This window comes from Schistocerca americana, chromosome X, assembly GCF_021461395.2.
Source record: "Schistocerca americana isolate TAMUIC-IGC-003095 chromosome X, iqSchAmer2.1, whole genome shotgun sequence".
Lineage (NCBI taxonomy): Eukaryota > Metazoa > Arthropoda > Insecta > Orthoptera > Acrididae > Schistocerca > Schistocerca americana.
The window spans coordinates 697,937,744-698,009,832 of NC_060130.1; positions in this window are offsets into that span (position 1 = coordinate 697,937,744).

Below are 72,089 nucleotides of genomic sequence, written 5' to 3' on the forward strand. Positions count from 1 at the left end.
TTAGCAGGCCTCTTGCATTTTCTATGTGTTCTGCCAATAAAATGATGCAGTCTTTGGTTCGCTTCCCCCACAACGTCATCTATGTGATCGTTCCAGCATAAGTTATTCGTAGTTGTAATTCCTAAGTACTTCGCCGAACTTAGTACCTTTTGATTTGTGTGATTTAACGCAGAGCCGAAATTTACCGAGTTCCTTTTAGTATTCACGTGGATGATTTCACACTTTTCATTATCTAGAATCAATTGCTACTATTTGCATCATACATATATCTGGACTAAATTATTTGGAAGTTGTTTTTATCATCTGATGATTTTATAAGCCCGGAAATGACAACATCATCTGCAAACAATCTAAGAGGGCTGCCAAATCGTTTATACAGATTGGGGACAGCAGAGGCCCTATAACACTTGTTTTGGGAACGCCTGATATTACTTCTGTTTCACCTGTTTACTTTCCGTCAGTTACTACGAACTATGACTTTTCTTACAGGAAATCATGAATCGACTCACACAACTGAGACGATACTCCGTAGGGAAGCACGGTTAATAAACACCGATTGTGAGCAATGGTATAAAAAGCTTTTTGGAAATCTAGAAATATGGAATTAATTTCAGATCTTCTGTCGATAGCACTCATTACTTCGTGATAATGTAGATTTAAGTGTGTTTCACAATAGTGATACTTTCTCAAACTGAGTTGGCTATTTGTCAAGAAATCGTTTTCTTCAAGGTAATTCATAATGCTCGAACACAGTATATGTTCCAAAATCCTACTTGAAATCGAATTTAGTGATATGGTCTATAATCCAGCGGATTACTCCTATTTCCTTTTTTGATTACTGTTTGACCTGTGCAACTCCCCAATTTTTATGTGCTGTTCTTTCGACGAGAAAGCGGTTGTATATGGTTGTTAAGTACGGAGCTATTATATTAGAATACTCTGAAGGGGATCTAATTGGTATACAGTCTGGACCAGAGGGCTTGCCTGTATTAAGTAATTTACGCTACTTCGCTACACTGAGAATATATACATCCAAGATGCTCATGTTGGCAATCGGTCTTGATTCGAATTCTAGAATATTTACATAGTCTTCTTTGGTGAAGGTATTCTGTGTTTAGTAACTCAGGTTTTGTGGCACTGGCATCGGTAACATTACGATTGCTGCAGCGCAGTGAAGTTATTGACAGCGTCTTGTTGCCGTTAGTGTATGACGAGAATCTCTTTGGGGTTCTGCCAGATTTAGAGGCAAGAGTTTCGTTGTCGGAACTATTAAAAGCACCTCGCATTGACTATAGCGCTAAATTTCGAGCTTCTGTCAAACTTCGCCAATGTTGAGGATTTTGCATTCTTTTAAACGTGGCATGCTTCTTTTCGTTGCTGCTGCAACAGTGTTCTGACCTGTTTTGTGTACCATGGGGGACCAGTACCATCTCTTGTTAAATTATTTGATATATATATATATATATATATATATATATATATATATATATATATATATATCACAATTGTCGTCGTCGGAGGGCTCTGTCCATAATGCTCCAGAAGTTCTTAAATGGGGAGAGTTCCGACTACCTTGTGGTAAAAGGCTTTGGCCAGCAGGAAAACAAGCAGGGCGTAGAATATCGTCGGCATATCACTGCGCTGTAAGGGTGTCGTGGATCCAGATACGAAAAGAAATTGCACCACAGACCATCACACGTGGTTGTTGGACCATATAGCGGGCCACAGTCAGGTTGGTATATCACCGCTGTCTGGGACGTCTCCAGACAGGTATTCGGCCTGGAATCTCATTGACTGGAGTAAAATTTTGCTTAGTGATGACTCCCGCTTCGAACTGAGTCCCAATGACAAGCAAAGACGTGCTTGATACACCCTGGACTTCGGTCTGATACTGACTGTCGCTAGCAAAACGGCCCAACAACCAGAAGTGATGGTCTGGGTTGCCATTTCATTTTGGAGCAGGACCCCTTTGGTTATCATTCTCTACATACTTGCGGCACAGCGGCTCGTCGGCGATACTCTACGCCCTGTTTTATTGCCCTTCATGGCATGTAATCCTAGGCTTACATCTCAGCAAGATAATGTCTGCCCGCATATGGCGAGAGTTTTGTATTGCTTGTCTTCGTGTTTTACTAACCCTACCAATTCTGGGCAGGAAGGAGCGCCTGGTCCCCGGCACGAATCCGCCCGGCGGACTTGTGTCGAGGTCGGGTGAGCCGGCCAGTCTGTGGATGGTTTTTAGGCGGTTTTCCATCTGCCACGGCGAATGCGGGCTGGTTCCCCTTATTCCGCCCCAACTACACTATGGCAGGATTGCTGCGCAAACAAGTTCTCCACGTACGCGTACACCACCATTACTCTACCAAGCAAACATAGGGGTTACACTCGTCTGGTGTGAGGCGTTCCCTGTGGGGTCCACTGGGGTCCGAAGCGCACAATAACCCTGGATTCGCTGTGGGGTGGCGGAGGGGTGAAGTGGACTGCGGTAGTCGTCGTGGGGTTGTGGACCACTGCGACTGCGGTGAGAATGGAGCCACTCCGTCGTTTTTAGGCCCCCGGTTAACATACCATACAATACAACCCTACCTTGGCCAGCAAGGTTTCTGGATCTCTAAACAGTTGAGAACGTTAGGAGGATTATGGGCAGGGCCCTCCAAACAGCTCGGGATTTTGATGATCTATCACGCCAATTGGACAGAATTCGGTACGATGTCCCTCAGGAGGACATCCAACAACTATGTCAGTCAATCCCAAGCCGAATAACTGCTTGCATAAGGGTAAGAGACGGACCAAGGCGTATTGACTTGCTCAATTAATGACACTTTTTTCTTGAAGAAGTTATCGATTATTTCTGAAACTGAAATCACTTGTTTATCTGTACACGTACATCACATCTACCGTTTTTCGTGCCATTCAGATAATTTCTTCGTGGTGCATCGTTTCCCTTTTTGTCTAAGAGTGTATTTATTTGAATTTACACCACACCTTTTCTACGTTTACATAGTCAGATTTGAAGAAGTGGAGACTGCTTTTTTAAATAGAGATACGTTGCGTTTATTTTCGGTTCACTTGGTCGTTACGTTCTTCAGTTTTTCTGCAACGACCTTGTGGTCATTAATCTCTGTAACCGTCATGATGCATCCTATTTGCTCAGGATTATTTGTTGCTTATAGCTCAAGCATGTTTTGGCAACCATTTACATTTCGACTGGGCTTCTCAGCTAACTGTTTAGAATAATCTTTTGGGAAAGCATTCAGTTCCATTTCAGAAGGCATTTATTCCTGAGACTAACTTTAAACATGTATTTTTGCTAACATATCGAGGTACATTGATGTCACCACCACCTGTAATGGTGTGAGTTGGATTTCTATTTGAAATGAGACTCACGTCTTCTTTGAACTGTCAGCGGTTGTATCTTCTGAGCTGGGGTGTCGGTAAAAGAAACCAGTTATTAATTTATTCCGGTTGTCAAGTATAGCCGCTTACCATACTAACCCATAGGATCTATTTACTTCAGTTTCACTACAGGGTAAACAGTTTCTGACAGCAATACACTCCACCACCAACTGCATTTAATGTAACCTTCCTGAACACAGCTAGATCCTTTGCAAAAATTTTGGATGAACATATCTCCAGCTTCAGCCAGCTTTCCGTATCTGTATATTTGAGCTTAAGTGCTTTCTATTGGCGCCTGGAGCTCTGATTCTTTCCCAGCACAGCTACGGAAATTTACAATTACAACACCGATAGTTTCTAGGTCTGCCCTTGTCCTGTGTTTGCCTTGCACTGTTTTAGACTGATGCTTCCTCTCTAGTTTTGCGAAACCCTCTGACCTAAAAAATCGCCCATTCCCTCCACACAGCTCCCATGTTCTGTGCAACCGCTTCCTGTGTATAGTGGACCCCTAATCCGTTATGGCACTTTGAGTCGGTGCTACATGATATGTGTCTCAGTAGTAGACATGCGTATAAAATACAGTTCAATTGAGGAAGCTGCATGGGAACTGAAGCATAAATCAACCATGAAACGAATAAAAAACATCACTGTAAAATAGCTGTATTGGGAAAATGCAGTTTATACATCGAAGATTTGCATTTGGCTCAATACAAAGTCCTTTGACAACTGATAGCGTTGACATGTACAATAATACGTCTCTGTACAATAGTTACGTTGCGCCTGACTGAAATCCCACAAATCTAATTGTCCTAGCCATGAGTTGACGTCACTGAGATGAGATAAACACTGGATAGCGATGCACACTCTTTGACATAAAACATGGCCGGCGGCCAGCCGCCGCAGATCCTAAATCCACGCCGGATAAATAACCCAGCCACACTGATAAATATTGTAAGTCCGCCCATCTGCACGATCTGGCAACACTGTATACTGTGGCAGTTCCTGTAGGAAGTCTCGACTCCAGTTTGAGCGAGTTTATTCCGTGCGTGGCTGTGGTCTAGCGGTTGGGAGGCATCGTGGCTACGCCTCGGGTTTCGACCCTTGCCTACCTTGTCTCCACCCAGGCTGAAGCTGACAGTGTCCGTTCTTCCCTTTCCTGTAACGAAAAAAGAAAAAAAGAAATAATCGGTAGAACACTTGCCATCATAAGTCAAGGGTCCTGGTTTCTAGTCCCAGTGCATCAGCGCACAATCCGAAAAAAAATTGATGATAATGGTAATAACAACTGGCACCGCGGTGACGCTGCGCTTGTGATCCAATTAAAACACCTCACTACTTTGTTTAATGTTATTGCTAATGCTTTATACCTCACTCCGTTTCCTTTTAGAGATGGTTCTTCGTGCAATTACCTTGTCAAGAATTCGTGTGTTTCCGTCAAGCCACAGTAAATAACATCTGTCCAAGGCGTTTCACTGCCGCCATTTGATTCCATAAGGTAAATGTAAGCGATAAACTACGTGAATACTGTTCAGTACATGATCTATAGCAAGGAGGCACACTGCATATTTTGAGGACGATTCATGGATTCATGGAGAACTTAACGCTAACGGAATGTGATTTTTGAGGCATTCAGTTAGATTTAAACCAACAAAACTGTCCGTATTCGAAGCTACCCTGAGCGGAAGTAGGTTGCTAACGGTGGTGATTAATCAATATGTTCACTTCATAGCTATTCCCCTTACGTGTGGTCCTACGTGACGAGCAAACCTCAAATTCGTATAGTTGACGGTAGATTTGAATTTCTTCCGAGACGTTTGTATAATGATGCAGCTTGATATTCGTTAGACATCTACGGTAATTAAAACAGCTTACGGAGTCGAAAAGGCGAGAAGACTTAATGTGCAAAGGTTTTCTTCAAATCTCATTAAAGAATTTCTTCTAGCAGTTTTCAGCTCCATGAAGTAAAGCGAAATAAAAAAAAAGAATTTTCAGTGCTTTGGTACCCACTGCAATTACATCTCGGAAACCACACCACGGGCGCGTCGTAGCACACGTGCAGAATCTCTGAGTTAACGAAACATTGCTAAGAATAGTCCTCTCTCATCGCAAGAATAGTCGCTGACTCTGACAAACACCGATAAACATAAGAACAATTGTTACTTATGTAAAGTACGGAATACCCGGAGTCCAAAAACGAAATTATCCTTGTCAGTGTCTCATCTTACATGAAGATATTACAGCATAAGTCATCGAGATGGAAGGTGTACGTCAAGTTCATTTAGCGGGTCTACTCAATGACATCGTGAAAGTATATGCACTCTCACAGGGTTACCAAATATTTGGGACGCTGTTGCCAATTCTTAGCTGTGGTGGAAGCATCCATGTAGCGAAATGCTTGACGTGCTCGTCTTAAACGGGCTCTCCCATGGGGGGCGCGCACGCGTTTGGATTTATGCTGAGTTATCTCCTGATACTTTCTGGCGTCAACCTTTCCAACATAGCAGGAGACAGTTAAGCGCGGTGTTATATAGTAACAATGTAGGAATATCAAAGCTAGTGATATTGGTTTCACTCAAGTAGGATGCGGCATGAGAAGTATTGAGATATATAATTTCCCATCACGAATACAGTTCCCCCAAAACACAAAGGAATAAAACACTTACATTGATAATTTGCGAAGATAGCTTATTTCAATGGAATAACAAAATACTGGAAATCAATCTTGTCTCACACGTCACTAAATAGTAAGAAACCAAACTCTTTACACCGAGATATTGACTGTCTGTGTGCACTCTTGTGTATGGTGGCGGGATGAAAGCGAGAAGAAACCCAATTAACTAATTATTCAGTGCCACGCAGTAATCAGTTCATTTGAGGATAGAAGAGGAGAAAGTGGCAAAATGTTCATTAACACGGAAACTATTCTGCAAATGTGGGCAATGTGCATTTCAGAGCCTTCATACATCTTTCGTCTGGGGAGCGATATATATATATATATATATATATATATATATATATATATATATATATATATATATATATGTACACGGCATAGTCTGCGCACTTCTAACTCCGCCCCCCCTCCCCTCTGTTTAATCCGCAAGTAGTTTCTTCGAATCGTTCTAGCACTTTTTTCTGTTTTGCTGCTTGGTATTTGGAAAGTAGAACACCATACCTTCTCCCACGATGTTGGACGAAGAAGGCTAGGAGACTTACTAACTGCATGCGAAATCGAATGTCGCAAGTGAAACATACATTTGATGATATGGAATTTAAATAATACTTTACATAGCTGTTTAAAAATAGAATAGGACAAAACTCTAATTACTGCACTGCCATAACTCACTCGAATGGCAGCACAAGAGAATTATCAAACACGGGTTTCCACTTACAATTGTTACTCTAGAACCAATAGCTGAGTCAAGGATAAACCATAATTGAGGTCACAAATTCGTGGCTATCTGTAACAGGGTCCATCCATACTACATATTCTATTGCTGTGTAATACATCGTCATGTGAATGAACCCTTTGTCATGGTGTGAAATCATTGGAAACTGTTTTAGAATTATGGCTGCATCATCGGTTATCGTTTACTCTTATTAGGCTATTCCTATTGCCCTGAACACAAGACGCAAAGCTAGATGTGTGTAATATGGGTGGCGGACCATCCAACATTCCATTCTCCCAGATTCACTGGTCAAGTTCGTTGGCTCAGTAATAGCGATAAGAAATTCTTGCGACTGAAGGACTGCCAATGGTAACAGTAACAACAACTAACCAATAATGAACGAATTTTATTGCGTTGCCGAAAAAGATATCGATTTAAACTAAAAACAGGCTAATCGTTCAGTTGGCGCAATGCAAAGGTTTCCTTCTGATTTTGTTAATGAACTCCGTTCTTGATATTTGCAAATAACAAATAAAAAACCAACGGGATATACTTCGGAAGTCCGAGATCTGAACCAGCAACTACCATTGCATCAGATTACGAGACAATAGTGGTGCCACGGTGCTAACATGAAGCTGCTGTTATAAGCCTCTTCCACCTCTCTGATGGTGGTTAAAGCAGAGTTTCTATTTGAGCTTGTAATGACCTTATTAGAGAGATTTAGAGCAAATCTCATTTGATCATTAATTCAAAGATCTTTGAAAACGGTTATGTACACATTATGCCATAACGCTTGTGTGGGCGCCCTTCCATGTTTGTTATTCTGAAGATGAGTTTACTCGAAAATCGTAAATCTAATTGAGTTGCTGAACATCAGGAGACTAAAAATATTTTCTGCAGAGACCATAATAGCAATATTTACAGGTTCACAATTCAATATGTTTTTCTGTGTGGTCATAAGTTCACTCCTTCGCCGTACTGAAAGCAACCAAACCTTGCGGTTTCATGTGAAAAACTGCAAGGATACACACGGACCTCTCAACGTAGCCCGTTCAAGAATCCACATGTGCGTTCACAGCTAATAGTTTTGCACCGTTAGTTCCTAGAACTGCAACGGAGTGCCCCTAAGTTGTGATTACAACAATGAAAAGGTGGAGCCTGCAAGTGTTTTGGAGTCCGTCGAAAATACCCCTGGTCGGTCGCATAACCCCGCTGGAGTGTGGGCAGCTATTGGTGCGTTCCATCACATAGGTGACAGTTGTGACGCACTCGAAATATGACCCAGAGACAAGAGTGCGAGTGATTGCAGTGATTGAAAATGGTAACTACTTTGTGTCAGAAGCTGGAGGAAAGTGTGGAGTACCGACAAGAACAGCTAGACGCTGGTAGAAAGAATACCAGGATATATGCTATATCGAGTGGAAAGGAGAAAGTGGCCGACCCCGTGTGTCTATTGAAGCAGATGATCGACATTTCTTGGAGAACGTTGCCGTTAACTGACAGAGATTTTTCAGTTTCCTGGCAGTGGAAAAACTGGTACGAGGAGACTGAGAGAATCCGGTTTATATTGTCAGACAGCAGCTGTTGAACAGCTTTTAACCGACAGTCAGAAAATTGACCGCATGGGTTTTACGACACAATATATCGACTTTCATTGGAACAAATTAATCTTCTCCGTTGAAAAAGTATTTTCTTCGTGTTCAGGTGAGATATGAAAGTTAATGTATAAAATTATTTCACAAGCAATTGTTTTGCTCCTAATGGCTTTAGCTTCGTAGTATGTTAAAAATAACTGATGTAAGCAGTTTCCTATATCCTGACTTCATTCGTCTGATCCATTATCTGTTAAGTAAATGTAACCGCTGAATGCGTGTGTAATCGTTTTAAAAAGTAAACAGTTTGGTTTCTTTAGGAGTACCACTCACGGGGACAACGGTTCCATCCAGACTATGTCCACGAAAGACAAAGAAGTGGACGTTTCTCTGCTGCAGTATGGAGCTATACCTTGGCTCGTGGAGCAGGCCGTCTGTGGCGCATAGATAGAATTCTCAACAAAGGAAATTGTAGAGTTACGAGTACTTCCAGTTTTTCCGAAGACTTACTCGTTAGTTTTGAAAGGTAACCCTAGTGGGAACTGTTTAAACGATTGAGAAATTTGGCATAATTTTAGTGTTTCAACAACATTTATGTTTTTCTAAAAAACAAACAGACATAAATTATGCTAAACAAGTTTTTGACTGAATACCGTAAACAACTAACAGGTGATTCAAGACTACACTGGAGAAGGATCCTGGGTTGGCAAAGACTGTTTAACTCTGGCCCTAAAAATATGGGTAACGTAATCTGAATTGATCTGACGCTGAGCAGACTCTGATTATCAAATCTACTGAAGTTTCTCTATATAGGTGCAGCTGAGAGCAAGTGGCTATTGAGATCTCTACGCCCTGACAATGCCAGAGCGACAGTACGTTACCCTCTTTGCTTCATGCGGTGATGTAAATTGCATCTGGCGAGATGTGTGTGGCGGAGGTGAGATGTGGAGGCAGCACCTATGAATCCATCAAGGCCAAGAGAGAAATGCAAAGGAGGAAGAGACGATTTTCTCCTAAGTCGTGTCGCTTCCCACAGCAACAAGCAAACAGATACAATCTTAAAGATCTTTATCTAAATCACCTGTATCTTGGAGCTTGTTAGTCCTAGCTATGAGACGTTTCTCAGATGACGGATTTTTTGTTATACAACTGAGGTGGCCAGGAATGGTTCACTGGCCTATTTACACTATGAGGAAACATGAAAACTTGTGAATTTTTATTATGCATGGCTCTGTACACAGTGCCCAGTTTCCACTGTGTAGACGCATTTCTTCAGACCATCGCCCCCAGCCCAGTCTACTGCTGGCGCCGCGGCAGGTATCACGGCATTGTTCTGCTGGAGACCTGTCTCAGTGAGAGGCTGCCCTGTCTCCCCTGTATGGCTGTGGGCCTGTCCAGTAAGAGTTACTAAGGAATGGGCTTGCCGCCAATTGCTTTCAACTCCCAACATGTCATTTCTATGACCTAAGAACCATAAAAATACCTCATGCTTTTTGTGCCCTACTAGGCTCCATCAATGTCTGCTCAGGCCGTTAACTATCTAGAATCTCGCTCAAGATGCATCAGGTTGTAATGAAATCTTTAATAATTTTCCGTATGCGCAAAATTGGTGAGAGAGTAACTTGTCCACTCACACTTTCATGAACTGTACTCATTGTTGAAGCAAGTGTTCTACTCTCATTTCTATTCTTTTGATCTCTCTGTAACAACTAGCGTTTGTTGTGATGTTGATAGCTTTCCTGGGCATCTTCTTAGTTTCTCTCTTAGTACTAGATTTCATTATTGTAGTTGGAAGGAAGAATTCGTTTGTAAGAACATGACCTATGAATTTCTTCTCGTTCTTCCTTTCTCTCTTCTTAGTCTTTTATCGCCCTTGCCTTGTCACAAGATTCTGAGAATTGTTTTTCTCTCCATCTAAGTTGTTGCAGTCATTTTTGACTACATTCAGTTTCTCATTGCGTTCAGATGGATCATACTTGTTTTTGCAGGGCACAAATACCAGATCCAAAAAAAAAAAAAAAATCCTCTATATAATTCATTTTCTAGTGAGTTTCTGCATTTGTATCGTTGATATGTTTACTTGTAAGCTTATTAGCTGTATCCGTTAATGGTTTTTATCGTGCTATTATAGTCCATACTTTCATGAAACAGCTATTGTTCTCTGTAATTCCACTTCTGAAGTTGTTGGACTGTTGCGCTTCATTACTTCTATTGCCATCCGTTTTTATTTCTACGTTGATCCTTGTATTATTTTTCCTCATTACCGTTCCATTTATTTCGTTCTTCTTTCATACAGATGTTATTGCTCTCTTTTTGTTTGTCGGCTAAAACCTGCAATATTTTATTCATTTTCTTTCTAAGGCTGGACCTGCTAGCAAGTTATTAGTAAATGTGATATAGTTTATCTCTTCACCACTGAGTTTAGTTCGTTGTGTTCCTGTTCCGTCGTATGTACAGTTTCTTCAAAGTATACAGGTTGTTAAAGAAAACGTATTCCAGATTTTGCGAGGTCGTAGTATGAGCCAAAACAAGAAGAAATGTCCAGTATACGTCGGGTCTAAAATGCACACCTTAAGAGTTATGAGCACTTGTTCGGTAGAAGATATGTGTTTCACAGTAGTGAAGGTGAACAAGTGCTCATAACTCTTAAGATATCCACTTTAGCGCCCATGTATACTGGACATTATCTTGTTTTAATTCATACGATCACCTCTCAAAATATGAGATACTTTTCTTAACACCTTGTATTTCAAGCAGATATACAGGGTGTTACAAAAAGGTACGGCCAAACTTTCAGGAAACATTCCTCACACTCAAATAAAGAAAAGATGTTATGTGGACATGTATCTGGAAACGCTTAATTTCCATTTAGAGCTCATTTTAGTTTCGTCAGTATGTACTGTACTTCCTCGATTCACCGCCAGTTGGCCCAATTGAAGGAAGGTAATGTTGACTTCGGTGCTTGTGTTGACATGCGACTCACTGCTCTACAGTACTAGCATCAAGCACAGTAGTACGTAGCATCAACAGGTTAGTGTTCATCACGAACGTGGTTTTGCAATCAGTGCAGTGTTTACAAATGCGGAGTTGGCAGATGCCCATTTGATGTATGGATTAGCACGGGGAAATAACCGTGGCGCGGTACTTTTGTATCGAGACAGATTTCCAGAACGAAGGTGTCCCGACAGGAAGACGTTCGAAGCAATTGATCGGCGTCTTAGGGAGACGGAACATTCCAGCCTATGACCCGCGACTGGGGAAGACCTAGAACGACGAGGACTCCTGCAATGGACGAGGCAATTCTTCGTGCAGTTGACGATAACCATAATATCAGCGTCAGAGAAGTTGCTGCTGTACAAGGTAACGTTGACCACGTCACTGTATGGAGAGTGCTACGGGAGAACCAGTTGTTTCCGTACCATGTACAGCGTGCGCAGACACTATCAGCAGCTGATTGGCCTCCACGGGTACACAGATTTTCTGTGAACGTTTGGGCAGGCATTGTTGGTGATGTCTTGATTGGGCCCTACGCTCAATGGAGCACGTTATCATGATTTCATACGGGATACTCTACCTGTGCTGCTAGAACATGTGCCTTTACAAGTACGACACAACATGTGGTTCATGCACGATGGAGCTCCTGCACATTTCAGTCGAAGTGTTCGTACGCTTCTCAACAACAGAGTCGGTGACCGATGGATTGGTAGAGACGAACCAATTCCACGGCCTCCACGCTCTCCTGACCTCAACCCTCTTGACTTTCATTTATGGGGGCATTTGAAAGCTCTTGTCTACGCAACCCCGGTACCAAATGTAGAGACTCTTCGTGCTCGTATTGTGGACGGCTGTGATACAATACGCCATTCTCCAGGGCTGCATCAGCGCACCAGGGATTCCATGCGACGGAGGGTGGATGCATGTATCCTCCCTCGCTAACGGAGGACATTTTGAACATTTCCTGTAACAAAGTGTTTGAAGTCACGCTGGAACGTTCTGTTGCTGTGTGTTTCCATTCCATGATGAATGTGATTTGAAGAGAAGTAACAAAATGAGCTCTCACATGGAAAGTAAGCGTTTCCGGACACATGTCCACATAATATATTTTCTTTCTTTGTGTGTGAGGAATGTTTCCTGAAAGTTTGGCCGTACTTTTTTGTAACACCCTGTACAGGCACATGGCATCCACCTCTCACACCTGATTTCATATTTCTTTTTTATTCCGTTTATAATTATTGTATTCTGATTTATGCACAAATTGTAACTAATATTCCATCCTGATTCCAGCCCGATTTTTTTATAGTGGTAAAATTACAGCTTCCAGTTAACATCACCTCTAAATCTATGAAGGCGAGACACGTCCATCTGTTTCTGTTACGTTTTTCTATTTAACAAGCACCACACGCAAGGCTGTATTGTTTCTACTTTAAATGTGGTCCCAATACGCCGATCGATTTATCCTTTTATTCGTGTTTTAACACGTTTTTATCAGGTCGCTTTCTTCTGCCTGGCTGTTTGGTGAAATTTGGTAATTGGAAGCAATAAACTGACTGATTCAGGTGAAAGGCAACTGAAATTAACCACATGCCTCTGTTGTAATCTCATGAAAATTTTTGAAAGCGATTGAAATATTTCACATACAAGCAAGACCAAATAAACATAAAATAGTTATTTAAATAAAAATCTTTTTAATATAACACGTTTTCAAGCGGACTAAGAGATATAAAATAGTTTATCCTAGCCCCATACAGATTCCTGTCCCCACACAGACGAACTTGAAAATTTGTGCTTCTGAATTCAAAAAAATGGTTCAAATGGCTCTGAGTACTATGGGACTTAACTTCTAAGGTCATCAGTCCCCTAGAACTTAGAACTACTTAAACCTAACTAACCTAAGGACATCACACACATCCATGCCGAGGCAGGATTCGAACCTGCGACCGTAGCGGTCGCGCGGTTCCGGACTGAAGCGCCTAGAACCTGCTTGGCCACACCGGCCGGCGCTTCTCAATTGATAAAAGCTATGACAGCACTCGTAAAATTTAAAACCAAACACGTGTGGCGCACAGAACAGATAATAGAGAGGAGTGTAGACAGTAACTGTCGTTGAGAAAAATCGCGCAAAGGTTCATATCATTCACAGTGTAATAAAATTGTTAGTGACATAGGTGAACCATCTCAGGTGAACCATCTTTGATCAAGTGCGTGCACCCAACACTTTTCGTTTTAAATTTTGGCCAGATATTGAAAATTCACGGGCTCAGGGTTTATGAACTAGAAGTATAGGGTAAGGAACTTGCATAGGGCTAGGAGAAATCATTTTCTGTCTTTCATTCCGTTCTAAAAACGTATTATATTAAAATCTTTTTTCTTTAATAATTATTTACGAGATTCATATATTGTTTGAAGCCATGGAAGTATGGGTTGTGGCTTGAATTTTGTACTGTTAACTACCTTGACAGATTCTGAAACAGTTTTGACGTAGCTAATCCTAAGTCTTTCGTACTCGCCTCTGCCAGGCTGCCTGGCAAGGGAAGTTTGACAGTTCGGGGATAGGGATCAGAGTGGAGTGAACGGCGATATACTTTCAGGTGCCTAATGCCTCGTCGTAAAGCCGTTCACCCTGGTGAACCTTCGTTCAGGAGATATCACTCTCGGAAAGAGGTGAGATAGCGGTATTAGTAACGTGCCACACTAGCACGCTGTGGTGTGTGGGATCGATCCCAGTTCTACGCTAGATTTGTTTTTCGTTCTTTACTCTTTCGTTCTTTACTCTTCTTCTGCTTTCACTTTTGATAACAGCTGACAACTACCTTCATTACGTCCATTACAAAACGGATGAAAAAGAGGTAAGGTACAACCGATTTCAGATTAATACGCCGTAGTTGCATGCGTATGTATTTATTATGATATGGTTCAAATGGCTCTCAGTACTATGGGACTTAACATCTGAGGTCATCAGTCCCCTAGAACTTAGAACTACTTAAACCTAACTAACCTAAGGACATCATACACATCCATGCTTGAGACAGGATTCGAAACTGCGACCGCAGCGGTCGCGCGGTTCCAGACTGAAGCGCCTAGAACCGCTCGGTCACACGGGCCGGCTATTATGAAATGGTTTACAGATTTGTCGTCATATCAAAATTGGAAATATAAATTGTTTCATGAGTACGCCTCACAGTGGAATTTAGTTGTCACTAACTGGATGGGTAATCTTATTTAATTAACGCTCTGAAATTAGTTATTTACCTCAACTTTAGGAGTCTGTCCCGAACGCCGAGCCGCGAGTGCCCGCTTTGACACGAGGCACGAAGAGGCGACGGCAGCGGCCTAGGTCGCCTTCGATAAATGTACCTCATTGAGCGAGCAGGCACGTGTGACGTTCGCAGATCGTATCTCCCCTTAAAATGGATCTATATCATTCTTGTACCTTTGTGAAAGGAATGAGTGAAAAAAGGATACTAAAGTAAAGGTAGCTGAATAGGCGAAGTCATGAAACAGAGTCTAACAAAAGGTCGGCCGACTTCTGCACTATTTTCAGTAACATAAACTAACGCATTTCGACTCCAACGAAAATATCATACAACTCTTATCGAATCAAAGATTCCAAATAGGCTAGCCTAACACCAGACATTCTAAGCTATCTCTCCATTACGAACGCAGATGCCATTTTAATGGGAGACGATATATCCTGAAAGAAGACTCACCGACATGAGATACCTGGCACCCTAAACTGTATCACCATTCATTCTGAATTCTGATACTCATCCTAGCACCGTCCCGTTGTAAGTTTAATTGGACAAAAGCCCCATTCACAATAGCAGCGCCGTCCAGAATTGGTTTCAAGGACAGAGAAGGATAAAAGGTCTTCCTTTCGTACCGAGATCATCAGACCTCAGTCCAATAGATAATATGTGCGCGGAAATAACGAGATCGCTACCATCTCGAGCAATGCATGCAGAAAGCCTATGGTCCAACACTGAGACTACGTGATGGGAGATTAACGATCGAGAAAATATCTGTAGGCTTTTAGCATTGTCAATGCCCCGACGCCTTCGAGCTATCATAGAAAACGACGGAGGATGAGTATAACACTAAAATCAAAATAAAGGCTAAATCAGCCAGTCAGTACAGGCTTAATCTCCCACAGGTTTCAAGCCGTCCTTCAGTGCCCTTGTTGCAAACAGTTTTTCCTTTTCAGGAGAATGAAGAAGCTCTGTAAGTGCACAGCAACTGATGGTTAGATTGGCGCACATATTGTTCACGACCCATAGATCATCTGTGTCACTGGAAACAGAGGTACGAACACGTCGGCCTGTTCGTATTAACACAGCCTCCAGTTGGTTTATTGAGTCAGTATTCCACACGTTTCTCCAGCTTCTGGAGTGTATTAATTTCCATAAGAGAGCCCTTTTTAGTTTCTCGAAGGATGAATGAAACTGCTTGGATAGTTTGCTTTTATTGAATAAACAATTAACAATCAACTGTATTTTTCCTTTTCATTGTATTTTGTGTCCAACTGGGAAAGTTCGCAAAATATTTGACATATAACTTGGCTGATATACTGGCGAAAGACAGCGCTCTATTGACACTGCAGCTCTCGGAAAGTGACGTGATCAGTAGCGTGCAAAGCCACCTGCTGTGGTTACGTTGGGGGAAAGATGAACGCTGAGGCAGCCACTGTGATGCGAAAGATAGTAATTGGTTGTGGCTCTGATCACATCATCCGACTACCCAAAAACTGATTCCCGATATACAAATCCTATGAGGCAGATTGAATCTGCGTTACTCGAATTCATATATGGGCTACTCGGCAAAAAAGGAAGATTCCCAAATGCTACCAGACTTAAAACTTTTCACAGGTAAATGAGTTTGTCGAAAAACATGTAAGTCTTTCTGTCTCTTATGACAGAAAACTTGTGTTACCATGAGGCGGGTAAATATATAATTTTAGGATTCTGCTGCTTCGTGTCAAGTCCAGTGCCAGGATCCATTTTAAACATTATCACAGGCAGTGGTTGTATATGCTTCCACCAAATTGTCTACTTCCAGGCATGCATTGTTACAACCCAGAGAATTTTGTTCTAGGATTTTCTTTCATCAGGCCCTTCATCAGAAATGGTCCTTTATCTTTGATTCGTTATACAGAACATCTAGCAGCTAAAACGATTTATTGCTCTGCAGCAGTCAACAGCTTTTACCATGGCTGTATTTATTTATGAGCGTCACTTTCTAAAATGATAGCTTCTTTCGAAATTAGTTCCAAATTTGCTGCAACTGCTGTATCTTATTAATGCCATTTCGCTATTACGAATCACTGTTTATTGTGTGTTGTGTTATGACGAAGAAAGGAGCTGAACCATGATTTATTTTCAAAGAATATTCTTAAGAATGTATTTTATTTACTAGCGATTCATCAAGAACACTAACACATTTAATCACACTATGTAAGCATGGAAGTAGTTGCCAGGGAGTAACTGATGAAATCATAACCAAATTCCCTTTAACAAATGGGAATTTTATTCACTTTAATAGTGCCTAAAGCATTTTTTTAAAAAAGAAACAGATTTAAAATTATAATCAGAAGGCATCCTCTAAATATCAAAGTTACAATTTGTTCAGAGGCAGAAAGAAACAAGTTTTGACTGTATGAGCTTTTGGACAGAGAACCTTGCCACTCCCCTTTTACACGGCCGTAGTTACGACCGCTCACAACAGCCTCTGAAAGACTACACTGGTGCAAAATTGCAACACACCAGATAACTTTAAACTAAGAGTTTTAACAATTTACACAAGCACACAAACTATGCACCCCCCCTCCCTGTAGGAGGGATGGGAATGGTACAAAACACTAACAATTAAAATATTAACCTTGCCACCAAAGGTGCAACTTGGTTTTAACTTCTAAGAAAAGTCCTACAGTGAAAGGGTGGCAACTTTATATACTAGAATGATCATTTAAAAAAAAGCACATGAAATGAAATCTTATATAAAATTCTACAAGGTTGGCCAAACAATAGTTAAGATGCTCTACAATACACAGAAACTGCCTCTCAGGATCATTGGCAATAATATCAAAGTTTCCAAAGATCAAAACATATTTCAGGTATTAGGCCGTTGCACTCCATGCAATAAATTCGTTAACACACCAAATCCGACAAACATGACAGAGGCAGCTACTAATGTACGGTAGAGTGATAGGGAGATTACTGAACAACCTGGACCACAGGTTGCTCAACTGCCCCTACTCCACAAGGGAAAAACAGGCCACCCAATTTATAAACAATCACCTTCCTGCGGGTGGGCAAACGGAGAAGAATGGTGGGACGACCCCAAAGCCAAACGGCTGGTGACCTCACCAAGAAAACAAGTAGAATTTAACAAGAGTAAATCAAACAACATATCACCAATCACTTAACTTCTAATAAACTGCGATTTCTCGAGAAGACCTGGCCCAGCACCCCCAAATCGCTCTCCTGAACCATCCGCTGCCAGCTTCTTCAACGGACGCTGGAAGGCGCTCCGATCTCCCGTCTCACGGCGTCGCAGCTCGCACCGGCCAGAATGATGTCGTGGATTGACTCCTGTTGCTCTCGTGTCGACCGCGAAGTCACTACCCCTCGATATACACCGTGGCCCACTGGACTCACGTGGCGACCTCACATGCGACGACGCTTGAGATGGACAAATCATCTTTTGTTGCAGTGCGCGATCGACCAACCGATCGATCCAACCGCCAATGACCATTGCCTGAGCAAACTCGAGCAGACTGGTGGCCTAATGCGCAGACTCAGATGCAGGAACTAAGCCCCGACCGGGTGACCACTTGGTGAGTTCTCTTACTGGCGGAGTGGAAGAACTCTCATTTTGCTGGCCTTAAAGGTTGATCTGAACGACATACATACTAGCACTCTGAACGACAGACAGACACTAACTGCCTAACAAATGCGGACGAGAGACAGACTAGGAACCTGGCGACGAGAGACTGACCCAGCCTGACCCACTGGCGAGCTCATAGCGCCCCTTAAATGCACGTGAACAGGCAACGTTTCCCCTTTTCCAGCAGAGGAAGACACCAAAGCTGCGATTGCCACAGCGGCGCCACCACCAGAAACGGAGGGCGACTGCTTCACACTACGCACTGTGGCGCACTCTTCAAAACAGCAATTTTTACCACAGCTCAGAAGCCTGTGACGATTGGAGACAGTACCACAGGTTGCTCCAAAGTATAACACAACACACACTTATCATATTAATACATGGAAATCCACCTGATGATTCAGGTTTAATCCTATTCGCTACTTCTTTAATTGAGCCTCTAACTGACACACTGAAAGCCAGAGACGATTCTTAAGGAACCTCCTGTGTCATCTGGGTCCTAGCACGTCGTGGGAGAAGCCACAGCCGTCTCCTTTGGGATTACAAAGTTATGTCACCAACAAAAGTGTGAGAGTCTTTGAAAAGATTTGCAGTAACTGTCAGTGACGCAAATCTATATTTTTTCAGCATCTCGGTATTAACAACATGGGAAAAATTATGGAAGCAATGAAAAAGCTTGTTAGTATCTATTATCTATGGCAGACATAAAGGTGAAAAACGCATGAGAGTGCACAACTGCATCTTTCAATCAGTCTTCTGTTTTTTTTTCTTTTTGCTTCAGGAGTCATACATTTAAATTTTCTTGTAAATTCACAATTTCATTTATTTCTCCACGGTATTGCTACATTAGATATATAGACAAGGAATCATCCTTTGACAGTTTACATATATGACAACTTATTGCACATGGTGGTTTCTCTATAAGAAAATTATTAGCTGTATCGGTATGAGTAGTAACTTCTGGCTGGCTAATCATGAATGTTCTATATGCAATTACATCACGAGGTAGAAAACTTTTGAAACCATCAACCCTAGATGTAATGCAGTATCCATATACTAATGTCCAACAGTAAACCGCAACTGTCCTAGACGAACATCAACACAGTCGAATCTCGCACCACCAAAAACAGTCTATCTCTGTAACATCCATATGAGTAACATTCTCGGTTACCATATTATAATATCTCACATTTTCTTGGCATTCTTGAACTAGTTGTATATTACACCTTACCATACATAATATAGTCCATTTGAAGTCAACACTCCAAAGTATCTTAATGTTTCTTGACATTTTGGACATGGTCGTTTTGCACTCTACTTCAGTTCTGTTAAAATAATCTTTCAGTAGGGTCATTTTGTAGGTTCTGGCTCACTAACTCAATGTTAAAATAAATTCTGTATTTTATATATAAAATAAACGATTCCAAAAAATCAATATATTTAATTAACTAAACCGATTGTAAAACATTAACTAAATACCTATTTTTTACAATAATACAACTAAGTATACAAACTGAGTGATTTTCTAAAATACATAACGATTTGTAGCACAATAACATGTATTAGTTAGTAAAAGTAAGTTATTTTTAAAAAATGACACCATGAATATAAGTAAATAATTAAAATAAATCAGTTATCAAAACTAAGTTATGTTTGAAAATTTAAAACTTTGAAAATTTAAAGATTCATTTACTTCCTGTTTTAGCAGCCATAAGATTATTATGATTTGTTCATTGTAAAAGTTTTTAGAATTATTCTTGTTTATAGTTCTACCTGTTCGATATTTATCTTTATAAAATTATTCATTATTTTTTTCAGTCATACATTCACTACAATGTCTTAACTGTGGCTTATTGTTGTCCATTTAAAGAAAATAAAATTATGAGAAAAATAATTTTTTTAAAATTTTATGTTGTGAAGTAAATTAATAAAAACGTATTAGTTAATAAAAATATATTATTTTAAAAAATCAAATGTGACCTCTATACCATGGAATTCATTATTTCTAGTTTTTTCATTCCTTTATATTTCAAATTCATTTATCCTTTTTTAATTATTTCAAAATCAGAATCACTAACTAACATAGAAAATGTATTTGAATAAATAACTTTAAAATCATTATTAAGTTCTAGACAAGGTTGTTCTCCAAATCTAATATTTAAATAATCACAGTTCATAATATAATATAAATTATTTATCTCTAGATCATTTATTTTTCTGATTTCTTTAAAGTAGTTTCCATTTATACAGAAAAAATTTTATTAGTTTTACAAAAATAAATTTGTAGTTTATATCAAACATATTTTTAAAAAATTGTTATTTTGAACTTATAGTTATATGTTTCATTGAAAATTATCGTTTTTAATTAATATAATAAATATTATTTCTTATAAATGGAGAAGAAAAAAGAAATGCAAGCTAAAGAAAAAGATACTTATGAAATAATTGAGCTACGTGAAAACATATTGATTCACCTATGTGTTTAAGTGAAGAAGATAATAATCAGTTGCTAAAACAATTTGCAATCCTACTTTTGATACAGAATGTATTGATAAATGGTGAAAGAAAATAGAAAATTTTCCACTTTGTAGAAGTATTACTAAAAACAAAGGACAAACATCGGTTGACTTATTGATAACAGTTGGTTCTTTACCAATATCTATAATTAGATGCTTTGATCAATTTTTTGATTTCTTTCCAGTCCTATGCTTGATAGAATTCAAGAATTTAGAAAATACTGTTATGAATCTATTGATGATTCTAATGATTCGGATGATTCTTATTTTTAAAGTAATTTATATGAATAATTTAAAGTTAAAATTATCAAAATTATCAAAATTTACTTTTTCACAGATGTAATAATTTTTTTATTTATAAATGGAGGAAGTTCAACAAGAGTCTTCTGTGAAAACTAAATTTGCTTAAATATTGTAATACAGAGAAATAAAATGATACTTTTGCTTGACAAAAATATACAAAAGAAAGTAATAGATCTATATGTAGACCATGTATTAATAAATATCATGTACAAAATTAGATTAAAATTTGAATTTCCTTTGTATTTGGAAAAAGTGTTGCTAAATATTATTTCAAAGGACATTTATGACGAAATCCAAGTGAACAAAGTACAAAAATATTATTAACAATGGTTAATGACAAAAAGCTACATCTACAATGGATAATGAAGAAGTTGTAACTGAAGAAACATCTGCATCTACAAAGAAATGTAAAAGTTCTCAAGAAATTAAAGATTGAAATTGCCTTTATATAAATCCAACACATAAAGATAAACATAATAATAAATGTACTTTAGAATATATAAAGAATAAGGAAGCTTGAAATTAATGTTTAATTATCTATGAAGTAATAATAATTCTTTCTGATTAATTAAATAAATTATTAAAACAAATTGGTTGTTAAACTAAATAGTAAACTAATTGATTGTTAAACTAAATAGTAAACTAATTGACTGTTAAATTAAACAGTAAACTAATTATTTTTGAAACTAATTCTTTTTACTTTTAACTAAGTTAACCATTGTTTAAAAACTATTCATTAATCTAAATAATACACCAATTCTCCTTTTGATTAACAATCTATTAAATAAATATCATTATCCATCTACTAAATAATTATAATTTAATTAAAAAGGGTTTTTTACAAATCTAATAAATTTTTTTTGTAATAAATAAGGTGCAAAATGGGAACATACATTGCTTGTCAACTACAACAACTTCCTATTGCTATACAAAAAGAATTTTATAAAATGTATAATGTATGAGGCTATTCAAATTTATGTAAAGCTGATATAATTAGGTTTATTATTAGTAATCGTTCAATTATTATTAGTGGTGGTGGATGTTAGTGTTTAACGTCCCGTCGACAACGAGGTGATTAGAGACAGAGCGTAAGCTCGGGTTAGGGAGGGATTGGGAAGGAAATCAGCCGTGCCCTTTCAAAGGAACCATTCCGACATTTGCCTGAAACGATTTAGGGAAATCACAGAAAACCTAAATCAGGATGGCTGGAGTTGGGATTGAACCGTCGTCCTCCCGAATGCGAGTCCAGTGTGCTAACCACTGCGCCACCTTGCTCGGTAATTATAATTAGTAATCATCCAAATATTCTTGAAAATAATATACCCGAAGCAAGTGAAAATTATAAAAATAACACCAGAAGTAAGTGAAAATCATAAAAAAATTTTAAAAATAATACACCTGATGTGAGTGATAAACATATATAAAGATATAACGTATGTAGAAGTTATACAAATATTGTTATATTTTATTAACCTGAAGAAGTAACAGAAAATCAGACAAATATTGTTAAAAACACAATTCTGAATATAATAAAAATTTTTGGAAAAGTTATGTTATGATATGATTAATCTGCCAGGAAGTTTTATATTATGATATTTGTGATGTTTTTCTAATTAATAAAGATAAAGCATTAAAAAGAATATATCCATTTTCTACAAATCTAACTGTATAACCTAAAACAAAGAAATGCAATAAAGGTTACTTAGTTTAAAAAGCATTTGAAAATTGATTACAAACTACACATTTTGAAAATGGTATAGTTATAATTGATCGTAATTTTTTGTTAACTGCAGAAAACGAAAAATTATTAAAATTGTTAAAGACTATTTAAGAAATGCATAATAGATTAAGGGTACAATGTAATTAATATTCTGACTATAAACTACAAACAAATGAAATAACTGAAGATGTTCAGGAATTTCGACAACAAACACGAAACTATAATATTTTAACAGAAATAGATGTTAATAAATAATATAAACATGGTGAAAGATATATTTTAGAAGAAATTTCTAATTTTCAAGCACAATGATCAGGTTAGTCATTAAATAGAATTATTGATTAACAACTAGCATTTAATAAGTATATTACTATAAAAGTATCATCTTATATTGATTTACCTAAAATAATAAAAAACAAAAAGCTTGTATTACTCTAAGAAATTATGAAGAAAACTATTTTTATGGTCTATAAAATCACTTTTGTTTCCTGTAGATAAAATGCTGATAGAATAACAAAATATGAAATGTTGCTTTTGATCTCGATAAAAAAAGTTGAAAATATTGAAATTCCTGTATTAGATGATCATACCCCAAAAATAGAAAATATAATTAATGTGTATCTTAATGTTTATTTATTGAAGGTGAAAAATTTCAAGTGCATCCATTAAAAATTACAAAATCTAAAAAGGAAAGAAATATAAATATAACAGTAAAATTTATTTTACTAAATTTTAATAATAAAGAAAAATTACATAGTGATACACAAAATTTTTTAACTAAAAAACTATTAAAAGTTGAAATGCCAAGTGAAGGAGAATATTTATATTTTAAATATTATCAATATACCCAAAAGTACCATTTATTTATTATCCTGATTTTGAAAGCTTACTTTTAAACATAGATGATTGTGAACCAAATCCAGAAAACCCATAAACAATGAAATAGCAAAAACATGAACCAGTTGGCTTTGGTATCATGTTAAATATATAAATTGAAATTATAAAGATCCTGTTTTTTACAGAGTACCAAATAGACAAAAAATTTATTGAATGTATAAAACAAGAATTTGATGAAATTGGAAAAATATATTCTGAAAATGAAGAAATGAAACCTCTTACAACCAAAGAAAATAAAATTCATAATAATAATAAATTTTGTACATTGTTGAATTGTAATCATAGACAATGTAAAAAAGTTCGTTATCATGATCATATAAGGATTCTTGGAAAAAATTGTAACACAGCTGATGAAGATTATTTAGGTGTAAAAGTAGATTAGGAAAAATTCAATATAAAAATCTTGGTGATTATCATGATTTGTATCTTAAAACGTATTAAGTCATGTATATAAAAAATTTAAAAAACATAATATAATAAAAATATAAATTAATAAAAATAATATAATCTAATGCATCTTGGTATTATACAGCTCCAGGTTTATCTTCAGATGCATTGTTAAAAATTACTGAACATAAACTTGAATTATTATTATTATGATATGCTTTTAATGGTTGAAAATGAAATAAGAGAAGGAATTTCGCAATGTTTTAAAAATATGTAAAACAAATAATAAATATTTAAATAATTTAATAATAAAGATATATGAAATTATGTAACATATTTATATGCAAATAATTGATATGGTTATGATGTGAACCAATATTTACCATATGGTGGATTTCAATGATATGAACCAAATAATTTAATCGTACAAAAGTTAATGATATTTCAAACAGATGTGAAAATGGTTGTATGTTTGAAGTAGATTTAGAATATTTAAAAAAATCACATGATTTCCATAAGGTCCTGAATCGAAACTTGTTCTAGGTACAAATGAAAGGAAATTAATAACTACTTTAGATAAAAGACATATTTATGTATTACACTGTAGAAATGTTGAACAAATTTATCTTTAGAAACGTAACTTACAAAATACATAAAGTTTTAAAATGTAAATAAACTAATATGTTGAAGAATTAAATAAACACACAGTTAACAACAAAAACTACAAACTACTTTGAAAAAAGATTTCTACAAATTAATGAATAATTTTGTATTTGTTAAAAAAATGGAGAATGCAAAAAATGGATAAGATATAAAATTAATTTCAAATAGTAAAATATGTGGTAAACATATAGCTAAACCAAAATTTAAATGTAGAACTATATTTAACGAAAATCTTGCTGCTATTCAAATGAATAAGACTAAAATAACATTTGATAAACCTATGTCAGATGAAGCATACTTGATTAATCTAAAGAATTAATGTTTGATTTTCAATAAAGATTTATGAAACCTATATATGGAGAAAATATTCAATTATCTTACCAAGATACAGATAGTTATATTTATAAAATTAAAACCGGAGATTTCTATTAAGATATAAAATCAATGTTTGACTATTTTGATATAAGTGGTTATCCCACAGATAACGTATTTAATAGTTGTTGGAAAAATGAAAGGTGAATGTAGGGGAACAGTAAGTGATTAACTTAGTAGTTTAAGAACATAAATGTTTGGCTATGAACTTGCCGACAATATAAAAAAAATCTAAAGGTATTAAACAATGTGGTTTCTTAAAAGAAACAAGTTAGAGGATTATAAAGATTGATTGTTTAACAATATTGAAAAATATAGAATATTTAATTTCTTTAAAAGTGAAAAACATGAACTATATACAATTCAAGTAAACAAAAGTCCTCATGATAATAAAAAATATGTATTGGAAAATAAAATAGATACATTGCCAAATACTCATTGTAAGTTATTAAATTAAAAAAAATTATTTCTATATAAAATTAATAAAAAATTTCATATAAGAAATTTCATATAAGAAATTTTCATATATAAATTTTTTTTATATTAAGCAAAACTTTTGACAAAGATCAAATGAAATTTTACAAAGGTAGCATAAAACAGAAAGATTGTTGTATACAAAAACTACAAAGATTGAATAAATTAAACAATGAAAAATAAAAATAAAAGATGTTAGAATGTAAGATGAAATAATTCAATTAAAAGAGTAAATAATCCAATTAAAATAAGAAATAATTAAAGTACACCTGGTTCGAATAAAAATTTGATGGAAGTAGTTGATACTTATTTTGAAAACTAATTGATTGTTATACTAAATAGTTAACAAATTCTTTTAAAAACTAATTGTTTAAAAACCAGCTGATTGTTAAACCAAATAGTAAACTAGTTCTTTATTAAATTAATTTATGAAATTACACTGTCTTTATATATCTAACTCATGTGTGACTTATCAAAACATAACCATTTAACATAATCTTGATTATCTTTTTTTTTTTTAAACTTTATCAACTAATTATACATCTAGATATATTCATTTCTGTATTCCTCATTCATAAAAATTTCCTTTTATATCTATTATTTTTTATATAACTGGATTAGAATAAATAACAATTTAATTTCAAATATTTTTGTTCACCAATTAGCTGTATATCCTTTTTCAAAAAGGTTTTTAAATTTACTGATTCGAATTTTACCACCTATTTTAAATGTAGGATCTTTATTAGGGACAATATTACGTATTTTAAATTTTTTATTATCTTATATAGGTTGCATTTTTATTGTAGAAGGAATTCTGTTATTGTATTCATTAATTCGATTTTAACTAAATTTAACCATTTATAATTTCCTTGCAAACCAAAGTTGTCCACATTTTTTCCTTAAGTGTTCTGTTAAATCTTTCAACAACAGATGCTTTTAATTCTGCAAAAGTTGAATAATGACTAATGTTAAATTTTTTCATTCATTCTTTAAATTCTTTCTTATAAAATTCCTTAGTATTATCTGTTTGCAAATTATTTTGTTTTCTAACTATAAGAATTTTTTCAAGGGTTCAACTACATTTTTAGCCTTTTTTATCTTTAATAAGAACAACAAGTGCATTATTTTGAAAAAACATCAATTATTGTTAATAAATATTCGTAACTTCTCTTTATTTCTTAAATTCCTTTCAAATTTCCAGAAAGAATTTCAACTAAATCCGCTTTCTCTAAATTATCAATATTTAAATAAACAACATTTCTTCTTTTAAAATTTTTTGTAGTTGGTTAATGAAGTTCATTAATTATTTCTTCACGAATACTATTATTTAAATCTTCAGCATTTAAAATTTTTTTATTAAATTTACTTTTTTTAGTTTTCCAAATTGTGCAAAGACTTTCAATTGTTTGGATTCCATCTTTTGTTAATACTCTATGTGGACTATGTGTTTCTGTATATTTTTTATACTTTAAACAATAAATATGATAGTCATGTGAAGTATGATTTTCTATATGTATATATAAAAAATTTATGTATTTTTAAAAAAATATATATATAGTTTTAATTATATTACCAAATACAATTACATTTATGTCTATAGGAAAAGGTTGTGTACCATTATCGAATGATTATTATTATTTGTTTGATATAGCTTATCACCTACACTTACTGTTATGTAAAAATCATCAAAGTCTAAATTTCTATTTACATTTTTACCAACAACAATAATCCTTTTAAGTATGACATCATATTCAAAATTGTTAATATTTTGTTCATCACCTGTTATAAAAATTAATTCAATTGTTTGTTTATTATTTACTTTGTTTGTAAGATTAACTTAGTTATTTAAGTATGGAGTCAAATCTCTTTTTTAGGAATCATCTGAAAAAGCGTTTTCTACTTCTTTTTTCATCATGATCATCATCATCATCATCGTTTAAGACTGATTATGCCTTTTAGTGTTCAGTCTGTAGCATAATCCCCCTTATAAAATTCCTCCATGATCCCCTATTCAGTGCTAACACTGGTGCCTCTTCTGATGTTAAGCCTATTACTACAAAATCATTCTTAACCAAATCCAGGTACCTTCTGCTTGGTCTACCCCGACTCCTCCTACCCTCTACTGCTGAACCCATGAGACTCTTGGGTAACCTTGCTTCTCCCATGAGTGTAACATGACCCCACTCTCTAAGCCTGTACATTCTGACTGCTACATCTATAGAGTTCATTCCCAGTTTTTCTTTGATTTCCTCATTGTGGAGACCCTTCTGCCATTGATCCCATCTACTAGTACCTGCAATCATCCTAGCTACTTTCATATCCATAACCTCAACCTTATTGATAAGGTAACCTGAATCCACCCAGGTTTCACTCCCATACAACAAAGTTGGTCGACAGATTGAACTGTGCACAGATAACTTAGTCTTGGTACAGACTTTCTTCTTGCAGAAAAGAGTGGATCGTAGCTGAGCGATCAATGCATTAGCTTTGCTACATCTCACTTCAGTTCTTTCACTATGTTGCCAGTCTGTGAGAATATGAATCCTAAGTTCTTAAAACCATCCACCTGTTCTAACTTTGTTCCTCCTATTTCGCACTCAATCCTTTTATATCTCTTTTCCACTGACATTACTTTCGTTTTGGAGATGCTAATCTTCATAATATAGTCCTTACATTTCTGATCTAGCTCTGAAATATTACTTTGCAAACTTTCAATTGAATCTGCCATCACAACTAAGTCATCCACACATGCGAGACTGCTTATTTTGTGTTCACAAATCTTCATCTCACCCAGCCAGTCTATTGTTTTCAACATATGATCCATAAATAATATGAACAACAGTGGAGACAGGTTGCAGCCTTGTCTTACCCCTGAAACTACTCTGAACCATGAACTCAATTTACCATCAACTGTAACTGCTGCCTAACTATCTATGTAAAGACCTTAAATTGCTTGCAAAAGTTTGCCTCCTATTCCATAATCTCGTAGAACAGACAATAACTTCCTCCTAGAAACGTGGTCATATGCGTTTTCAAGATCTATAATGCACAGATACAGTTCCCTGTTCCACTCGTAACACTTCTCCATTATTTGCCATAAGCTAAAGATCTGGTCCTGACAACCTCTAAGAGGCCTAAACCCACACTGATTTTCATCCAATTTGTTCTCAAATAATATTCGCACTTTTCTTTCAACAATACCTGAGAAGATTTTACCCACAACGTCGATTAAAGAGATACCTCTGTAGTTGTTACTATCTTTTCTGTTTCCATGGTTAACGATTGGTGTGATTACTGCCTTCATCCAGTCTGATAGAACCTGTCCCGACTCCCACACCATTTCAATTATCCTGTGTAGCAATTTAAGACCTGACATTCCACTGTATTTGATGAGTTCCGACTTAATTTCATCCACCCCAGCCACTTTATTGCACTGCAATCTATTGACCATTTTCTCAACTTCCTCAAATGTGATACTATTTTCATCATCATTCCTATCCCATTGTACACTGAAATCTAAGACATTATTGATTGTGTTTTCACCTACATTGAGCAACTCTTCAAAGTATTCTCTCCATCTGCCCAAGGCATCAACAGTATTCACCAGCAATTTTCCTGACCTGTCCAAAATACTTGTCATTTCCTTCTTACCCCCCTTTCGAAGACGGCTTCTTTTTTGGTAAAATAATAATTAAATTGTGTTAAAATGCTTGTGTATTCTGGTTTTGTAACACATTCATTTTCTAAGTACTGTTTCTTAACTACATGTTTTACATCAATTGGATCATTTACATTTACAAGTATTCTATTCTTAAAACCAATATAACTTTTAGTTATTCTATAAGTAGCATTAAATTCATTTTGAAATTGTTTAATTGCATAAGTTATCTTTAAATCCATTGATGATTGAAGTTGTTTATTAATATTTTCATTTTTTTCTATGTTAAAGGTAGGTGTATTATGTAATTGTTCTGTTTGTTTAATTAAAAGTATCATATTCCCAAAAATGTCCATTTATTAAATCTAAAATATCATTAAAATTAGAATTCTCACAAATCAATTTTAAAACAAATAAACATAAATGAACATATATTACTTCATCAAAAATTTGTATTCTTTCTGCATAGTAGTAAAGTTCATTTTTTCTAACTGGTTAACTAATTGTTTTGGTATATTACCACCAAATTACCAAAAACAAATTTTTATCATTATTTTTATAATAAAAAATCCAAAGAGTACCAGAATTATCAGATGTATCTGAATTTACTATACCACATTCTATTTTTAATGGTTTTTTACTAATTCATCAATCATATATACACCAGAAAAGTTTTTAATTTTTATTTGTTTAATAAGTGTCCCTATATCAATATTACTTAATGCATTAAGATATTTATCAATCACTTTTTGATATTTTTTTGTTTTCTATATTCCATTACCTACTTTTTATTCCATTTCTTAGTTATGTCAATTTCATTCTAATCCTTTATTATTTTTCTTTTGTTTAATACTGCATTTGCAATTGGTGCAGATCCTCCAGCCAATGAACCAATTGTTGCTAAATATGGTACCGCAGCTAAAAGTAATGGTAAAAAACCATCTTCATGTCGTGTTAATCCTTTAGCATCTTTCTTTTTTGCTAAATATTCAACAACAGGTATACTAAGTGCAGTAAGTAAATTTCCACCAACATACTTTTCTTTTTTACATTTTTCAACATCTGTTAAAATGGCTGAATTGCATTTAATTGTTCATTATTTAACTTTGATATAATTGTTTTTGGTTTACTTATGCCACTTGCTAGCAAAGTATATTCAACTGTAAAATTACTCATTTATATAGTTAAAAATTTAATAAAGATTTTTTATATGGTTTAAAAATGTATGAAGAATTTTTATATAGATTAAAAATGTATACAGATTTTACATATAGTTGAAAATTTTTCCAATCCCCAGCCATTTACATCAATATTAACATTATTTCTCAAACCGAATTTTCTTTTTCCATACATTATTCCTACAACAGCTGTTGCTGCAACTTTTTCACCAAATGAAGCATCATTTGCATAGATTCTTTCTTCTGCAGCTAATTGCATTTCTTTATCAGCAATATGTCTTTTTTCTAAATCTTTATTTTATCTGTAAGCAATATCATGATTATTATAAGCTTCATCTAATGGATTTATTCCTTCATCACCTTTAGCTAATCCTTCTTCTAATTTAAACCTTGACCACAATAATTATTACCTGGAACTTACAAATGGTAATTTGTTAATTAAGGTATATGCTAATCTTTTACCATATTTATCACTTTTCCAAGATGAATGTGGAAGATTATTTAAAATTAATTATATATGTAATTCCTTTTTGTTTATCAATTATGAAAACACTAAACTTATTTGTTAACTTTTAACCAGTACTAACTTTTTCATTATGATAATTATTATTTCCAGCTAATTCTTCACCATGAATTACTTCTAAACCGTCAATTAATTGTCTAGCATCATGTAACCAAACATATTCAAATAATTTATCGGTATATTTTTCAACTAATCCTTCACCTATTTTTTGTTTTTCAGGAGAACTTAAGTGTGAAGAACCTATAGTTTGTCTTTTAAATTTCGAAAATAATCATTAGAAATTTGTTCTATTAAACATAAATATTTATTACCTATACTTGATCTTACTTTATTTGGATTATTATCAGAGTAAAGTGGTCATGAATTTAATAAGACATATACATAGTTTGATAAATCTACACCATCAAACTTTTCTTTTAAGTCCTCTATAGTAATTTGTTTTTCATTTAAATGTGTCATTAATCCATCTATACCTTCATATGTTTTTTCACCATTTTTTAATTTGTCATTATCAATTCTACAGGTATCAACATATTTCAACATACCAATCGGTTTTAAACCAAACATTGTCTTCACTATGATTAATATATTTTAACATTCGTTCACTAATATTTAGTTTTTAGTTTTTTATATTTTTAGTTTTATTTTCATTTATATTTCTAGTTTATTTCCTTCTTCATATTTATTCAATACATCTCGAATTTTTGATTTACTTAATATGTAATTATATTTTCCAGGAATATCATCAGACCAATCTGTTAATTTTTTTGTTTGGTGATAATCTTCAAAATCTTCTATATTATGACAATATGGAATCATTTGCTTTTCGCTTTTTAATTATTATCACCTTAACCTTCAATACCTTGCTTTACTTTTTCAATAGCCTTAACAACAGGTTGATCTTCCTTCATATATTTTTCATATTCTGTTCTTGTTGCTTTTTCCAATGTTTAACTTTTTATTTTAGTTCTTCAACTTTCTTTACATTTTGTTTAGCTTATTTAACCACTTCTTCAACATTTGCAAACATTTATTAATGAAGAATTAATAATCAATATGTTTATGTTTAATTTTTATGTTTATTTGTAATGTTTATATTTATCCCTTTTTTAGTATTCATGTTTATTTTTAATCTTAAAGTTAATGGTTTTGTTTAATGTTTTTATTTAATGTTTAATGTTTTTATTTAATGTTTATGTTGTTAAAAATGTATTTTATTTCTAAATCTCCATTTAGTATTCTAGACATCTGTATTAATAAAAAACAAACTGCATTATTCCAACATTGACTACATATTTCTTTAAAATTACTAAACTTTACATCTCTACCATCAAATTCATGGTAAATATGATTAAAATTTGTATCATCTTGTCTAAAAGTATTTAAAAAAATTAAATTGTCTCTAACAAAGTGTTTTGGTATTTTTCACAAGATTTTGCTAAATAAAAGCATTCTATATCAATGTCTACCTCTAGTAAAATATTCTCTTACAATATCGTGATTTTCTAAAATTAAGTCATCAAATCAACAGTGGAATTATCTTACACTCCTCTAACGGAACAATTTGTTCATTATTTTCAGTAAAACTAAATATTTTTTTATTAATTTTGTCTTAAATTTTTTTACCTTGTTTTGTAAATGCTTGATATTTTCGTTCTTCTAAACTTTATGCATAGACATATAAATGTTTAATTTTATTGCAATTTAACCATCCTGGAGCTAGAATATAATAATCAATCATTAATGTTGTCTCTCCACAACCACTTGGTCCAATTATTATACATGTTTTAGAATTTGGTAAAAGTTTACCATTTTTGTTTATAAAGATTATTTTATGGAATTCTTACTTTAGGTTCATAATCTGCTTTGTTCATTTATTAATAATTATTTTATTTATTTGTGTTTTTCATTTACTAATAATTGTTTCAATTTATTTATATTTTTCATTAATTAATAATTTTTGTATTTATAAGGAATTTTTCAGTAGTAAACGAGTAGATAATATGAAGGTAGTGATTAATCTTCTATACTTATAAAAAGTTTAACTGTTACAATATGTGATAGTATTGTTAACATTTCATTATTTGGTTTTTATTCACCTTTTTTAACACAAAATATTACTATATAACATAACAAATTTAATTGTGATGGAGCGCTGATAGAAATTCCTGTAGGTAAATATAGTTTTAAGAATTAAAAAAAAAATCCTTTTAAAAAACCTAACATACACTTTAAAGCAGATGAAATTTTTAACTGAATTGTTATTGAAATTGATGTGAAATTATTTATGGATATAGAAGATAGTATTGGAGATTTACTTGGTTTTAATAATCAAGTTGTTCAAGCGAATGAAAAATCAATAGTTAAAGAAGTTCCTGAAATATTTCCTTTCGAATTAATATATATAAAATTTAATCTTGCTGATGGAATGTATGTAAAACATAATGGTCATCTTCATAAAGAAACTAATATTATTGCCTTATTGAAACACAATGCAGAATTTTCTTGACCAAAAATTTATGAACCAAATTACCCTGTAAATGTTCCTATTTTTATTACAATTCAAGATTAAAAAGTTACTATAACTGATGAAAATGATAATTTAATTGTCTTTATTTGTGCTACTGGAATAGTTATTTTAAAAATATCTTTATAATTTTTTTCCTTAATAAACCATGAATAAAATTGAAAGTTATCAGTTTCGTTCATTTCCTGTTAATAAAGAAACTAAAAATAATTTAAGTTTCCTAACAATGATACAGAAATTGAAATAAATATTGGTGACAGTTGGCTGCATCCAAATCATGTTCAATTACATGTTAATTTTAGTGTTATTGGTAATGATGGTACAGATTATCAAACTTATGATGGAAAATAAAAAAAATTAATTGATAATTATATAATTAAATTGTCTGACTTTATAACAATAAAAAAGGAAATAATATATATTACCTAGAATTGAACATCCTGTTATTTAATCGACAGTTTAACTACATTTAACTTCATCTGTTACTGACAAAAAAAGTTTAGAAGGACATTATCTTAACACAGGAAATTAAACAGTAAAACAAATGGAGTACTTTATCCATTATCATTATTTGGTGGATTTTGTAATGATTATAAAAGAATTATGTTTGAAGGAAACTTAACTCTTGCTTTACACGTAGTTCATGTCCTGGAGATGTTATTTTATGTTGATTTGATAAAAATGATGTCTTTTTTGGAATAAAGGATATTCTTCATAAAGAAGGAAAAATTATTATAGAATGTATGGAAATTCGTGTACCAGTTGTTAAATATGAACCAAATAATGAATTTGAGCAATGTGAAAATATTTTAAGAAACCCTAAAATTCGTATTTCTTTTTATGAGCCTCAAACAGAAGAAACTGCTATATTATCTGGTAAAAATTTTGAACCAGATATTACAAATTACTTTAAATCTATGGAATTTAATATGCCATATGTTGTTTTTGTTGTATTTCAGAAAAATGCAAAAAATAATCAATAGTTGATTCTTCATAATTTGATCATGTTAAACAACAAAATATTTTTTATTAAATAGTAACAATGAAGTTTTTCCTAAAGATATGGGAAATATTAATCCACAAAATAATTTTCTAAAAGCATATGATGCATTTTAGATTTTAAAAGAATTACTGTACTAAAATCAGATATTGGTATTAATCTATTTAACTTTATAACTAATTATCCAATTTATGTAATCAATATGACATGAAGAAGAAATCTTATAACCACACAAAAAGCAAATACAAAACTTTGTGCAACTTTTAATAATAAAATTCCAAATGATACACTTGTTTATGTAATTATATATGGCAAAAGGGCTTTTACTGATGATGCACAACATAGATTACTTACTGAAAATTTTTAATTATTAACATTTGCTTCTATATAAATGTGTGAAAAACTTAAAAAGTTTATAAAACTGTTAACTTCATGCTTATATACATTTCTGAAACATTTTACGAAAGATAGAAAAAATAAAAACTGATAATTTTAATATAAGTTACTTTTGTTAACTAATACATTTTTATTTATTTACTTATCTTCACAATGTGATTTTTTAAAATAATGTGCTTTTCCAAACTATTACATTTTAATTAATTTACTTATGTTCACAATGTGATTTTTAAAATAATGCGCTTTGTTAACTAATACATTTTAATTTATTTACTTATGTTCACAGTTTAAAATTTTTGAAATAACTTACTTTTTTTAACTAATGCATGTTATTGTGCTACAAATTGTATTGTATTTTAGTTAAATCGTTTAGTTATTATAATTAGTTGTATTATTGTAAAATTAGTTATTTAGTTATTGTTTTAGAATCTGTTTAGTTAATTAAATTTACTGATTTTTTAAAATCGGTTGTTTTGTATATAAAATACAGAATTTATTTTAACTCTGAGTTAGTGATCCAGAAACTACAAAATCATCCTACTTTTTGCAGCAAACCCAGCAGGACATGCGCACAATTCATTGTATTTTTCGAAGGTGTTTTCTGCTGTCAATCTGCAGCCTCCCTTTAGGTGAGCATCTGGTAGTACAGGTCCATTGCGGGCCAGCTGAAGCAGGCTGTGGATAGCTGTCAGGACGTTCTGAGTTCTTCATGGAGTACATCATAGTGATAATGCAGATGAGACGTGGAAACATTGCTGATGTAGTTTGGCACTGCTGTGATCTTACACTCACTTTCGGTATTGGTGGTAAGGGTGCTTAATTTTCGTAATGGTCTCTTTCCATGTTGATGAAGTAATCTAATTACTCACTATTGATGCAATATTTATCATGAAAGAACAGCAACAGCATTGATATTTAAAACAAGTGTCATATATTCTTCAGTCTCAGTTGACAATCTTCGAAAATGTGCTACTGAGAATGGAGAATAAATCAGATATGACATCAAGATCTCAAATTTTGTTTTTCGACTCTTGGAACGTCAATCCACACTTAAGTTACAAATGGCTTCTTGTTTCGTTTTGTGTCTTGTCTGCTAAACTACCACCAGAGGAATGGCAGAGAGTGTAATGCAGAGGTGTCCTGTTAGCACTCTGGCAGCAGCCTCATTTCACGATCTGATGCATGGGCAGTTGCTAGATCGAATCTCGTTGGATTACCGATGTGTAACACTTCACTTTTTTATCTCTGCAAAGAGTCAGAACCGAGCGCAATAATGAAATAAGAAGAAAACATTTATATTGTTCTAACTAACGATAAGCCAATTTTAATCTATTGTTATTTTTAATCGTCAACCTTCTGTAATCCAATAAACTTAATTCGTTATTGGTTTATTGTTGTTACTGTTATTATTGTTATTCATTTGCTCGCAAGAGATTTTGCATCCCTAGTTTGTTCTGATGGATGTGACCAGTGAAACTGGAAGAATGTAATGTTGGATGTTTCGCCACCCAGAATACACACATTTACCTCGTCGTCTTGTGTTAATGGTAATAGGAGTAGCCCAACAATCAAAGACGGCAACGGAAGGCCTCTGACGCAAGCAGAACTCTGCAGTTTTCGCAGTACATTACTCAACAATCGAATAAACAGTATGGTTTCTTCGCCTGTTACAAAATGGCTCTGAGCACTATGGGAGTTAATATCTGTGGTCATCAGTCCCCTAGAACTTAGAACTACTTAAACCTAACTAACCTAAGCAGATCACACACATCCATGCCCAAGGCAGGATTTGAACCTGTGACTGTACCGGTCTCATGGTTCGAAATTGAAGCGCCTCGACCTGCTCGGCCACATCGGCTGGCTGGTTTTAGTGTAACAACTGTACCGTCTCTAATGACCTCGTTGTCGACGGGATGTTAAACACTAACCACCACCACCACAACTGTAATTGGAATATGGTGTTTGTGCTGCAATTTGAATGGCTTATGCCAATGTATAAATTAAATTTCCTACTGCTTTTATTTACATAGCTATGTAAAGTATTATTTAAATTCCAGGTAATCAAGTGTGTGTTTCACTTGTGACATCAGATTTCAAAAGGTTGTGTTTCCTATATTTTTTATTTACACTATTAGTTTCGGGTACTGCCCGTTCTCAAGGGCATCTGTAGTGACAGATGTGGAGACATCGTCGTCGTTGTTTCAGAAATTGCGTACCGTGCATATTTCTGTGCAAATATGCGTGGCACACGTTAGTCCCTATAGATACATTTGAGAAAGGGCAGTGCCAGAACCTAGCAGTGAAAATAAGAAATATTTGTAACACAGCTAGAACGATTCGAAGGAACCGTAAGTGACATGGATTTGGAGTCTTTTCATTATTTACAGTTCAAACAGGGGAGGAAATTTAAGAAAGCAAATAACAGACTATTTCGTATATATATTCATCTTCAGGAAAAACAGAACACCTTGAACGACTAGAGATAGGATGTTCATATTCACAGGACATGTACATTAGTATGTTCTGCAGAAATGATGGCATTTGAACCATGTCAGTCCGAACGTTCAATGTCATCATCGAAACATCGATATCGAGGCGCAACTCCACCTACCAGTAAAATGCGCCTGCGGCTCTCGTTATCGCTATACATCGAAGGTGTGATTTTAGCAAACGTGTGGGATGCTTACCGTCAAATCAGTAAATCTGAAAGAAGTCGCATTACTGGAATGAGAGAATGTGATACATCCATTCGGGAAATGATGCTCGTATAGGACGCAGCTAGTGTGTGCAGAATGGTTCACGGAAGGCGACGACGAGGTGCGTCAGGTCGCATCTCCCAGACCACCCCCCAAGAAGGTCACCACCTCGTACGAATGGCACTGCAGGACAGATCTGCGTCCTCCTCGGCTCTGGTGCAATACTGGAATAGTGTAACATGCCGTATACTATCAGGGGTGACAATCCATCGCCGTTTATTATGGCATAGGTTACGTGTGCGTCGTCCACTTCTCTGCCTACCTTTGACGAATGTGCCGAAACATGCTAGACAACAATGGTGTATGGAGCGACAGGAATCGCTTCAGATACTGTTTTCGGAGGAATTCAGGTTCTGCTGCCTCGAAAATGATGGCAGCATTTTGGATCGTCACAGACAAGGGGGAGCGGTCTCACAGTGACTGCATTCGCACATGACATACAGCACCAACCCGAGGCCTTAGGGTGAGGGGTGCTACTGGGTACAACCACAAATCGCGGTTGGTGTCTGTACAGGGCACTGTGACCAGTGTGACCTACGTGAATGACATCCTGTGACCTGTAGTCATACCCTTTCTGCACAACACCCCAGACGTCATTATGCAGTAAGACAGTGCACAACCAAATGTTGCTGCGTGACCACATGCCTTCTTGGTGTCACAGGATGTCTGGTCTGCCTGGTCATTATTCACAGTGTTGCGAATGGCTGTGATGTGGGGTACGATCAAATGGGAGGGGGGGGGGGGGCACGGATCAGTGTTGGGGTCACTCCTGTTTCTGATTTATATCATTTATACAAATGATATGCCCTCAAATATTACCAGTAACTCTAAAGTACTTCTGTTTGCTCATGACACTAGATTGGTAGTAAAGGATGTTATGTGCAACAATGACTCGGTTTCAAATGGTACAGTTCATGACATAAGTTCATGGCCTGTAGAAAACAAACTAAAGCTAAGTCACAGTAAATTCAACAAAACCTGCCTTTTTAATTTCACAGCATATGATTAGTGAAACTGAACTGCAGATTTCTAGGTGTTCAGGTAGATAGCAAACTGTCTTGAAAAGCCCATGTTCAGGATCTTGTTCAAAGGCTTAATGCTGCCATTGTTACTATTCGAACGGCATCTGAAGTGAGTGATCACTCGGCACGAAAATTAGTCTATTATGCTTATTCTCATTCACTTATGCCGTATGATATTATATTTTGGGGTAACTCTTCCCATTCTAAAAGGATAGTTTTGGCTCAGAACGGGCTGTTCAGGCAATAAGTGGTGTAAGTTCATGAACCTCTTGTCGACTCTTCCTCACAGGTCTGGGTATTTTGACATTGGCCTCTCAATATGTAGATTCCTTGCTGTCATTTCTTGTTAACAAGCCGGCCGGTGTGGCTGTGCAGTTCTAGGCGCTCCAGTCTGAAACCGCGTGACCGCTACCTGCATTTGGATCGGACATCCTTAACTCTTGTGCAGAAAGGTGTGCAGTATACTGCTGCATCCATTTTCAATAAACTACTACAAAAATTCAACAATCTTAGCAGTAATCCACGCGCTTTCAAATCGAAACTGAGGAGTTTCCTCAAGGTCGCTCCTTCTATTCTGTCGAGGAGTTCCTTGAAAAATTAAATGATTCTTGTTGTATTGTTGACTGCGTTTACTTACAGTTATGGCTTGATTTTCTTCAGGTTCATAATAAATAATGATATTATTTTTATCTGTTATTACTTTTATGTTCTAATTTGATGTACTGACACGTTCCATGACCTTGGAGATTTCCTGCTCAATTCGGACCTACGGAACTTGAGGTATAAATAAATAAATAAAATCACCAGACTTGTCGCAAATCGAAAATGTGTAGGATATGGTGAAACAATGGGTACAGTGCCATGACCCAATGTCAACCACTGCAAGATGAACTTTGGTAGCAGGTGGATGTAGCGTGGATGGCTGTACCACAGGATGTCTTTCGCTTCTTATATGTGGCGATGCCGTTACACATGGAACAAGTTAACAGGGCCCGTGGCAGACTCTGTGCCTACTTGGTAACGGGACACATGCGGAACCGAGGTGACTGAAATGCTAATCATTTCTGCAGAAACTACTAATGTACATGTCCTGTGTTAGTGGTACAAGACGTTCTGTTTTTTCTGAGCATGAGAATATATAGATCTCAAGGTGAAAACTGTATGAAGGAGCTGAAACGCACATTGCCCACATCTGCAGTTTCGTTTCCAGGTTAATGAAAATATTTCTCAGTTTCTTCTTTTCTGAATCCTGAAATGACTTGACTACTGTGTGGCTTCTAATAATTAGTTAACTGCGGCTCTTCTTGCTTCTATCCCTACCAACATACACAGTCGATTTCAAGGAGCAACGTGTTTCATATCTTACTGTTTCATGACATGGGACAAGATTGATTTTCAGTTTCTTTTTATTCCATTGAAATAAGCTTTCATTGTAAACTGGCAATGTGTTTTATTCGTTTTTGTTTTCTGAAAATTGTAATGTAAATGGAAAATTATATACCTTAATATTACACAACATATCCTCCATGAGCGAAACTGTCACTAGCTTATATCTCCCTACGCTGGTATTATATAACACCGGTATTAATAGTCCCCTTCCACGCTGGAAGCCCTAAAAAGTGAGAAATTCTGTGTTAAATGGAATTGACTCACTTAAATATTAGTAGCCTCGAAGGTGACGTAAGAACAATATAAGACGAACATTTCGAGCATTTCACCACGTAGCTTCTTCTAGAACAGATAAGAGTTGGCAGCATCGTAGCAAATATTTGGCAACAGTCTATGAGAGTGCATATATTTCCACGAATGGCCCTTAATACATCCGCTAACTTCACTTGACATTTACTTCCCACCTCGGTGATTTATGCTATATAACCTTCATGTAAGGTGTGACACTAAGAAATAAAATTTTATTTTTGGACTCCAGGTATTGTGTACTTTACGTAAGTCACAACTGTTTTTATGTTTGACAGTGGGGCTGAAAACTGCTGGAAGAAATTCTTTAAGCAAATAAGAAGAAAACCTTCTCACATTCTCAACCCGTGAGCTGTTTTAATGGCCATAGACGTCCGTTTTGCGAATATCTAGCTCCATCAATACACAAACGTCTCTGAATAGATGCGAATCAACTGTCAACGATACTAATTTGAGTTTTGTTCGTCACGTAGAACCTGTATGTCAAGGGGAATAGTTAACATACTGATTAACATAGTTCCTCTGTGTTAAGTTTCTGTTGCAGCAGCTAGGCAACCCCTGTAGACGTTTGCGGACACTGGCGTTAGCAACTTATTTCCATTATGGGTGGCTTAGAATATGGGCAGATTTGTTGGTTTAAATCTAACTGAATAACTTAAATATCTCCTTCTATTAACGTTAATTTCTCCATGAGTCCATATGTGGCCCTCAAAATATGCCGTGTGCCAGTATTGCTATAGATCATGCATTGCAAAGTATTCGCAGAGTTTATCACATACATTTAACATAAGGAATGTGTAGTACCGAAAATGCAGGATGCGTGGCACCTGCTACCGATATATAATTTTTCATCTGGATTGTATGTAAATATTTGTAATTTAAATTCTTTTTTTAATAAGTAAGGACATTGCTTCACTGTATGTGTAAATTTAGGTAGAAGTCTGTTGAAGTTTCATTGTATTTATCTGTGTCTTACTGTGAAACTTGTAAGCTCTGGGAAAAAGCCAAAATAATTATTATTTGCATCGACTAGCAACGATAATAGCAGTGCTTGTGCATTGTAAAATCTTTGGATAGGGAGTTGCTGCGGGGAGTGCGCAGAGAGAGAGGGAGACGGGTCCCAGCACTTGTAGTGTGTGGAAGAGTGGTGTTAACGCTCTCGCAGTACAGAGTGCCATTCTCGACACCATCATGTGCGCGCAGCAGCCAAATGTCTAGTAGCATGAGTATGGACAGTGAACGAGCGGAAGAGGCTGTATTAATTACGATTGCCCTTTCCTGTAACTAGCTGTGGCTCCACAAGATGCTGCCGTCTTCAACAACAGCAGCAGTTCCAGCAACGCAGTTTCGTCGTCGGCTCCAAGTTTCGTCGTATGCACAGCACTGAAGTAAGACTGTTCATTGGTAGAAAGTATTAATGGCTAACCCAGCAGCAAAACTGAATGTGATTTGATTGATAAAATTTATTTGAATAATAGTCAGTTGAACTAAGGGTGATTGTGTCCTCATTGCCCCCAGACATTGTGTGGTCTGAGGTTTTCCCAGAGTACAGAAATCTGGAAAATTTCTTGGGTATTCAGCCAGGTACCGTCGTACAAAAGGCGCCTTTTGGACGATGCAACCCGGCTGAGTACCCGAGAAATTTTCAAGACACCCAGACATTGTTACCAAGCAGGATCCTTGTTCCCTTTTTCGATTATATACTAACGGAGTGTCATAAGAAACAAATTGAATAGCTACAGCTAGTTTATTAATGAATAATTTCACTTTTAAGAATTTTATCCTCAGTCTACTTTCAATTAATTGTTGTACAACAGAGGTTTCAGTTTATGACAAATGTAAAGCAATTTAAATTTTCAAGTCTGAGACTCAATCACTGGAAAAAATCCAATTCTAAAGAAATGCACAAATTAAGAGTGTGGAAGTTTTCTTTATTTTACATACAGTTTGGAGCACGTGGCTGTTTGGTTTGGTACGTCTTCTAGTGTTTAATTCTGTTGTAGTCAGTAAAAAAGGCTCAGTTGTTCAGACAATAATATGAAATCCGATTTCCAAAATAAGTAACAGCAAAGTAAAAAGTGCTTGCTTTTTTCTAAATTTGTTTGACAATGTTACATTGAGGTCACTGAAAGTCATTGTTCACGTAACGAAGTTCAATACTAACATACAGTTTAGTTACATATTTTCAAATCATTATTCGATTGCCTTTTTCAAAAATTTAATGCCAAACATAACGTAAGAGTGACTTCTCAGTTTTCTTTATAATTACATACTCACTTAAAAGTAGTGTCAAAAAACGTGACAACCTTCAGTTGCAACGTCAGTGTTTAATAATATATGTTTTTCTTTTCCATCATCTTTAGCAGGATGCTGGATGTAAGTTGCCCTAGTGGGATGGCGACCGTTATTTATTTCCTTTTCGTTCATTAGTCGTAACTTTTGGATTCATGATCAGTGGTACCCCTTTTCTGTCCGGTGTTGTTCGTGAGTGAATGCACAAAATAACTTTCATTTTACCAAATTATAGCCCTGTTCGGTTTAATTACTTTTAATTTTAGTAGAATTTTCCATCAGAAGGGTCGGTTGTACACTTTACTCCTACTTATCGGTACCACTTATTCAGGAAAGATAGTCTTATCCAATGAGAAAAAATCCATTAGGCATACACGCAATCCACGGTCATATTTTATATCGCATTCAGGATAGGCCGATTAGTAAGAGGGAGGTTACAAATGAAAAAAAGATAGTAAAATGCCGTGCACATCCATTCCTCACTGTGGCTGGACAGAAATAAGACGAATTCCTGACGAAATAATTTCACGAAGAATCGCCTCCAAAAGGAAAAAAGCGACATATAAAGCACTGGAAATGAAATCCCATGCTTCCTGACAGCGTAGGGGAACGATGCGGGAGACCCGCACCGCCGTACTATGCAAGGTCCTAATGGAGGTGGTTTGCCGTTGACTTCCTCCGATCGTAACGGAGATGAATGATGCTGATGAAGATGACGCGACAACGCCCAGTCATCTTGGGGTAGGTGAAAATCCCTGACCCCGCCGGGAATCGAACCCGGGACCCCGCGCTCAGAAAGCGAGAACGCTTGCGCGAGACCAGGAGCGGCGGACATAAAGCATCAGTAACGTTAAATAACGTAGTGAGGTATTTTAATTGAATCATGAAGTATAACAATTATTTTGTGTCATTCTCATGTGTTGCATGTTACTGTAATAGAAACGTCATCATATTAAAACGAGTCGCCTGCCTGCGTTGGTATCAAGCGCCAAATAAAAAATGTAGACTTTTCTGTGAAGTATCAAGCAATAAGGGTAAAGCATTTTACACTCTCTAAAGCGATGAGTGACAGCTGGCGCGTTTGACAAGGGGAGAGGCAGTGCAGCGCCCCGGCAGCAACAGCTAGCAGTAACTAACGAGTGGGTTGTCAGTGGCACATGTAGCGTTCAGAGCCATACAGTCCGCAAAGCAACCTGTCGAAAAACTATTATGGGGCGAACTGTTATGACCAGTGTGTCAGAAGGTGAAATACATTGTAGCTGCGTTATGATTTCACTCATGACATCAAAATTCAGACGAATAGCGCTATACAATTTTAAGCAGCAAATGGTCTCGATCTAGAGACCTCACATATTGATTGGGCAACGATACCACATGATCTTTTAAGCTGAATCCGAAAACCCACCGTCCTATGGCGCATGTTGCGGAATCTGCATCCTACACGGTAGCTGAACTGTCTGAGCGTCTGATTCAGACCCTGCACTCGGCTCTGTACCAAAGATTCACAGTCGGTCCTGCTGACGATGTTACAGATGGTAAGCTCCGCCTACATTTCGCAAGCAAGAATGACAGTCTCTAGCACTTCAGGTAGCTGCCTGAAACCAAAGAGAATCTCTTCCAACACATAGCGGCACACATCGTTAGTACCGACATGAGCCACCTCCTGCAGCTGGCTGCGTCTGGCGGTCTTAGTGGCATCCCAAAGCATCAATTCCACGTTTGGAATGACTCCTGCCGCTATGCGTGCAGTGTGCACGCTGGATTTCTTCCCCTCATTTCCAGACATATCCCTAATGAGCCACATCATGTGCCTAATGTTTGAGCTCCCTACCACCACCAATCTCATCCTCTGTGACTGCCTAGAACTTGCAGACCGAGAGGATTACCTTGCACCAGCAGAAGCGACCTCATGTGGTTCATTAAGTTTATCAGACACTGGCAGCGTCTGAAACCTGTTCGTTAGACAAACCATGGAAGCCATCCGATCGGCACGCTGGAAAGTCTTTAGCTTGTTGCCAAACCTACCACCTAACCACAAGTGATAGGTCAACCTCAGTTCAGGCAGTATCTGGGGCGGCCACATTGGTGGACTGATTGGGGAATACGCTAAACGTATTGAACGTCCCTTGGATTCCCATGTTCAGCAGTCGACAATGATGTCCATTGGCGACGGCCTCAAGCTCTGTGACCTGGAGTTGTGAGTGAAGGCTCACCAAGTCAGCCCTGATGTGAACACAGCAATCACAGTTCCTATCCACACTAAAGTGGCGGAAATATACTCTACACAGTTACTAAAAGACAATACAAACACGCACGAAACATAAACTAAAGACTGTAGAGGAAATTCAACGTAAGTCATTTCTTATGAGAAGCTGTGTCACCTCACAAACGAAACGGTTTACTTCGATGCACAGCTGCAGTAACGAAACCTTCCACTCAGCTACGTAATGCTCACTCACCACTATCGACATTTTTTATTTGGCATCCACGCAACAAGGATTTGTAGATCACTAGAATAGGCAACCTGAAAATAGTCTAAAGGAATTGCCTGTAATGTTCAGTTCACTTTCTGAGATCTCAGTTCTGTGTCCTGGAGAATGCTGCCTGCACTATGGTCACAGACAGGAACGAATGCGTTTCAAAAAACTAAGTCGATGTCTGATATAGCTGGCAAGTCCACGAGTTGTCGGTCTGATATTGTTCCAACTTTCCAACTTTATTAAATCAAATAACAATTAGCTGGTCTGTTCATTTTACGCAGGTGACATACAAAACTTCCACGAAATCTGAGAGGTATTTATTTCCAAATTGCTTTGTCCAAATACAAATATGTCATTAGAAAAAGTCAAATTAAAAACCAAGTATAAAACATTAGCACTGGCCTCTCCACTATACGGTATTCATCAAAAAATGTCATTCTACGAATGCGTTCATAACTGTTGTAGTGAAAGATTTGCTCATATTAACACAGAGTGTTCGACACATACCCATAGCAAAGACAGCTCGACACAGACTGAACCACTACTCCAGAACCATTTAAATATTGTTTATAGGAGCGGACATCTTGGGTGACGCTCTGAATCTCCGCTTTTGGTGAGTTGCAACTACGCTTTTCGTAATATTGTCAAAAATATTCCCCCTAGATGCTGTCTCCACAGGAAAAACTGTTGTATAGCTATTTACAGTATGGTGAGGTTGTCGATGGTGGTTCGGCACGTCGTGAAATTACACTTAGAGCGCTGAAGGAGCTTCCTAGTCTCGAGGATCCAAACTAGAGATGATTTATCATATGCTCGAAGGTCGTAACTACACAACTAGTTGATGCTATGCTTCGATAATTACTTGGACTTGTTCGTCCTTCCCTCGTTTAAGGTGGCGGTTCAAAATAGCCTTCTTCCATGAGCTGGGAAGTTGTCTTTTCTGTCACATTGTATTAAAAAGAAATGTCAGTTTCTTCTGAATTAGAGGAAAGCACTGCAAACCTGAAAATTGGTACAACGTTACTATATTATGTAATGAACAAAGTGTTGAAATTTCTAATTTAATCATTAAGCGAAAAGGACCGATAATCTGTAAAGTAGTTCTGATTTTGTATTACAAATTAAAAAAATTTAAAAATACTGAAATTTATTAAACACAGTTCTCAGTGGGATTTTTTCTTACTTAAATACACACATTGTTGAAATTGTACTTCTAGGTTTCCAGCTTTAGAAGTTTGGTGGAACTAAAAACTATTTTCTCGTGTTTGTGTGTGTCTGTGTGTGTGTGTGTGTGTGTGTGTGTGTGTGTGTGTGTGAGTGAGTGACGAGGTTATTAGAGCCGTTGCTAAAGTAGTCCGAGACGAATGTAGTTAAAAGAGTTACAATTAAAACTGCATTAAATCTAATGGCACTTAAAAATACAATCATCCCCTCCTATTTTTACTCACATTCATCTACCCGGTCACTTATAATCAGTAAGAATGCCAATATTGTAATACTTTAGAGAAGTAAAATTTCTTTGTAGAGATCGCTAATAATAATCTTTATTCTATTTATTACTAGTGATCTTGACAACGAAGTTTATCTTCTCCAATATGTTATCACAGATCGCCCCTTGCTTCTCAAAATGAGTAAACTAAAAAATAAATATTGTAACTTTTTCAATGTTAAATTGTGTTGTTAAAATCCTAACTGAACCATAGCACAAAAATTAAAAGAAAAAGTCAGAAATGCGTGACTTGGCTCATTACTAACAAAAAAAAAAAAAAACAGGATAAGGCAGCCAGCCAGGTAACACATTAAAAAGTTCGCCCCAGAAGGGTAGGGAACGAGTCGGACATCTCATGAAATGACAAGAGTCGTATCACACCCATCTCACTGTCAGCAAAAATAGAGGACAGATCAGTTGGTAAACGAATGTCTGCCCTTTTGTTTGAATATAAAATACGTTCATTTAAAATGTGGTGTGTTGTAATCGATGCATCACAAGTATCACACATCGGAGGGTCCTTCCGCCGGTGCAGGAAGCCATATGTCATCGGACTGTGCCCTTATCCTTGACTGATCCTTAAGAATCAGGTCCACACTTACACGCAGTTCGTTTTCCATCGGCATGATGGCATCTACCAGCAGGACAATACAGATTCTCACACAGCTTGCAACGTAAGTGTGTGGTTACAAGAGCATCAGATGAGTTCATCATACATTCCTGACCACCGACTCCCTGAATTTATACTCAATAGAGAATCTGTGGGACCACATCGAAGTGGCTGTTCGCGCTACGAATCCTCAGCCGAGAAATCTAGCGCAGCTGAACACGGCACTGGAGTCGGCAGGCCCCATACCCCACTCGGTACCTTCCAGAACCTAATTGACTGTCTTATCTGCACATCTTGCAGCGGTCCGCATTGGAAAATTTGGTTATTCAGGTTTCTGACGGATGATCGTATTAATGTGACTGAATAATGTAATTGTTCTGAAGAATGAGGTTAGTGGCCGGAAATACCCACAGCCCATAATGTGCATTAAAGTCGCTAAAGAGAAGGAATGGATGAGGACAATGTTCAATACGATATCAGAGAGCCTCAATAATTACTCGTACATCAACTTTAGGGGCAGGTATAAAGAGCATAAACTATTGTAGCAACGGCTTGCAAGCCGTTGCATCGCCTTGTATAACTTTTTGCCCCAGCTTATAATAGCATTGTGGTTACTTTAATTTTCTGCACCTGCCTTTCATCCTCAAATATTCTCCAACTTCAGTACCATGCTGCATGGTTATTGCCGCAGTCGACACATAATTTAGGAAAGGAACAGGTAACACGTGCTTCATGGGCTACTTTGCAATATTTACCTCATATTGTCTGCCCAGAGTTGTGTGCTCATATCACTGACATTTATAACAGCACGTGGGGTCCGACGTAAGTCTACACTTTCAACCGGAGGAAACCTGCTTTAGGATACTTCAGCAGCTGCGGCGACTCAAGGTTTATAATACATGAATCAGTCTTTCGAATTTCGCCACTGAGACGCTTCATCATTTGTTAAAAGTCATATTGTTGTACACCATGTACAGCACCAAATTATTAATAGCCAGATCGGTATTCGCACATAGAGCTCATTGTTAGTGACACATGCTATGCACGTCCATATTAAATAACGTCTGCATCAATAATAAAATCTCTATGATGTCAAAACTGATGTGATCTTTGTAGTAGGCTACACAGATCGTCGTGTGTACATGTTGCAGTTGTCATACCCTAACCGACTACACTTCCTGCTCTCATTTGACACTACTGTCACGTACGGTATAAGCAGATAATGGTAATGTTAGCGAAAAATTGTCACTTTAGACAAAAAAAAAAAACGAAATAGTTGCGTCTGACGAAGACGTCGGCATGTATCTTTTTGTAAAGGAAGGACAGCAAATTGCACGTCATAGATATGTGGGAACGGAGTGGCTGGAAATGGGGAAAAGTGATTTCGATGCTGCAGACTAGAGGTATAATGCGAATCTTTGAAAGGTTTTACTGCCACACCTGTTCCGAGGGACTGAATGGTTAGAAGGGATTGTGGATAGCTCAAATGTCGCGTTAGTGTTTAAAGAATTATTTTCAGGTGATCTGAAAGTGGACGGAATTATGATATTTGATATGAGTGTGATGGAGACAGGTAGCGGGCGTAGGAAAATTGAGAAGGATTATTAGAAGAGAGAGACCTGGAGAGAAAAGTCGTCGAATGTATACAGGACATCATTGAAGGAAAGGTAAACAATGCAGTAAGTGCTGCTCTGATTGAATGTCGAAATACTAAGGGGGTAGAATCATTTTTGAGGCAGGTAGAAAACAATAATCTGGTGGAGTGTCCTGTGAGTAGTGTTAACATATAGGTGAGACTGGAGTAACGATACTCCGCGGGTAATGGCGGCCACTAAGGGATAAGGAAACTGCCTTGTGGTGGAGCACCCCAGCAAGTGCCATTTCCTATTTGGAACTGGAGAACTGATGGTGATAATTGGCAGCCTCTCTGAAGTGATGTTGTATCAATAGTTTTCACCTAAGAAATCACAGTGTTTAAAAACGTAAATCCTCAAATTTTACTGGGATAAAAATTTCAACTATCGTAAATTAAATTTTAGTTACTGTGCTAGTAAGTAGTATAGTGGTTTTCAGTGTCGATTACTTCATTAGTTTGTATGCATGTTCCAAAATATCGGTTGCTACGGGAATAATAACGCTAATTTGACTCGGGGTAATACCAGTAGATTTTATTTCCAACCGACATTACTTAAACTTGGCAGATCTGTTCTGTCTTTGTACCAGATGCCTAGAAGAAGCATTAGAACAACTGATATAGCTAAGTGGAAGTCAGAACAGATACAGCAGCTGTGAAAGTTTTTAGTGGGATAACTCCTATCAGGACATATTCAAAAAATTAGGTTTCTCATATCCAGAAAATATTGTCGCAAATGAAGCTGAGTAGCTCCGTGGTTTAGTGGTTATGATACTAAACTATTGCATGGAGGGTCCTGAGTTCATACTCGCCTGGACTGTACATTTTAAATTTCTATATTCGGTTCGAGTACATTCTAGAAGTATCCACAAATGTCAAGAATCATTGTACTGGAATGTTCTGTAGCTGTATATATACTGTATGTGTTCTGGCCGGAGGCAGTTCGCTCTGCGCTCTTGTATGTGCAAGTGCTGAATAAACCTTCGTTAAGTGAAGTTAGTGTTCGTCATTCATCTAATTACATCTTCTTCTACGTGACATTATTCTGGTAGAGGCGCCGGGTATTGGAACTTGGTATAGTGCACATTATCGACAACACAGTGGCTCCCATCAGGACACGACAGAGCCGCCGTTTGCGAGGCGAGAAACCCGAGTTCGAGCCATATTCAACAGATCGCAATCTACCGGAGACAGAAGAAGAAGAGGACGTTACGATGACAGCAGCTTTGTGCCACCACATGAGACACCCTTCCGGGTTCTCTTGTAACGATAGCCAAGATCCAAACAAGTGGCTGAAGATATATGAGCGTATAGCCAAATTTAACAAATGGGATGACACCGTATGTTTGGCTAACGTATTTTTCTACTTGCTGGACTCTGCCAAGCAATGGTATGATAACAACGAGGAGAAGTTCACAAGCTGGGAAGTATTCCAGGCGGAACTGCGCAAGTATTTCGGCCACACACAACGACAGAAGTGCAAGGCTGAAGATAAATTAAAGTGCAGGGCACAGCGTCCAGGAGAAACTACAGCATCCTACATTCAAGACGTCTTGGAGCCGTGTAAAATAGTGGATCCTAGAATGAAGGAGGAAGATAAGGTTGCACATCTTATGAAGGGTGTTGCTGAGGACATGTATCAAGCCCTACTCCTGAAGGAGGTTTCGACAGCAGACGACTTCATAAAATGGCTCCAGTATATCGAGACAATGCATCAAAAACGAATTACACGCAAAAAGTTTGAACGGCTTCCAAACGTCGTATCGATGGCTGTGATGGAGGAAGCAACTGGTTTCACAAGTGTTCTTCGTCAGATAGTGAGCGAAGAAGTTCAGAAGGCACTTGGATTGCACGGCGAGCAAAAAACCGAGACGCTTCAAGAGGTCATAGGGGAGGAAGTGGCACAGACATGGAACCCATTCTCTTGTCCTACATTTCCCTTTAAAACGGCGAAAAAGTCGAGACCGAGGCGGAGTTACGTTCCTAAAATGCCGCATGAGGAACCTGTTTGGGCACCAAGGAAGACTGACGTCTTAAGGACCCAAGATAACCAACCAGTATGTTTCCACTATGGACGACCGGGATATGTGGTGCGCTATTGTCGAGAAAGGTGGCGGATATTTGATGACGCCCGCGTCAGAAGACAGCAGACCGATCTTCGCCGACGCCAATTCCGGGATGACGAAGATGAACAAGAAGATGTGGATGTAGGACGATGCAGGTCACCATCGCCGCAAGATAGCCACTGAAGAGGACGCTCCCCAACACGCCGATCAAGGACTCCATCGCCGTTTAGAAGCTCCAGCCGATCATCTCGCCGCCGCAACCTGGAAGACTAAAGGGTGCGACCTTCCTTGGAGGTGAGGCCGCAGGAGAGAAAAATCCTCCGCCGTCGATCACTACAAAAACGATAGGAAACTACGTCGATATCCCCATGGATGGCCGACCAGCCCAAGCTCTTGTGGACTCTGGAGCATCATATTCAGTCATTTCGGAGAAGTACCGTCGCCAGTTGCAGAAAACCGTATTCATCGACAGCAAAATATCTCTGCTGACGATGGCTAATGGGAAATATTTAAAATTACATGAAGATGTACCATTCGTGTGGGTATAAGTGGCCATACACAGCCCTTAGAATTCATCGTCTTACAAGACTGTAGTCATGACGTCATTCTCGGATGGGACTTTTTGGAAGCTTCTCAGGAAATTATAGAGTGTGGTTGCTCGAAGATTATGCTAGACAAGATGAGATACTGTGGACAGGAATATACGCATCCGAGTGTGTGGAGACTATGTATGCAGGATGAATTGTGGATAATTAACTGTCGCCGAGAACTGCAGATCCTTCCAAGACGCATGTGCATAGCAAACGCTGAGCCGTTAGTTGAAGAACAGCTGAGCATCATAGAAACCTCCCATGCCGAGCCTGTGGGCGAAATTAGCGCTATCACGACCAGACAAGATCTTCTAGCTCGACTATCACCAGATCTCAGTAAGGAACAACAGAAGAAGCTACTTGCCATTCTTCAAGAATTCTCTGAATGCTTCAATCCACAAGTGAAGAGCGAATTAGACAAATCGACGGTGAAGCACCGGATTAGCACTGGAGACCATCAAACAATAAGCCAGAGAGCATACTGTGTGTGAGCAATGGAACGTCGAATAATCCGCGACGTGGTAGAGAAAATGATGAAGAATGGCATCATTGAGCCTTCACAGAGCCCATGGTTATCACCAGTGGTTCTCGTCAGGAAGAAGGATGGCAGTTGGCGCTTTTGTGTTGATTACAGGAAGCTTAATAAGATAACAAAAAAGGACGTTTTCCCTCTTCCATGAATCGACGATACACTAGATTGTCTGAAGGGGGCTAAATTTTTCTCAACCATGGACATGTAATCGGGATACTGGCAAATCGAAGTAGATGAGACTGGTCATGATAAAACTGCATTAATCAGCCCAGAGGGCCTGTATAAGTTTAAGGTAATGCCGTTTGGTTTGTGTAATGCACCAGCAACTTTTGAACGGATGATGGATAATCTTCTCAGGCATCTGAAGTGGACGATGTGTCTTTGTTATTTAGATGACATTATGGTGTTCTCAGAGACTTTTGATGAAAGTATAAAAAGACTGAGGGCGGTTCTTAAGTGTCTCCAACAAGCTGGTCTGAAACTTAATCAGCCGGCCGGTGTAGCCGAGCGGTTCTAGGCGCTTCAGTTTGGAACCGCGCGACCGCAACGGTCGCAGGTTCGAATCCTGTCTCGGGCATGGATGTGTGTGATGTCCTTAGGTTAGTTAGGTTTAAGTAGTTCTAAGTTCTAGGGGACTGATGACCTCAGATGTTAAGTCCCATAGTGCTCCGAGCCATTTGAACCATTTGAAACTTAATCCAAGAAAGTGTCTCTTTGGAGCAAAAGAAATCAAAATACTTGGACACATTGTGTCAAACGAAGGTGTGCGTTCAGACCCAGAAAAGCGAGATCTATAACGGAATTTCCTATTCCTAGAAGTATTAGAGACGTGAGAAGCTTCCTCGGATTATGTTATTATTACTGTCGTTTTATCAAAGACTTTTGCATCAAAGCCAGGCCACTCCAAGAGTTGTTAATACGTGATGCTAAATTTATCTGGGGTGGTGCTCAACAAGATTTCCTTTGATGTGCTGCGAAAAGCTCTGACGACTGACCCTGTACTTGGTCTGTATGATGAGAGAGCGCCCACAGAACTACACACAGATGCCAGGGGGTATGGGATCGGTGCTGTTCTGGTGCAAATTTCGGATGGAAGCCAAGAGAAACTACTCAACTACAGAAAGAGAACGTCTTGCTGTGATCTGTGTCATGTGCAGATTTCGACAGTATCTCTATGGAAGGACATTCAAAAATGTTACAGACCATCATTCACTTTGTTGGTTGACAGGTCTTAAGGATCCAACAGAACGACTCGCCAGGTGGGCACTACGTCTTCATGAGTATGACATTACCATAGTGTACAGAAGTGGAAGGAAACACCAAGATGCCGTGTGTCTCTCAAGAAACCCTGTGCAAGAGCATCAAGACTTTGATGAAGATAGTGACTGTCTCGCTGCACTCTTAGGATCTCTCTGCTGAGCAGATGAAGCCAAGATATCTCAAATTATGCTTGCCTTAAATCGGTCAGAGGATGTGAAAGGACAATTTAATGTAGTTAATGGATTACTTTGCAAGAAAAACTTGATCTGTTTGGAAAGAGGTGGCTACCAGTGATTCCTAAACACATACCCATAGATGTTCTACAGAAATTCCAAGACACACCTGAGGCCAGACATCTAGGATTTTTTAAGACATACGATAGAATCCGTAAGAGATTTTTCTTGCCAAGTTTATTTAGGAGTGTCCGTCACTATATGTCGCACTTTCGAGAGTGCCAGAGGAGAAAGGCAGTTCCTCAGAAACCACCTAGTCGACTCATACCAATTCCACCAGCCGAAACGCCTTTCCAGAGTGTTGGGATTGACCTACTCGGACGATTTCCAACGTCTGATAGTGGCAATAGAGGGATCATTGTTTGCACTGATTATCTGACACGTTATGCCATTACAAAAGCCGTGAAAACAGCCGAAGTATTCGAGGTAGCCAAATTCATTGTGTATTAAAACACGGCGCCCCAAGATCGTTAATTACGGATCGAGGGAAAGCTTTCAATCTAATCTTGTGACAGAGATTAACCGTCGGTGCAACATTTCTCATCACATGACGACTGCCTACCATCCGCAAACTAATGATCTTACTGAACGCCTTAATAAGACCTTGGGCGATATGCTATCAATGTTCGTCAGTGTTGAGCAGAGCAACTGGGATGATGTGCTACCTTTCGTGACGTTTGCCTACAACACCGCCAAACAAGACACCACAGGATTTACGCCATTTTTCCTGGTGCATGTGCGTGAGGCGACTACGACGATGGACAATGTGTTTCCATTACATTCTGATGACGTGGACTACGACTACCTTGGCCAGGTGTTAACCAGAGCTGAGGAAGCTCGGCAGTTAGCTCGACTCCGCACGCTGCAATCTCAAGAGAACGATCGCTGGAGGTATGACGCGAGTCACCGCCCTGTTGTCTACCAGCCTGACTACCTCGTCTGGATCTTCACTCCTGTTCGGAAGGTTGGTCTCTCTGAGAAGCTCCTCAGGCGCTACTTTGGACCTTATAAGGATGTAAGACAGTTGTCTGATGTTACTTATCAAGTTGAAGATTACGACCCCGACACAAGACTACAAAAGATCAGAGATACGGTCCACGTCCTTCGAATGAGGCCCTATAAGGATCCTGCAATCCAGGGTAAATTCCAAGCTCCAGTGACAGGCAACACGCGGAAAGGTGACGAAGGGCGCAGTGGCAAAAGAAGTTCTATGAAGATCACCGCCAGGGCGAGAATCAGTCATCAGGAGTCGAAGTATGCAGGACCGATGACTCGTTCCCGGTCTAGGACGACATAACACCAACACGCTGTTCCCTTAAGAAGGGAGTACTGTAAGAGAAGAAGCTGAGTAGCTCCGTGATGTGGTTATGATACTGAACTGTAGCATGGAGGGTCATGAGTTCAAAACTCACCTGGACTGTACAATTTAAATTTCTGTATTCGGTTCGAGTACGTTCTAGAAGTATCCACAAATGTCAAGAATTATTGTACTGGAATGTTCTGTAGCTGTATATATAGTGTATGTGTTCTGGCCGGATGCATTTCCCTCTGCACCCTTGTTTGTGCCAGTGATGAATAAACTTTCGTTAAGTGAAGTTAGTGTTCGTCATTCATCTAACTACACCTTCTTCTACGTGACAATATCATCTTTTCTCAAAATCTAAAATACTGATAAAAATAGTTTCTCGTGATGTAAGTATGCTTTTTTACAAGACCTATTCATAAATCACCACAATTTCTAAGTGTGCCATATGGAAGGTTTTAAAATAATTGGGATCCACCCCGCCAGACCATAAAAATTCACAAGTGAAGAGGCGGTAGTGGAGGCGATGTTCGAAAAGTCGAACTTACATACCAGTTATCAGTGATTATTCTGACACCACATAATAAAAGCTTAATAATGCAACACTGATAACTCAGCCCCAGATCAGTTCATGCAGTCTGGAGTTTGAACAAAACAGCCCAGTCACTAGTAGCTGCATTGCAGCACCAGCAGAGCTATTCTCGCCATGACGTGGTTCCGGCGCACTGGCAGGTAAAATGACTCCAAAAGAATCAAGATCTGTGCAGCATTCAGAAGTGTTCATACCGATATTATGAAGGAATAACTTGAAATTAGAGACAAACCAAAAAAAATAATGAAGAAACGAGAAACTGAGTCAATGAAGCGAAACAACCATAAAATAGTTGAAACCAACTCAAAAACTAAACACAGAAGACGAGGAATGGGCCTCAAAGAAATGGTTTGCTTCAGTTTTTGATGATTCCCATGAAGAACTACAACGTCAAGCTGAATTTATGACGATGATTTAGGCGAAAAGAAAGAAGTTTAATTTTACTGTGAAGAGTCGGGAATAGATGCAGAACTCTGGTTTCGGTGTACAATTTTTGGAATGTGGGCTAGAGTCGGTGGATATGGCACGTATTCGTTACTGAGGATATGCCACGACAACCGAAGTACCATTTCGTTACTGTCTGAAACATATCGTTGCCACATGTTTTCTTCCCCGGACGAGATTCGTGCCCGACACAGAAGTTTTCGCGTTCCTCCAAGTCGTCATCTCAGCAGACTCGGAGTAACGAAAGTGTTTCTTTGCTCGCATGTCTTGCTCCCCGCATACATTTCGTGCCAACTCGGACGATTTCACATTGCTCTTGTTTCTTATCTCAGCGGACCAAGGTGGTAGTGACACAGAGTGCCGAATACATTGTGCCAGTCTCCGTGTTTACTTCCCCGTACGCAATTTGTGCTCGGCTCAGGCCGAGTCGGCAGTGCTCGCAAGCTTCCAATTCCTTTCCCCCTGATACGTTTCACGCGCTGCGCTGTTTCTCTCCCTGAGGTTTCCGCCGTACGGCACATCGCCGGCTTTTCGATTGCCAACGGCATTAAATGGGGGTTTTCACACGCTACGGCCGGAACACAGCAGCTGGCGTCCGGCGATCGTTTGTCGCCGTTCTTCGCCACTGCAGAGGCCGGCCGCCGTAAGGCAAAACTGCCAGTCTGCCTGCAGTGGACGACGTGAGGCACTGGAGGCGGGCTTCAAACAATGCGGTGAAAGTCGGAATGCGAGCGCTAACTTGAGCTCTTTATTGTGTACTAGCTGCACTGCCCGAGATGTTTTATACCTGCCGCACAAAGTGAATGGTCCTGTGTCCTACTGATACTCATAGCGAATTCAAGTCGCTTTAAATCGTAGGGCATATTTAAATCTCTGGGTATCAACGGGAGGTGAGGAATGAATACGTTTTCATGTACGGCATGCAACGTGATGATGGTGGCCTCTGTTACGTTCGGCAATAGGTTCTTCATGGCCAGCCTTGTGCCGTTGCGTATGTAACAATAGCAACTAATCAATAAATAAGAGTTTGCAATCACGTTTCTGTCAGATTCTCGATCTTTCGCTCGTCCCACAATCTAGTGACTGATGGTTCTATCTCCAGAGAGAGAGAGAGAGAGAGAGAGAGAGAGAGAGAGAGAGAGAGAGAGAGGTGCAAAAAGGAATGCCATTTTGTTTTTCGTTCATAAATTTTTCAGTTTTTCACATTGCGCAAACATAATATCTGTAGCAAATACTTTGGGATGAATTTTAAACCACGCCCGGGTTCCCGGGTTCGATTCCCGGCGGGGTCAGGGATTTCCTCTGCCTCGTGATGACTGGGTGTTGTGTGATGTCCTTAGGTTAGTTAGGTTTAAGTAGTTCTAAGTTCTAGGGAACTGATGACCGTAGATGTTAAGTCCCATAGTGCTCAGAGCCATTTGAACCATTTTTTTTTTTTTTTGTATTTTAACACTTCCTACATTTTCGAATACATACTACGCTAGGAACATTTATAATTAGGTTTAACACAAAGTTTGACATTTTTGACTCTTCAGATTATAGGGTACAAATATGGAATAGTTCATCATCTCCAAGTTTGTTGAAGTTGAAACAAACAATGGAAAATCTGATAATTAATTGTCAAAGAAGACACTATATTAGGTAGTAACATTATAGAAATACACACGAAATGTATCATTTTCAGTTATTAGATTCCGTGCTCCAAATAATTTCTCTTGCAGAAGTCACACACATATCGTCCTTTATTGTAACCAGCACATTCAGTGTGCACCCGTATTTCGCACGTCAGACGCATTACTCATTTTTCCCGTGCCTCTTCCAGCGAAAATTTACATGAGCAAATTATACACTCGGCACCATTAGTGAGTACACTGTTGTCCGGAACGCTACTGAGGATAGACGAATTATCTCTCATACTAAAAGCGTCATCCTCAGAATCAGATGATTCTTGGTTCCTAGGCTTTTGTGGCCTCTGCTTCTTTGTCTCCCGTTTATTTGTTGCTGTCGTCGATACTTCAAGAGATTTCTTGTATTGAGACGAAGTTAGGAATAATCTCAGATTTGGTGGAAGATAAACCTGCCTCGACTTTAACATTAATCTTTCCATTTTTAGAAGCCACAGTTCCTGCAGATGGTTTGTTGAATGGATCATTGGGTAAATCCTCAATTCTTCCCCTTCATTGCTGACAATGAAATCAGCATCCGTGAAAATATGAGGGATTAATGGATGTATTCCTGTCACCCTAAACCCATTTATTGCTATCTTCCCTGTCTGGCACTTGAGTAGGCCTTTCCAAACAGTTCGGCGATGTCCACGTTTGTGACTGGACGTACATTTTCCCTCATCCGTACGTGTACCTGCTCAGGGCTATAGACTTTCAAAGAACTCTTGAAAGTTATACTCAGCGGTTGCACCTTGTTGGGACGCATGAAGGGGAAGACACAAGATGTTGACATGGTTTTCGCGTGCGAGTTTTATAACATCCAGATTTGTAGAGTGACCACAACGCCCATCCAGAATGAGAAGCACCGATGATTCTGTTGTTGGCTTCACCTTTCTCGGGTAGTGTTGAAACCAAACAGTGAAAAGCTGGCTTTGACCCCATCCTGAAGGGTGGCATGCAAGAATGGACCCTGGTGGAGCATCTCTAATTAGCTGACCGCTACGGTTCTTACGAGGGAGTATCATCATGGGCGGGACAAAATTTCTTGTAGCACTCATGCTAGTAAAATCTGATTTTAATAGCGTAAACAGAGTGGCCCCAGGACTTTGGAAAGTTTTTGCCGACTTCAGGAAGCACATCTTCTTTTCTCTAGCATTTTTAATCGCTGTTTGCATAGCAGACTCATCCCACTGCTTTCGAGCTCGTGGAGTCATTTCTGAAGCAATACCTATAAATAAAACAGGTTATGAAAATACAGTATAAATATGGAGTACTAGGGTACAAATATGGAACTCGTATTTGTGACACTGCCATCTTGAAACCAGGAAACGCAAATAAAATCGAAACTTAAATAGGCAACAAATACGTCATTTTATAGCTTAATGTATAATATATTAATAATTTATGTCCTATGACAAGAATGAAACTGAAAACCTCCAGCCTGCAACGATTATTCCTCCTAGTGAATTCGTTAAAACAGCTTCACTCACTCCCAATGGCTGCCAGCTGCAATATGAATGCATCCCAAAGCAGTCTACAGTTGCTGAACGAATTTTTCAAGCAGTCCATATATTTTTCAAGTCACGAAAATTATTTCGTTATAGAGAAGGCCTGTTCGGCGGGTATGGGACAGGACTACACTGCTGGCGTTGCGCGAACGTGACGTGGTAACAAAAGTATGTAGGCCCCTAAGCAGAGCACACACGGATGGGGATCACCCTAGCGAAGCCATGGGCTGAAAATCGGGAAATCCAATGAGGTAGGAGACTTTGACTAAGAGCAGATTATTGTTACGCAGAGCCTGTGAACGAGTATCTCGAAAACGGCGAAACTGGTCGAATGCTCACGTGCTACTGTCGTGAGCATCTGCAGAAAGAGTTAGAAGGATAGTGAAACGACAACTAGGCTCTAAATGGTTGGCGTCCACTACTCTTCACAGAACGTGGGGTTCGGAGGCTTGCCTGCATTGCAATGTAGAATAGGTGGTGATCTGTGGCATCTCTGCCGAAAGTGCACAATGCTGGTGCATGCACAAGTGTTTTGGAGCACACCATTCATCGTACATTGTTCAACATGGGCAGTTTGTTGGTAGGTTTATGGAGGTATGTGGCATTAGATGCCTTCGCACAAGTCATACAATTCGCGTAAATAACGGGCCGTTGATTTGCGTTCGCGATGATGGCGCCCGATAGCGACCCAGATATGCTCCATAGGATTTACATCAGTCAAATTTGGTCGTCGAGACATCAACGTGAGTTCACTATAATGCTCCTCGCACCACTATAGTACGATTCTGTCTCCGAGACATGAACAATTATACTGATGAAAGATGACATCGCCGTCGGGGAAGACATCAAACATGAAGGCGTGCAGGTGGTTCGCAGCTGCCAGCATGTCTTCGATTGCTACCACAGGTCCCATGCAAGCGCAGGAGAATGTCTCCCATAGCATTATACTGCTCCCACCACCCTGCGTGCATTGTGCGCTTCACGTGTCGAGCCGCCGTTTAGCTCGATGGCGGCGTTTGTGAATGCTACCAGCGACCTAGTGTAGCAAAAACGTGATTCACACTAACAAGGGGACCCTCCATACTGTAAATCACGGATTTTGATGCGCTTCAAATATGTTGTTGAGGCACTTACCCTGAATACCTGGCTATCCGGTTTTTTAGCGACGCGCCTTGGCTTTTGATAAAATCCATTTTGACCGAGCGAAGTGGCGCAGTGGTTAGACACTGGACTCGCATTCGGGAGGAAGACGGTTCAGTCCCGCGTCCGGCCATCCTGATTTAGGTTTTCCGTGATTTCCCTAAATCACTCCAGGCAAATGCCGGGATGGTTCCTCTGAAAGGGCACGGCCGACTTCCTTCCCCATCCTTCCCTAATCCGATGAGACCGATGACCACGCTGTCTGGTCTCCTTCCCCAAAACAACCAACCAACCAAAATCCATTTGAAGTTCATTGCGTGCTTTATATACCCGTAACATTACACACATTCCTAGCAAGTCAGCGTAGCGCAGCGGTAAAGGTTTCGGGCTAGAGCGCTAGAAGTACCGTGTTCGAATCTTGCTCCCATTTTTTTTATGTATGCAAGAACCGTCTGGTAAATTTGGTCCTAACTTTCAAAAACGAGTAGACGAATTAACTGTGAAATGCAGAAATGTAGTCGTGTCCTGCACGAAATCCGGGAAGTTCATGAAACTGGTGTACGAAGAATTTTTTGCGTTCTGTAATTCTTCCGTACGTGGGACAGAAATTTTTTTTGTACATTATAGATTCGTGGGGAGGACAAAACGATTCAACTTTATACGATCATATTTTCATTGATGAAAGGAAAGTGAGCACCTGCGCCCTTAAAGTGGTCCCACCAAAGTGCACTCCTTATTGCCAGCCTTGCGATGTTCATTTTTACCGACAGGTGAAAATCTTCACGAAAATTATTCAGAATGCTCCCGACTTGATGAAAGACAATAGAGAGATCGCTTCTAGGGAAGATTCGATAAAATTACATTCGCTGATCCTACATCAAAACAGCGCACCTAATTTTGAAACCATGATTAGACACGCATGGTTCGCATCGAAATTAGCGGATGAAAGAGAAATTTTTTGAATGCAAGAGAATTGTGTTTCCCGGTATCGCTCATGAAGAAATCGTCCTCCTGGAAGACTGTTACTTTCATAAAATGCGTGTGATGCTGCGAAAATTTGTGCTTCGCTTGTTTATATGATAGGTTCAAAAATGGTTCAAATGGCTCTGAGCACTATGGGACTTAACTCCTAAGGTCAACAGTCCCCTAGAACTTGGAACTACTTAAAACTAACTAACCTAAGGACATCACACACATCTATGCCCGAGGCAGGATTCCAACCTGCGACCGTAGCGGTCGCGCGGTTCCAGACTGTAGCGCCTAGAACCGCTCGGTCACCCCGGCCGGCATATGATAAATATCACATACAATATTGTTCTGGCACATCAAGCAATGTGGACGATCAAAAATAAGATTTTGTAATATTGTAAGACAGAAAAAACTAATAACTGAATATACCTTTATAATTTCGCCCACCTTACACTGTTTGTTGATATTCTTTGACATAAAATAGAAAAAGTCGGTCGATTTTGGAAAAGAAAGCACACCGCAGAATTCGAACACGGTACCTCGAACGCGGTAGCCGTGAACCTTTACCGCTGCGCTACATTGTCTTGCTCTAAATATACGCAATGTTACGAATATACAAATCGCACAATGAACTTCAAAATCGATTTTATCAAAAATCAAGGCCCGTCGCTAAAAAACCGTATAGCCTGGTACCCAGGGTAAGTGCCTCTACTATTTGAAGCGCATCAAAATCCGTGTTTTACAGTGTGGAGGGTCCTCTTGTAAGAGCCGACACGTTTCCATTGATCGATGATCGAACCCCGATGGTCCCTTGCCCACTGCAATCGTAATTGACGACGTCGTTGGGTCAACATATGAACATGTAAGAGTGGTCAGCTGCGGAGCACCATGGTCTACTTTACATACCTTACTCATGAGCGCAGATAGATATCACTTTTTCCAGGATTAAAATCTTCTTGAAACCTTCAGGCACACTTCGTTCGCTGTAATGTATTGTCTAATGCGTGATGGCTGTTCAATGTAACGTTCGTAAATCAAGTGTGCGTGCTTGAATAATGTTGAAATTCCACAATGATCGTGATAACAATTGACAAGGTAACGCGTTCGTTGCGAAGCTGTTATCCTATCACACGTAAAAAAATTAAGTATTTTTAGCAAATACTTGTTTCAAAATCAGGTGAGAAACGTTGCGGCGCGAAAAATAACCCGATATGAACAACAAAAGTTGTCTTTTTTCATATGAAAAGTAATAAATTTATTAAAAAACCAAGTTGTATATCAGATTTGGTATATTTTCACTTATGTAAGAAACGTTTCTTCAGCATCTAAATCGGACGAACCCATATACAGCAGCTGGTCAATCTGGAATTTTGACGGAACGTGTGGAACATTACACACGGCACACGGTAGTTCGCCGTACAGCAGAAACCATAGCGTGTGAATTCAAACGATGTGTGCGAGCGATAGGTAATTTGACTTGTGTGGGAACTGTATGACTCTGACAGCAATTATTTCGATTTTAATTCAGGATATTAATAATATTAATGATAATATTTCTGACAGTGAATTTCCAGTCCAAATTACAAAGAACAATGATTAAAATTTGATACAGATGAGATCGAGCAAGAGTGACAATTAAAGGTAGAGTAGCAAGGAACGAGAGAGTAGCTCAGATGGAAAAGGGATACGAATGAGAATATTAGAGAATACTATATTTGATCTAACATGCTCAACTAAGGTGCATATCCTACTGATGTTATTTTCCCAGGCGGAGTTGCAACATATTTATATGTGCAATTTTGAGGAGGGATATGAATTTACCAAATTTTTTCTGTCAGGGACCAGACACATTTTTGGACATAGGGAAAACACGCGATACGACAAGGTGAATTACATCATGTTGCAGGGTCTCAGAGGGCGGCGCAAAGATATCCTACTCGCCCTTTTTAGATTCATTTTGGCGTAAGGACACTTTCACGACTCGTCGAAAGAAGCCATTTTAATACCATTCTTAAAACTTGGGAAGTACCGTACTTGCGAGAATAGTTATAGTAGTGTTCCCTCACCAGATGATTGGGAAGACCTTGGGGAGCATAACAGTAATACATTCAAAGACTATGGCGTGCTCGGTACACAACTGATTTGATTTTCGTTACTTCTAATCTCCTGTTCAGTACTATTACTGCCACCATTGGACATCTCTCTTCCGTTATGACTTGTGCTCTTGCAGGCTTGTTAGCAATTCTCCTTTGTGCTGGCTACGGTTCTTGCACACAGATTACATCGAATTTCTGTTCTTCCCTCAGCTTCCGTAATTCAAATGGCACTGTCACACTCCTCGTTGGAATCAGCTGTGCTGTTCGTAAGGACTGAATGATGGGTGATGAGTATGAAACTAATAATGCAGTCATGATTTTGTGTGCTCAAACGCCAAACATCCATATGTGACTACAAACTGCTTGTATCGTTGTGGGTTGGTTGGTTTGGAGAGAAAAGGACTAAACTACAGAGTCATCAGTCCCCTTTTCCTCATTCAAACAAGTCTCGGATGAAAACCATTCCCCAAAAGAGTCTGTGAAAGTAAACAAAGGCGTAAACTAACTGGGAATCACACTGAAACAGAAAACGGAAGAAGCTAGCCAAAAGAGGAAAACGCGTATTAAAAGGAAAAAAAGCGGTAGAATGTATTAAAATAATATAACAGATGACGTGGCCAGACTGATCGCAAGAATAAAAAAGTATGAATCAGCCACTCTGCAACACACTAAAATCTCCAGTCTAAACAGACATGGCTAGAGAAACAAAGAGAGGGAAAAGGCGAACACCAAGGCGAACAAACAGCAAAGAAAGAGCGTGGGAGAGTTAAAATGGGGGAAGAGTGAAGGCTTGGGAGAGAAGGCCAGACACCCACCCTTAGATTGAGTGCTAAACCCCCTCCCCCCCCCCTCACGAATAAAACGTAAAACTAGATCAGCCCTTGAGGCATTGTCTCCTAACACTGTGGGAAGTGTGGTGGGAAGCTTAAACGTCCGCCTAAGGGCGGCTAAAATTGGACAGTCTAACAATACGTGGACCGCAGTCAAGTGGGAACCACAGCGACGCTGTGACGGAGTAGGTGATCATGAGTCAGCCAAGTATGGCCGATGTGGAGCCAGCAAAGACCAATTGAGTCCCTGTGAACTGCTCGCATGGATGACCTCCGCACATTCGTTGTCTCCTTGGTAACACGTCGTGTATTTGGTGTAGTAAGGGTGCACCATTCAGTATCCCAGATCCCTAAAACTTTACGGCTTAAGACCGATTGGAGATCAGTCATCAGTGTGCCGATCTCTGTGGCCGATTGGCCGATAGCCTGTTTAGCTAGCCTGTCAGCAAGTTCATTGACCAGGATCCCGACATGTCCTAGCGTCCAGATGAAGCCACTGAACGTCCACAGTTTTCTAGAGCGTAAATAGACTCCTGGATACTCGTTAGCAGAGGATGGCGGGGAAAGCAGTGGTCGAGAGCTTGTAGGCTGCTTAAGGAGTCGCTACAGATGAGGAAGGCTTCACCTGTGCAGGAGTGGCTATGCTCTAGAGCGCTAGAGACAGCTACCAGCTCTACAGTGAAACCACTGCAGCCATTCGGCAAGGAGCACTGCTCAATATGTCCAGCGTGAGCATAAGCAAAGCCCACGCAACCATCAATCATCGAGCCATCAGTGTAGACTATTTCTGAGTCCTGGAACTCGCCAACAAGAGAGAAAAATAGGCGGTGGAGGGCCTCAGGACAAACTGAGTCTTTTGGGCCGTGTGAAAGGTCTAGACGAAGCGTGGACCATGGTGGTGTATGGACTCAGAGGAAAGGTGGTAGAGGAAAAGACTCAAGTTCAGTGAGAAGGGACTGAACACAGACTGCAATTGCAATCCCTTATCTGGGCCACTGTTGCAGGAGATGGATCGCCATGTTAGGGAAAAGGAAACGGTAACTGGGATGTTGAGGTGAGGTGCAGACATGTACAGTATAAGAGGAAAGTAGTTGTTGTCGCCTGATTTGCAATGGAGGAACCCCAGCTTCCATGAGGAGACTGTTCACAGGGCTCATTCGGAAAGTTGCCATCTCAATTCGCACTCCACAGTGGTGTATAGGGTCCAGCATCCGTAATGCTGAGGGCGAAGCTGAACCATACATCAGGCTCCCAAAGTCAAGACGGGACTGTACCAGCGCTTTGTAGAGCTGCTACAATGTAGGGCGATCTGCACCCCCTCTGGTGTGACTGGAGCAGCGAAGAATTTTAAGATGCCGCCAGCACTTTTACTTAAGCTGACGAGGATGGGGAAGCCAAGTTAAGTGGTCGTCGAAAACAGCTCCTAAAAGCGATAAGTCTCCACTACATGAAGTAGTTGGTCATCGGGACAAAGTGCTGGATGTAGGTGGACATTACGACGACGACAGAAGTGTATGGCGCAAGACTTGTGGGCTGAAAACTGAAAGCCGTGAGTGAGGGCAAATGACTACATCTTTCGTATGGCTCCTTGCAGTCAACGATCAGCCACGCCAACAGTAGATGAGCAAAAGGAAATGTAAAAGTCGTCATCATATAAGAAGGTTGATACTGAGGACTCGACTGCCACTGCGAGACCATTAATGGCCACTAAAAAGATTGGAACGCTCAGTACAGAGCCCTGTTGGGCCCCACTCTCTTGGATGTGGGGAGATCAGTGAAAGGCACTGACTCGAAGTCCGAAGATGTGGAGCGGCAAAAAATTCTGTATCAAAATCCGGAGTAGACCCCAGAGAGCCCACTCTTGCAAAGTAGCGAGGGTATTGTGCGCCAAGTGGGCTTTTGTCAGGTCAAAAAAGAAGGCAATAAGGTGTTGACCGCGGGAAGGGGCCGTTTGGATGGCACACTCCGGGTATAACAAGTTGTCAATGGTGAGCGACCGTGGCGAATACTACACTGGGATGGAGCAAGAAGTCCCCGAGACTTAAGGAGCCAGCACAACCGCCAGCTCATCATCCGTTGAAGCAGCTTGCACAGAACATTGGTCAGACTGATAGGACGATAGGTATCGATATCTAGCAGGTCCTTCCTAGGTTTTAGCACTGGAACAACGACACTTTCTGGGCTTTGCGACGGGAATTCGCCATCGCACCAGATGCGGATGAAGATGGCAAGGAGGTGGCGCTGGTAATACGCCGACGGATGTTTGAGTATTTGGGGGCGGATGTGGTCTAGTCCAGGGGATGTGCTAGAACAACTGACAAGGGCACTGAGATATTCCCACTCACTGAATGGAGTATTATATGGCTCAGGGTGGCTTGGAGCAAAAGATAGGTGTTGTCATTCCACCCGCTGTTTTAGAAGACGAAAGGCGGGGCGGTAATGCTAAGACAGAGACGTGTGAGCATATGCTCGGCAAGACACTCTGACTTTGTGTCTGGTTTGATGTATACAGCCCCATTTGTGGAAATTCCTGGTATACTGGCACGGGTCTGATATCCATAAAGGCACCTGAACTTAGTCCAATCCTGGGAAGGAGAGGCTCGTCTTTCAGTGGTAGAGATGTATCATACCAAACATTCCTGCTTACGTCGTTTTATGAATAGATTGATCTGGGTATGGAGTCATTTGAAGGCAATGAAGTGCCGCTTATTATGCTGGAGGAGCCGCCTATAGTCTCTAATGGCATCTGCAATTTTCGGCGACCACTAAGGCACTGTCCTATGCTGAGGGAAACATGAGGAACAAGGGATTGCTGATTCAGCTGCAGCAACAATGACACTAGTAATGGTCTGGATCATATTATTGTCGCCATGCAACAGAGATCCAACGGTGGTAGTGGAGGTGAAAGCTTCCAAGTCAGCCTTGGTAAGAGCCCATCTAGACAAGTATCCAGGTGAGTAAGGCTGGGGGAGAGACAGGAAGAGCGGAAAGTGGTCACTACCACACAGGTTGTCATGAGCTCTCCAGTGGCTAGACAGCAGAAGGCAAGGACTGCGAATGTAGAGTCAATGGCCGAGTATGTGCCATGTGCCTCACTGAAATGAGTGGGGGCACCTTTATTTCGGTGGCAAAGTTGATTTGAGTTAGTAGATCCTAGACATTTTTGCCATGGCTGGTTATCTTGGTTACACCCAGTAAAGAGATATCACCGATAAATAGAAGAGGTGGGAGGAACTGGGATTTAAGTAGGGCCAATACATGATGTGGCACTTCACCATCTGGAAGAAGGTAGATGTTGCAGATGGTAATGTCCTGTGTTCTCCTCACCCTGACAGCCACAGCTTCTGAAGGTGTTTGAAGGGGCGCAGGTTTGCTACATACAGAGGTAACGACGTAGTTACAGACTCCACCTGATATCCTGTTACAGACATTACAGTTTTTGAAGTACTCCTGATAGCCATGAAATACGTGTGTCTGCACTACAGGAAACCAGGTTTCCTGAAAGGCAATGCAAAAAGCAGGTGTAACGCTTAAGAGTTGTTATAAGTCAGCCAGGTTGGAGAAAACACCGCCGCAATTCCACTGGAGGATGACGCGTTCTGTCGTCTGGGAAGGCACGAAGGGACAAATGAGGCAGTTTACTCCTCAGGGTCACCTGCCACCACCGGTTGAGTGCTGTATCAGTACCACTACATCTGAGATGTCGGCGAGATCTAGGTCTCCACCTTGTCCTTAGATGTGGAACTGTTGGTGTGGGGGCCACCTGAGTCTCCTATTTCTTAACAGACTTCTTCTTTGTCTGTTTGCCTGCTCGCCGCTCTTTAGGGGCTTTCTGGGAGGGCTTCTCTGAAGTAGCTTCAGAAAAGAGGAAGACAATGAAGTCCTTAGACCAGCAGCTACAGGCTCCTGCAGCCACTGGCTGGTTTACCATTGAGGGAGACCACGGAAGGTAGATTTCCAAGAACTCCTTCCACGTGAGAGGAGCCGGAGGAGGCTGTTGCATCTTCAGCTAGGGGGAGGGGTCCTATGTCCCCAGTGTTTGGGGGGGGGGGGGGACTCCTTTCGGAGCAACAGAAGAAGATGTGCCTCCAACCACCAAGAGGGGCGATGCACACGGGGGGCCCTGAGGGCCCACTGGAGAAGGTTTAGACGATGAGCATTAATGTCGCAATGAGGGCGACGTCATCGTAGCAGCAGCGCAAGAAGATAACAATCGAACTGGGTTCAACCTTTCGTATTTCAGTTAAGCCTCTTGGTAAGACAGCCTGTCCAGGGTCTTGTACTCCATAATTTTCCTCTCTTTTTTGAGTACCGTGCAGGCCCGCGAGCAGGGACAGTGTTGCTCTCCACAGTTGACACATGTGGGAGAAGGGGCACATGGAGTTCAAAAATGGCTCTGAGCACTATGGGACTTAACCTCTGAGGTCATCAGTCCCCTAGAACTTAGAACTACTTCAACCTAACTAACCTAAGGACATCACACGCATCCATGCCCGAGGCAGGATTCGAACCTGCGACCGTAGCGGTCGCGCGGTTCCAGACTGTAGCGCCTAGAACCACTCGGCCACCATGGCCGGGCGCACGTGGAGTATTCGGATGCAGTTGACGTCTGAAGTCTCTACACGTGACGCTGGAATTGCACAAGGAAGATACGCGCCCGAATTTCCAGCACTTAAAGCAACGCGGAACGTATGGCTTTACGTCACAGCGGTATACCATCAGCTTGACCTTTTCAGGTAACGAATCATTCTCAGAGGCCAAGATGGAGGCACCAGTAGCAACCCCATAATCTTTAAGCCCCCTATAGACACGCCAGACGAAGTGAACGCCCCATCATTTCAAATTGGCGCGTAGCTCGTCGTCGGACTGCGGAAGGAGTTAGCGATGAAGAATTATTCCCTTGACCATGTTGAGGCTTTTATGGGGAGTGACCGAAATGGGAATATCACCCAGCTTGTCACAGACAGGTAACGCCTGTGACTGGGCTGGGGATGCCGTCTGAATCATAACTGACGCATTGTGCATTTTGGAGAGTGCTGCCACTTCTCCAGACTTATCCTCCACATGTTCAACAAAAAATAGCGCTTGGTAGCTCCATCGGTTCTGCTGCACACTAAATAATGAAGTGAATGTGGCTCTCTCCTTTCTGTAGCCCTACATTCCTCCCAGGGTGTACCTAGAGAGGGGAACAATTTAGGGTCAGACTTCTCAAGGAAACAAGGAATTCCAGTAGAAGATCATCTATGCATAATGAAAACTGGCACATTAGTCCGAGTGTACAACGTACATCGAACAGCGCCGAATGTTTCTATCTCTGGATATCGCCACACGAAAGACGACGACCAACAAATTTCACAGATGTCAAGACTGTTGACGGTTACCTATGCCAGACACACAGAGAAGCATGCCAACGCTTAGGACTACTGGAAAACCACAACCACTGGGACCTAACACTACAAGAAGCCTAATTCACAGCCTCAACTGAACAAATGAGGGACTTATTCGCCATAATTCGAGCAACATTTAACCAATCGATTCCAAAGCAGCTATGGGACTCCTTCAAAGACAGTATGAGTGATGACATACCCTACCAAATCCGACAAGTTCACCCTGAACTGATCATCGAATTCAATAACAACATCTTCAATGAAACGCTCATTCTCCTAGAGGATAAATGTTTAGCAATAAACAATGGGACCTTAGTACAACTTGGGATGGAAGCTGTTATATCCTAGCCAGTAATGCCACCCGAGCCCGCTGCCAAAAAGGTTGGCAGCATCAAAGTCCGGACGCCGTCCGCATAAGCAGCGCCAGCGAGACAGGAAATCGCCGCAAGTCTGCGCGCGCCACCGCTGGCTTCTGGTGTCTTAAGCGCTGGAGTCGCGAGAGCTAGAACAGTTCTGTATTCGACGCTCAGTTGTATACTCGCCACCGAATTGTGTACTTGCTAGTCAGTTGTGTGTTCATCGCAGCAGAGTTGTTTGTCGTCAGCCGTCGCTGACTTAGCCGCTCCGACTCGAACTAGACAGATTTCTGTAGACACGGAGTTCACTACTGTGATTCTGTATCTTCGATAATAAAGATAAGTACCGACTTTTATTTAATCAGAGTGTTTGGGTTTTCATCTTTCTGTTCACTGTTCCAGCGGACCGGTCGGCCCGCTATTAAAAGTCTGGCGGTGACTTCGTAAGCCGTTTCTACAGCGAATTGCTTGTCGCTGCGAACGCCGTCACAAAACTGGTGACGAGGACTTCCGAACTCGTGTGCAGGGCTAGTTCAACTTGTTTCTGGTTATACTAATTATAGCGATAAACTTTTGGGGGCTGGTTTAATTTGTGTTCACTATGTCTGCCGACTTACAACAGTTGATCTTGTTACAGAGTCAGCAAATACAAAGTCTGGTGGAAGCAATCGCCAAACAAGCGGCTAATCCTCCAACACAAAAGGAACAAGCACAGGCAGCACCACCTTTCCGTGCTTTTGATGCATCAAGAGAAGAATGGCGAGAATATTTCGCGCAGTTGCAGGCGCACATGACAGTCTACAAAATCACGGGTACTGAACGGCAGCTTTATTTAATTTCCACTGCAGGCGTGGAAGTCTATCGACTACTTTGTAAGTTGTTCCCGGAATCCAAGCGTAATTCAAACGCTGTAAAAAGTCATGTACAGACTGTAAGTGAAGCGGGAGTTGTTGTTCCACCCGCCCAACCCACGAGTTGTCGTAAGCAGCGAACACGCGCTAAACGCGCTGATTTTGTGTCTTCCGCCTCCACTGCACCGATCCAGAGACAGTGTAATAAACTATTTGTGAAGCTACGCATCCAGGATAAGACCTTCAATTTTCAATTAGACACTGGTGCGTCTGTGACTCTCATAAATAGTGCTACGTATGCGGCTATCGGCCGCCCTAAACTTTCAGCGGCAAAACATTCTTTGGCTACTTATAGTGGAGAACAAATTCCTGTGTTAGGTGTATGTAGCGTGCCGGCCACATTCCGTGGCAATACAAAAACAGTTTCATTCACTGTGCTCCGCGCTACAGACAGTGTAAACATTTTCGGATTAGACTGTTTTGACTTGTTTGGCCTGTCTATCCAAGACAATGTGTTGCAAATTAATTCTGTTGTTGTTCCTCAAGACAGCATAACCGATTTGTGTAAATGATACAGTGACATATTTAAAGACGAACTAGGTTGTGCTGCGAACTTTGCCGCTCATATTACGTTAAAAGATAATGCTCAGCCTCGATTTTTTCGTGCTCGTCCAGTGCCTCACGCCCTCCGGGCACCTGTAGCAGATGAACTTCGTCGTTGGCAAAACAACGGTGTTATTCAACCCGTTTCAGCGAGCCAGTGGGCTTGTCCCTTAGTTATTATAAAGAAACCGTCTGGCAAGTTACGTTTGTGTGCTGATTTTAAGTCGACAGTTAATCCTCAGATTGTCATTGATTCTTTTCCTTTGCCTAGACCGGACGAGCTGATGGATAAGTTAGGGGAAGCTCGTTTCTTTTCCAACATTGATCTCCGTGAAGCATATTTGCAATTGCCCCTCGACGAGCAATCCCAACAGTATTTTGTCATAAACACGTCGTTGGGGTTGTTCCGTTTTCTGCGTTTGCCTTTTGGTTGTGCGCCAGCTCCAGCTGTTTTTCAGCGTTTTTTGTCACAACTTCTGGCTAATGTGCCATCGTGTTGCAACTATTTAGACGATATTGTTGTGTCCGGTCGGACGCCTGCTGAACATTTCCGTAATTTGGAGTGTTTGTTTACAGTGTTGTCTCAGGCAGGCCTACGTTGCAACATCGATAAATGTTCATTTTTACTTACGGAGATGGAGTATCTGGGACATGTTATTAATGCTCAAGGCATTCATCCCTCCCAGTCACATTTAGCAGCTATTCGTGATTTGCCCGCCCCTCGCAATCTGCAGGAATTGCAAGCAGTCCTTGGCAAATTGACATATTATATTAGGTTTATACCTAATGCATCACAGATTGCTGCACCGTTGCATCGT